Here is a 72089-nt window from a genome sequence, read left to right as displayed (position 1 = left end):
TCCTGGATGGCTTGGACCTTAACTGGATCCATCTCGATAGTAGAAGGGGTAAAGATGAACCCCAAAAATGAAACTTTCTGCACACCGAAGAGACACTTTGATCCCTTCACAAACAAAGAGTTAGCACGCAGGACCTGAAAAACCATTCTGACCTGCTTCACATGAGACTCCCAATCATCTGAGAAGATCAAAATGTCATCCAAGTAAACAATCAGGAATTTATCCAGATACTCACGGAAGATGTCATGCATAAAAGACTGAAACACAGATGGAGCATTGGCAAGTCCGAACGGCATCACTAGATACTCAAAATGACCCTCGGGCGTATTGAATGCAGTTTTCCATTCATCTCCTTGCCTGATTCTCACCAGATTATACGCACCACGAAGATCTATCTTAGTGAACCAACTAGCCCCCTTAATCCGAGCAAACAAGTCAGATAACAATGGCAAGGGATACTGAAATTTAACAGTGATCTTATTAAGAAGGCGGTAATCAATACACGGTCTCAGCGAACCATCCTTCTTGGCTACAAAGAAGAACCCTGCTCCCAGTGGTGATGACGATGGGCGAATATGTCCCTTCTCCAGGGATTCCTTCACATAACTGCGCATAGCGGTGTGTTCGGGCACGGATAAATTAAATAATCGACCTTTAGGGAATTTACTACCAGGAATCAAATTGATAGCACAATCACAATCCCTATGCGGAGGTAGAGCATCGGACTTGGGCTCTTCAAATACATCCTGATAATCAGACAAGAACTCTGGGACCTCAGAAGGGGTGGATGACGAAATCGACAAAAATGGAACATCACCATGTACCCCCTGACAACCCCAGCTGGATACCGACATGGAATTCCAATCCAATACTGGATTATGGGTTTGTAGCCATGGCAACCCCAACACGACCACATCATGCAGATTATGCAACACCAGAAAGCGAATAACTTCCTGATGTGCAGGAGCCATGCACATGGTCAGCTGGGCCCAGTATTGAGGTTTATTCTTGGCCAAAGGTGTAGCATCAATTCCTCTCAATGGAATAGGACACCGCAAAGGCTCCAAGAAAAACCCACAACGTTTAGCATAATCCAAATCCATCAGATTCAGGGCAGCGCCCGAATCCACAAACGCCATGACAGAAAACGACGACAAAGAGCATATCAAGGTAATGGACAAAAGGAATTTGGACTGTACAGTACCAATGACGGCAGACCTAGCGGATCGCTTAGTGCGCTTAGGACAATCAGAAATAGCATGAGTGGAATCACCACAGTAGAAACACAGACCATTCAGACGTCTGTATTCCTGCCGTTCAACTCTAGTCATAGTCCTATCGCACTGCATAGGCTCAGGTTTAACCTCAGGCAGTACCGCCAAATGGTGCACAGATTTACGCTCGCGCAAGCGTCGACCGATCTGAATGGCCAAAGACAAAGACTCATTCAAACCAGCAGGCATAGGAAATCCCACCATGACATCCTTGAGAGCCTCAGAGAGACCCTTTCTGAACAAAGCTGCCAGCGCAGATTCATTCCACTGAGTGAGTACTGACCATTTCCTAAATTTCTGACAATATACTTCTATATCATCCTGACCCTGGCACAAAGCCAGCAAATTTTTCTCAGCCTGATCCACTGAATTAGGCTCATCGTACAGCAATCCGAGCGCCAGGAAAAACGCATCGACACTACTCAATGCAGGGTCTCCTGGCGCAAGAGAAAATGCCCAGTCTTGAGGGTCGCCGCGCAAAAAAGAAATAATAATCAAAACCTGTTGAATAGGATTACCAGAAGAATGAGGTTTCAAGGCCAGAAATAGCTTACAATTATTTTTGAAACTTAGAAACTTAGTTCTATCTCCAAAAAACAAATCAGGAATAGGAATTCTTGGTTCTAACATAGATTTCTGATCAATAGTATCTTGAATTTTTTGTACATTTATAACGAGATTATCCATTGAAGAGCACAGACCCTGAATATCCATGTCCACACCTGTGTCCAGAATCACCCAAATGTCTAGGGGAAAAAAAAAAAGTGAACACAGAGCAGAAAAAAAAAAAAATGATGTCAGAACATTTTCTTTCCCTCTATTGAGAATCATTAGTTAGGCTCCTTGTACTGTTATGTTTGCTAATGACAGGTGTTATGAAGGCAATCCAGAAACACAGTGTGCTTAGCGATCAGAGCGCACACAGTGATCTGACAAATACCCAAAAATACAAGAACGAGCTCTGAGACGTGGAAACTCTGTAGACTGCACACCTGATCCTATCCTAAACACAACTAAAAGCGGCTGTGGATTGCGCCTAACAACTACCTAGGCAACTCGGCACAGCCTAAGAAACTAGCTAGCCTGAAGATAGAAAAATAGGCCTGACTTGCCCCAGAGAAATTCCCCAAAGGAAAAGGCAGCCCCCCACATATAATGACTGTGAGTAAGATGAAAAGACAAAACGTAGGGATGAAATAGATTCAGCAAAGTGGGGCCCGATATTCTAGGAAAGAGCGAGGACAGTAAAGCGAACTTTGCAGTCTACAAAAAACCCTAAAGCAAAACCACGCAAAGGGGGCAAAAAAAACCCCACCGTGCCGAACTAACGGCACGGCGGTACACCCTTTGCGTCTCAGAGCTTCCAGCAAAACAAAAGACAAGCTGGACAGAAAAAAAGCAACAAAAAAGCAAAAAGCACTTGGCTATACAGAGCAGCAGGTCACAGGAACAATCAGGAGAAGCTCAGATCCAACACTGAAACATTGACAAGGAGCAAGGATAGCAGCATCAGGCGGAGTTAAGTAATGAAGCAGTTAACGAGCTCACCAGAACACCTGAGAGAGGAAGCTCAGAAGCTGCAGTACCACTTGTGACCACAGAAGTGAATTCAGCCACAGAATTCACAACAGTACCCCCCCCCTTGAGGAGGGGTCACCGAACCCTCACCAGAGCCCCCAGGCCGACCAGGATGAGCCGCATGAAAGGCACGAACAAGATCGGAAGCATGAACATCAGAGGCAAAAACCCAGGAATTATCTTCCTGAGCATAACCCTTCCATTTAACCAGATACTGGAATTTCCGTCTAGAAACACGAGAATCCAAAATCTTCTCCACAATATACTCCAATTCCCCCTCCACCAAAACCGGGGCAGGAGGCTCAACAGATGGAACCATAGGTGCCACGTATCTCCGCAACAACGACCTATGGAATACATTATGTATGGAAAAGGAGTCTGGGAGGGTCAAACGAAAAGACACAGGATTGAGAACCTCAGAAATCCTATACGGACCAATAAAACGAGGTTTAAATTTAGGAGAGGAAACCTTCATAGGAATATGACGAGAAGATAACCAAACCAGATCCCCAACACGAAGTCGGGGACCCACACGGCGTCTGCAATTAGCGAAAAGTTGAGCTTTCTCCTGGGACAAGATCAAATTGTCCACTACCTGAGTCCAGATCTGCTGCAACCTATCCACCACAGAATCCACACCAGGACAGTCCGAAGACTCAACCTGTCCTGAAGAGAAACGAGGATGGAACCCAGAATTGCAAAAAAATGGAGAAACCAAGGTAGCCGAGCTGGCCCGATTATTAAGGGCGAACTCAGCCAACGGCAAAAAGGACACCCAATCATCCTGGTCTGCAGAAACAAAACATCTCAGATATGTTTCCAAGGTCTGATTGGTTCGTTCGGTCTGGCCATTAGTCTGAGGATGGAAAGCCGAGGAAAAGGATAGGTCAATACCCATCCTACCACAAAAGGCTCGCCAAAACCTTGAAACAAACTGGGAACCTCTGTCAGAAACAATATTCTCAGGAATGCCATGCAACCGAACCACATGCTGAAAGAACAAAGGTACCAAATCAGAGGAGGAAGGCAATTTAGCCAAGGGCACCAGATGGACCATTTTAGAAAAGCGATCACAGACCACCCAAATGACTGACATCTTTTGAGAAACGGGAAGGTCAGAAATGAAATCCATCGAAATATGTGTCCAAGGCCTCTTTGGGACCGGCAAGGGCAAAAGCAACCCACTGGCACGAGAACAGCAGGGCTTAGCCCTAGCACAAATCCCACAGGACTGCACAAAAGTACGTACATCCCGTGACAGAGATGGCCACCAGAAGGATCTAGCCACTAACTCTCTGGTACCAAAGATTCCAGGATGACCAGCCAACACCGAACAATGAAGTTCAGAGATAAGTTTATTAGTCCACCTATCAGGGACGAACAGTTTCTCTGCTGGACAACGATCAGGTTTATTCGCCTGAAATTTTTGCAGCACCCGCCGCAAATCAGGGGAGATGGCAGACACAATGACTCCTTCCTTGAGGATACCCGCTGGCTCAGATAAACCCGGAGAGTTGGGCACAAAACTCCTAGACAGAGCATCCGCCTTCACATTTTTAGAGCCCGGAAGGTACGAAATCACAAAGTCGAAGCGGGCAAAAAATAACGACCAACGGGCCTGTCTAGGATTCAAGCGCTTGGCAGACTCGAGATAAGTCAAGTTCTTATGATCAGTCAATACCACCACGCGATGCTTAGCTCCTTCAAGCCAATGACGCCACTCCTCGAATGCCCACTTCATGGCCAGCAACTCTCGATTGCCCACATCATAATTACGCTCAGCGGGCGAAAACTTCCTGGAAAAGAAAGCACATGGTTTCATCACTGAGCAATCAGAACCTCTCTGTGACAAAACCGCCCCTGCTCCAATCTCAGAAGCATCAACCTCGACCTGGAACGGAAGAGAAACATCTGGCTGACACAACACAGGGGCAGAACAAAAACGACGCTTCAACTCCTGAAAAGCTTCCACAGCAGCAGAAGACCAATTAACCAAATCAGCACCCTTCTTGGTCAAATCGGTCAATGGTTTGGCAATGCTAGAAAAATTACAGATGAAGCGACGATAAAAATTAGCAAAGCCCAGGAACTTTTGCAGACTTTTCAGAGATGTCGGCTGAATCCAATCCTGGATGGCTTGGACCTTAACTGGATCCATCTCGATAGTAGAAGGGGTAAAGATGAACCCCAAAAATGAAACTTTCTGCACACCGAAGAGACACTTTGATCCCTTCACAAACAAAGAGTTAGCACGCAGGACCTGAAAAACCATTCTGACCTGCTTCACATGAGACTCCCAATCATCTGAGAAGATCAAAATGTCATCCAAGTAAACAATCAGGAATTTATCCAGATACTCACGGAAGATGTCATGCATAAAAGACTGAAACACAGATGGAGCATTGGCAAGTCCGAACGGCATCACTAGATACTCAAAATGACCCTCGGGCGTATTGAATGCAGTTTTCCATTCATCTCCTTGCCTGATTCTCACCAGATTATACGCACCACGAAGATCTATCTTAGTGAACCAACTAGCCCCCTTAATCCGAGCAAACAAGTCAGATAACAATGGCAAGGGATACTGAAATTTAACAGTGATCTTATTAAGAAGGCGGTAATCAATACACGGTCTCAGCGAACCATCCTTCTTGGCTACAAAGAAGAACCCTGCTCCCAGTGGTGATGACGATGGGCGAATATGTCCCTTCTCCAGGGATTCCTTCACATAACTGCGCATAGCGGTGTGTTCGGGCACGGATAAATTAAATAATCGACCTTTAGGGAATTTACTACCAGGAATCAAATTGATAGCACAATCACAATCCCTATGCGGAGGTAGAGCATCGGACTTGGGCTCTTCAAATACATCCTGATAATCAGACAAGAACTCTGGGACCTCAGAAGGGGTGGATGACGAAATCGACAAAAATGGAACATCACCATGTACCCCCTGACAACCCCAGCTGGATACCGACATGGAATTCCAATCCAATACTGGATTATGGGTTTGTAGCCATGGCAACCCCAACACGACCACATCATGCAGATTATGCAACACCAGAAAGCGAATAACTTCCTGATGTGCAGGAGCCATGCACATGGTCAGCTGGGCCCAGTATTGAGGTTTATTCTTGGCCAAAGGTGTAGCATCAATTCCTCTCAATGGAATAGGACACCGCAAAGGCTCCAAGAAAAACCCACAACGTTTAGCATAATCCAAATCCATCAGATTCAGGGCAGCGCCCGAATCCACAAACGCCATGACAGAAAACGACGACAAAGAGCATATCAAGGTAATGGACAAAAGGAATTTGGACTGTACAGTACCAATGACGGCAGACCTAGCGGACCGCTTAGTGCGCTTAGGACAATCAGAAATAGCATGAGTGGAATCACCACAGTAGAAACACAGACCATTCAGACGTCTGTATTCCTGCCGTTCAACTCTAGTCATAGTCCTATCGCACTGCATAGGCTCAGGTTTAACCTCAGGCAGTACCGCCAAATGGTGCACAGATTTACGCTCGCGCAAGCGTCGACCGATCTGAATGGCCAAAGACAAAGACTCATTCAAACCAGCAGGCATAGGAAATCCCACCATGACATCCTTGAGAGCCTCAGAGAGACCCTTTCTGAACAAAGCTGCCAGCGCAGATTCATTCCACTGAGTGAGTACTGACCATTTCCTAAATTTCTGACAATATACTTCTATATCATCCTGACCCTGGCACAAAGCCAGCAAATTTTTCTCAGCCTGATCCACTGAATTAGGCTCATCGTACAGCAATCCGAGCGCCAGGAAAAACGCATCGACACTACTCAATGCAGGGTCTCCTGGCGCAAGAGAAAATGCCCAGTCTTGAGGGTCGCCGCGCAAAAAAGAAATAATAATCAAAACCTGTTGAATAGGATTACCAGAAGAATGAGGTTTCAAGGCCAGAAATAGCTTACAATTATTTTTGAAACTTAGAAACTTAGTTCTATCTCCAAAAAACAAATCAGGAATAGGAATTCTTGGTTCTAACATAGATTTCTGATCAATAGTATCTTGAATTTTTTGTACATTTATAACGAGATTATCCATTGAAGAGCACAGACCCTGAATATCCATGTCCACACCTGTGTCCAGAATCACCCAAATGTCTAGGGGAAAAAAAAAAAGTGAACACAGAGCAGAAAAAAAAAAAAATGATGTCAGAACTTTTTCTTTCCCTCTATTGAGAATCATTAGTTAGGCTCCTTGTACTGTTATGTTTGCTAATGACAGGTGTTATGAAGGCAATCCAGAAACACAGTGTGCTTAGCGATCAGAGCGCACACAGTGATCTGACAAATACCCAAAAATACAAGAACGAGCTCTGAGACGTGGAAACTCTGTAGACTGCACACCTGATCCTATCCTAAACACAACTAAAAGCGGCTGTGGATTGCGCCTAACAACTACCTAGGCAACTCGGCACAGCCTAAGAAACTAGCTAGCCTGAAGATAGAAAAATAGGCCTGACTTGCCCCAGAGAAATTCCCCAAAGGAAAAGGCAGCCCCCCACATGTAATGACTGTGAGTAAGATGAAAAGACAAAACGTAGGGATGAAATAGATTCAGCAAAGTGGGGCCCGATATTCTAGGACAGAGCGAGGACAGTAAAGCGAACTTTGCAGTCTACAAAAAACCCTAAAGCAAAACCACGCAAAGGGGGCAAAAAAAAACCCACCGTGCCGAACTAACGGCACGGCGGTACACCCTTTGCGTCTCAGAGCTTCCAGCAAAACAAAAGACAAGCTGGACAGAAAAAAAGCAACAAAAAAGCAAAAAGCACTTAGCTATACAGAGCAGCAGGTCACAGGAACAATCAGGAGAAGCTCAGATCCAACACTGAAACATTGACAAGGATCAAGGATAGCAGCATCAGGCGGAGTTAAGTAATGAAGCAGTTAACGAGCTCACCAGAACACCTGAGGGAGGAAGCTCAGAAGCTGCAGTACCACTTGTGACCACAGAAGTGAATTCAGCCACAGAATTCACAACAGTGTACTACACCACACGTACACTACACCACACACACCAACCTGACATACAGTAGTCAGGTTGATGTGTGGTGTGGTATAGTGTACGTCAAGTTGGTGTGTGTGTTGTAGCATACGTCAGGTTGTTGTGTGTGTGGTGTGTACTACACCACACATATCAACCTAGCATACACTACACTATATCACACCACACACCAACCTGACGTAGTGTATGCCAGGTTGATGTGTGGTGTATGTCAGGATGGTGTGTGTGTGTGTGTGTGTGGTGCATACTACACCGCGCACAAACCTGACATACACTACACCACACACACCAGACTGACGTAGTGTCAGGTTGGTGTGTGGTGTCATGTAGTCAGGATAGTGTATGTGGCGTAGTGTACTACTTCAGGTTGGTGCGGTGTAGTGTACATGTGGTGTAGTACACATCAGGTTGGTGTACGTGTGGTGTAGTATACACCGCACGTACACCACCCTGATGTGTACTACACCACACGTACACTACACCACACACACCAACCTGACATAAAGTATGTCAGGTTGGTGTGTGGTGTGGTATAGTGTACGTCTGGTTGGTGTGTGTGTTGTAGTGTACATCAGGTTGTTGTGTGTGTGGTGTATAATACACAACACAACCTGACATACACTATACTATACCACACCGCAAACCAACCTGACGTACACTACACCACACACCAACGAGAAGTACTGTATGTCAGGTTGGTATGTGGTGTATGTCAGGATTGTGTGTGTGTGGTGTATTCTACACCACACACCAACCTGACATACACTACACCCACACACCAACCTGATGTAGTGTATGTTAGGTTGGTGTGTGGTGTGGTGTAGGGTATGACAGCTTGATGTGTGTGGTGTAGTAAACCAAGCTGACATATACTACACTACACACACCAACCTGACATACACTACACCACACCACACACCAACCTGACATACACTGCATACTTTTCATACGCGACATGGTGTCCGATAACGATTGGAGCTAATTTTCCATTAAAAAAGTCAAATGTTGCTCCTTCCCTTCCAAGCCCTGCCATGCACTCAAACAGTGGTTTATGACCATATATAAGGTATCAGTGTACTGAGGAGAAAATGCCCAACAAATTTGAGGATCTATTTTCTGTTGCCCATGTGAAAATGAAAAAATTGAGGCTAAAATAACATTTTTGTTGGAATTATGAAAATGTCCATTTTTTACCTTCCACGTTACTGTGAAGCACCTGAAGGGTTAATAATCTTCTTGAATGTAGTTTTGAGTAGCTTGAGGGGTGTAGTTTTTGGAATGATGTCACTTTGGGGTGTTTTCTGTCATGTAGGCCCCTCAAAGGGACTTCAAATGTGATGTGGGCACTTAAAAAATGGTTTTGTAAATTTTGCTGGGAAAATGAGAAATTGCTGATAAACTTTGAACCCTTATAACTTCCTAACAAAAAAATGTTTTCATAAAATTGTGCTGATGTAAAGTAACATATGGGAAATGTTATTTATTAACTATTTTGTGTCACATAACTCTCTGGTTTCACAGAATATAAATTTGCGCAATTTTAAAAATTTTCACCAAATTTCCGATTTTTTTCACAATTAAACACAAAAATTGTCTACCTAAATTTACCACTAACATGAAGCCCAATATGTCACAAAAAAACAATCTCAGAATCGCTAGGAAAAGATTTATGCGAGGAAAATGTTATTTTTTTTTATTTTCAAGGCTCTACGTTAGAAACTTCTGTGAAACACTTGGGAGTTCAAGGTGTTCAATACACATCTAGATAAGTTAAAATAAAATAAGTTATAAAAATTATAAGTTTGAAAATTGCGAAATTTTCAAAATTTTTGCGAAATTTCCATTTGTTTTGACACATAAACGCATGTCATATTAAAGAAATGTAACCACTATCATGAAGTACAATATGTCTCGTGAAAACAGTCTCAGAAACAGTGGGATCCATTGAAATGTTCCAGAGTTATTACCTCATAAAGAGACACTGGTCAGAATTGCAAAAAAATGGCCAGGTCATTAAAGGGAACCTGTCACCTGAATTTGGCGGGATCGGTTTTCAGTCATATGGGCGGAGTTTTCAGGTGTTTGATTCACCCTTTCCTTACCCGCTGGCTGCATGCTGGCCGCAATATTGGATTGAAGTTCATTCTACGTCCTCCGTAGTACACGCCTGGGCAAGGCAATCATGAAAATAGTATTTTAGGCAAATTAACTATTAAGATGAAACAATATTTAACAAAGATTTTGATGGAAAGTAAATAGTGTTCTATGGCATATACAAACATCCTGAACTTTTTTCATCAGGGTTGCATGTATACAATATATTTTCCTATTTTACTTTTCATACAGTTTACAGTTGGTCTTTCTATGATGATAATTCATTTGTAACACCTGTAAATATTAAAACTCATTCATAATCAATGATATTGAGGAAGTGGAGCATTTTTATATTGTACATCTAAAGAAACATAAAAAATGGATAAATCTCTTAAAGACCATTAGTTAAAGGCTTTGCACATTTACGTACATGCCTGTGGCAAAGAAACTCCTGGTTTCAACGTTTGTCTGAAGTTGAGATAACTGTCAGAAAGCCAGCTTCCCTGTACGGTTATCTTTATTGTTCTACAGTCCTGGATCTGACTTCAGTCCTGCACCATCTGCCTGTGCTATCAGGTGCCATTGAGGAGTGGAGAAGGTGGCCGGTTGGGTGGTGGGTTCACCATCTAGCAAAGCCACCATAACCTCCCTCTTGTGCTGTCCTCCTGTGGGGTGATATGTTCATTGCCCATCTATTTATTCCTATACAGAGATTCACCTTCACTTGCTCCCAACAGAAGATACATAAGATCAATGCCTTGATGAGGATGGATGATCTAATTTGAGAATGCAGTTTCTATTTCCAATGATTTTTAAAACTGAAATGAATACAACATTTCCTTGAGCAGACAGAAATCAGTGCTTGATGGAGCCTTATATTTTCTTACCTGCCTCTCTTTCTTCCTTTCTTTTTTTGTGTCATTCAGTCTTTCTGCTCTCTATAGGTCATTAATGTTCCTTCCCTTTTTTGCAGAAGTGCATTACGTGCATCTCGTGAAGTCTTTCTATGTGACCCGCAAGCATTGGGATGCACACACTTTATAGCATTCAGTTGTTTTCATAGCAACTATAAGCTACAAATATTTGTTCCTCTTGTCTCATCTTTTTTAGTATGCCAATTGGGACAGCAAGGAATCTCAAGTAATATGTATCATTGGTCTATGGGTGTCCTTTTTATTTAACAAAACAGATGACAGCCTAGATAAGATAGGTAATTTTTAGTGATGAGCGAATATACTCGTTACTCGAGATTTCCCGAGCACGCTCGTGTGTCCTCGAAGTATTTTTTAGTGCTCGGAGATTTAGTTTTTCTTGCTGCAGCTGAATGATTTACATCTGTTAGCCAGCATAAGTACATGTGGGGGTTGCCTGGTTGCTACGGAATCCCCACATGTCCTTATGCTGGCTATCAGATGTAAATCATTCAGCTGCAGCAAGAAAAACTAAAACTCCGAGCACTAAAAAATACTCGGAGGACCCCCGAGCATGCTCGAGAAACGAGTATATTCGCTCATCGCTAGTAATTTTTCTAAATAACACTTATCAAAAATGCTGATAAGTGCCCCTAGTGCCACCCTAAAGGATCCGACTTTCTAGTAAAAAATCAGGTCAGAATTTCTGGGTTAAGAGATCCTTGCAAGCAGATTGGGATTCCATAAGCCTCTATGAATCCCTTTCAGTTTTTAACCCCTTCATCCCGAAGCCTGTTCTCATCTTCCTGACCAGGCCAATTTTTACATTTCTGACCAGTGTCACTTTATGAGGTCATAACTCTGGAACATTTCAATGGATCCCACTGTTTCTGAGACTGTTTTCACGAGACATATTGTACTTCATGATAGTGGTTACATTTCTTTAATATGACATGCGTTTATGTGTCAAAACAAATGGAAATTTCGCAAAAATTTTGAAAATTTCGCAATTTTCAAACTTATAATTTTTATAACTTATTTTATTTTAACTTATCTAGATGTGTATTGAACACCTTGAACTCCCAAGTGTTTCACAGAAGTTTCTAATGTAGAGCCTTGAAAATAAAAAAAAATAACATTTTCCTCGCATAAATCTTTTTTAGGTCCAACTTTTGTATTTTCTCAATGGTAACAGGAGAAAATGACCTCAAAAATTGTTTTGCAATTTCTCCTGAGTTGACGATACCCCATGTGTGGTCGAGAACTACTTTTGAGGCACAGTGCAAAGCTCAGAAGGGAAGTAGCGCCATATTACAGTGCAGATTTTGCTGCACTGGTTTGAGGGTGCCATATTACATAGCAGAGCCCCTGAGGTGCCAGAACAGCAGAACCCCCCATAAGTGACCCCATTTTACAAACTAAACCTCTCAATGATTCATCTAGGGATGCAGTGATTACATTAACACCACAGATGTGTCACAGAATTGGGCAGTGAAGACAAAATAATTTACATTTTTACCACCAAAATTGTGTGTTAGCTCCAAATTTTACATTTTCATACTGGGAAAATGGTAAAAATTTAACCAAAATGTGCCCCACGATTTCTGCTGAATGTAGAAACTCATGCTTCTGGAGACACGCACCTGTAAATTAGGCGGGATCTCATCATTACAAAAATGCCAAACATGTGGGCGCTAAATGTGGTTTAGGCACATTGGGGCTCAGAAGGGAGGGAGGGCATTTGGATTTGGGAGCGGAGAATTTGCTGAATTTCTTTGGGGGGCGAGGAGTCCTTTCGCTTTTCCAGAGATTTTGTGCTACCAGTAACGTGGAAGCCCCTATATTTCCGTTAACAGATGACAGACCTGAGTGGGGCTTGCTTTTTTGTGGATTGAGTTGAATTTTTTATTGGGAACATTAAACATAACATTTATGATCACATTTATCCAGCGCTCTACGCTGAGCACTTACATCGGGGTTTACAGCTAAATCTCTGAGTGGCATGACAGATGAAACTCCCGATGGATCCATTCATTTATTCATTCATTCATTCATTTTTTTTTTTAACTATGCAAAGGGGTTTGGGAACTTACGCAGAGTACTGTAAAAGAAGCCTTAAAGGTGGTGGCTATACTTTATATTGGGAAAATATGTTCATAGTTTCCCTTTAAATGATGCAGCAGGTACTCGCACTCCGGCTCCCATCACCCTCACCCCCACCCCATGTCGCTATTGCAGAACACTGATGGTTTACTATGAAGGCTGGGGGCTGCGGATGGCTGCTGTCACTGCTATCTTGGACCTCCTCTAATGGAGAAATGTAATATATAGTATATACTGTATATGTGCAGTACTATATATAGTTAATTGTAATACTATGGTATTGCAGTATATAAGCAATGAGATGATTGAAAGCTTAAGTCCCTTAAGGAGACTAGAAACAAATTAAGCAAAAAAAGTTATTCAAGATATAAAAAAATGAACATTTGAATCACCCCAACTCCACCCCTAAATAAAGAAATTAAACATATTTGGTATTGCTGCATTTGCAATAGTCTGATTTATGAAAATATAAAATTTATCCAATTGGTAAATGCAGTATCAAGAAAAAAAATCTAAATAGCTGGGTTTTTTTGTCACTACTAGAGATGAGCGAATATGTTTGACTCCCTCTTTATTCGGCAAGCTATGGCGCTTACCGAATAAGCTGCAGAGGGAACCCGGATACCTGCAGCGCTCCTGCTGATCAAATGTCCGGCGCAGCACTGCATGTGTCGCGGCTGTGTGACCAACAAACAGGTTCTCCATGCATGTGTTGTGATTGTGAAATAGCCGTGACACATGCAGCTGCGGTGCCGGACAGCTGATCAGCAGGAGCGCACCAGGTATCCGGGTTCCCTATTTGGTGAGCGCTATAGCTTGCAGAATAAGGAGGGATCCAAACATATTCGCTCATCTCTAGTCACCACATCTCCCTAAAAAATGCAACAAAAAGCAATCAAAATGGTGTATTTACCCCAAAATGGTATTAAGGAAAACATTAGCTTACCACACAAAAGCACGACACATTTCCATTGGCAGAAAAGAAAAATGCTCTGGGTGACACAAAGCAACATTTTTTTTTTATTTTACAAACATCTATAATTTGTTCCACGACCACCACTTAAATTAATTTAAAAAAACAGATGCAAGTTTGGTATCACCGTAATCATACTCACCTAGAGAATCAAGATTCCAGAACATTTTCAAATGAACTCTCTAAAAACAAAAACCCCAAAACAATGGCAAAAATTGCTTATTTCTCACCATTTAACCGCACTTGAAATTTTGCTCCCATTATTCAGTACGTGATGAGGTAAAATCAATCGTGTCATTCAAAGTTATAACTCGTCCAACAGAAAACAAGTCCTGATACAGCTACTGTATGTTGACAGAAAAATAAAAAAAGTTATGGCTTTTGGAAGAAAAAGAGGGGAAAAAAAAAACCACAAAAGTGAAAAATTTCACAGGCGTGAAGAGGTTACATTTATTAAGCATCAAATTATTACGTTGAAAATTGAGAAATGTGAAATAAAATATGACAGACAAAAATGTAACGTTTGATTTTTCATGTATTAATAAGAAGGGCATATTTCTATTTTTGTGCTGACTTCTACTGGATTTGGGGATTTGCTTTGTAAATCTGATTATTTCTATCTACATGAAAAGATTAAGGTGTAAATAGAACGATTTTAAGCCTAAAGTAATGTTCCCTTTTTTTCTGGCCACAACAAAGCTGCCTTTGGCTTTATCTGTCAGTTACACATAACAGGGCCTTTGTTTTATTTATTTTGTTTTTGACTTTCTGATGGGTTTATTTTATGTTCCTTCAGAATTATTTGAAAACCTTTTTATTGATACATTAAATTCATGGAAAGGAAAATAGCTTTATAACAGCTCAAAGGGTTTTGGGATTTTATTACAGCAAACTGTGTTTGCTATTTTCTTGACCACAAATTACAACACTTTTTCTATTTATTTCTTTAACAGAAGATTTCCATGTGAATGTACTGACAACCTAAGCAAATATAAGTGTATGCAATAGTATAATAGTATATATACCGTATTTTTCGGACTATAAGACGCACCGGACCATAAGACGCACCCCAAATTTGGGGTGAAAATTGCAGAAAAAAAGATTTTTTTATAAGATGGGGGTCCGTCTTATTGTCCGAATTTACAGTATCTTACCTGAGGGCTGGCAGTGGCAGAGCAGGGTCACAGGAGGCAAGGTGTCGGCAGAGGTGGGGTGATGCTGAGATGAGGAGGTGCTGGGATGAGAAGGTGCTGGGATCAGGAGGTGCTGGGATGAGGAGGTGCTGGGATGAGGAGGTGCTGGGATGAGAAGGTGCTGGGATCAGGAGGTGCTGAGATCAGGAGGTGCTGGGATGAGGAGGTCCTGGGATGAGGAGGTGCTGGGATGAAGAGGTGCTGGGATCAGGAGGTGCTGGGATGAGAAGGTGCTGGGATCAGGAGGTGCTGGGATCAGGAGGTGCTGGGATCAGGAGGTGCTGGGATCAGGAGGTGCAGTGAGAGGTATGGCGTGAGAGGGGTCCCAGGCTTACCGTGCAGGCAATGCAGGCTTACTGTGGCGGCAGAGGTGCGGTGGCAGAGGTGCAGTGGCAGAGGTGCAGCGGCAGAGGAGGCGCAGTAAGCGGGGTCCCTTTCCCCGGTATGGTGATGCAGCAGCCCGGTAAGCAGCAGAGCCGGGTGAATCCTGTTGTTATCGGTGGGCGCGGCCATCTTCCTGAGGCCGCGCGTGTGCAGATGAAGCGCTCTGCTTCCCGGGGCTTCAGGAAAATGGCCGTGGGAGGCCGCGCGTGCGCAGATGGAGATCGCGGCGGCCATTTTCCTGAAGCCCCGGGAAGCAGAGCGCTCCATCTGCGCACGCGCGGCCTCAGGAAAATGGCCGCCACCACCGATAACAACAGGATTCACCCGGCTCTGCTGCATACTGGGCTGCTGCATCACCTCACCGGAGAAAGGGACCCCGCTTACTGCGCCTCCTCTGCCGCCACACCTCTGCCGCCGCACCTCTGCCGCTGCACCTCTGCCACCGCACCTCTGCCGCCATGGTAAGCCTGCATTGCGACTATTAGACGCACCCCCCATTTTCCCCCCTTTTTTTGGGGGGAAAAAGTGCGTCTTGTAGTCCGAAAAATACGGTAATATATAATAGTATCTTAAAAGGATGTTTCTTCACAAACTTATACAACAAAATAGGGTTATGCCCTATTAAGGGTTTAGTCCAATAATATTAAAAGAATTTTCTGATATCATTACCTGCCTTTGGCAAAAATTTAATGTGAAAAAATAACCTACTCTCACCTGTTATATCCTCCGCCGCTCCAAAACCATGACTCTTTTTTCCCTACCAGTCTTTGTTTGTGTGACAGCAGCAAAAATGTGCCAGATTACACAAGTGACCCTGCAACCAATTACACCATGACTTTCTCTGCAAAGCATACTTTCTCTAGTCACCTTCCACGACGGCATATGGAGGTTGTCTCTTTGCCCTAATGGGGAACAGGAAACACAGAGAGGTTTAAAAGGACCTCCCACCTCCCACCTGCCAGTGTCTTTCCTGTTCCCCATGGGACAGGGAGAGGTCTCCAGGTGCTGTTGTGGCCGGCGACTGCGGTACCTTTGTGCAGGCTCTGCCTGTTATAGCCGGGCAGCTGATGGTCGCGCTCCGCCTCCTCCCCTGCTGCTCCCGTCGTCCTGCTATGCAGGTGCCTCAGGGACCCCCTCCCGGCCTTCCCGCGCCCCCACGAGGGCAAAGCAGGCCTGGGATCCCTCGCCGGGCTCCTCCATGAGCTGCTCGGCGTTCTCCCCCTCCATTGCCGGCTCGGCGTTCCGGATGTGACGTCGGCGGTCTCACGCGTCACTTCCGGTCCTTCGTTCTCCTGGAGGCCGCTTCTTCCGGGTTCGCCGGCCGGCGTGTCGGACTGATGGCGTCCCCTCACATGGATCCCGGAGGGGGAGGGGGAACTGTTGATTGCTGGAGGCAGGTGCGGACAGCGTTCTTAAACCCAGCTGAACCACCACTGAGGTAAGACTATTTTTCCCAGTATGGATGGTTCCTTGTGCCCTGCATCTGCGGAGCCCAGCGCTACCCCTGCTACAGTAAGTGTTTTGCAGGGATAGGATCCGGGAGGTAGTACCTATAGGGGGTTTAATGTCCTCACTCCCCTCTCCCTTGTCATTTCAGGGAGAGAAGTCTGCCCCTAAAGCCGCTATTAAAAAGAAGTGCCCAGTCTGTTCTACTAAATTCCCTCTTAACTGGGACAAAAGACTCTGCCAGCCATGTACTGACAAGATTGTAAAAGCTGAGCAACCATCTCTGCTGGATGAAATTCGCTCCTTAGTAAAACAGGAGGTGCAATCTTCGTTAGCAGCTTTTACTACTCCTCCACCTCCGCCACCACATTCCCCAGCTAAAAAGAGAAAAATTCAGGTGGTCGAATCGGACTCTGATTCAGACCTCTCCCATACTTCATCTGTGGGCTGGGAAGATCCTGTATCACCTAAAGCTGAGGTCAGGAAATACCTCTTTTCCTCAGATTATATTGAGGATTTAGTATCTGCTGTCCGTAATACTATGGGCCTAGAAGAGGAATATGAACCACAGTCCGTACAGGATCAGATGTTTGGTGGACTCAGATCGGAGAAGAGAGTGGGGTTCCCGGTGCACGCTAACATCGTTAGTATGATTAATCAGGAATGGGAACAGCCTGAGAAACGCCTCACTACCCCTGCAGAAATGAAGCATAGATTTCCTCTAGAGGGTGAAGTAATCAAATTGGACATTCCAAAGGTTGATGTGCAGGTGGCTAGAGTCGCCAAAAGAACAGCACTCCCTTTTGAGGATTCTTCACAATTAAAGGATCCTATGGACAGAAAGATTGAAAGTCTCCTAAAGAAATCTTGGGAAACTTCTACGTCTATCCTTAAGGCCAATGTCGCTTCCACTTGTGTTGCCAGGGCCCTCTCCTGCTGGTTGGAGAAATTAGAGTCTCATATATCTCAGGGTACCCCGAGAGGTGAGTTATTAGATTCACTTCCCATCCTGCATAGAGCCTCTGGGTTTCTGGCTGACGCTTCTCTAGAATCTGTTAGAGTGGCTGCCAGATCTCTCGTACTCTCCAACTCTGCTAGAAGAGCCCTCTGGCTTAAAATATGGAGCGGTGATATCACCTCAAAGGCCAAGTTGTGTGCTATACCCTTTAAGGGAGATTATGTTTTCGGTCCGGCCTTAGACGATATTCTTGACAAGGCTACTGACAAGAAAAAGGCACTCCCGGAGCAAAAACAACCGAGAAAATGGTTTTTTCGTGCCCCACAGTCTCAGCCCCCTCAAAGAGGGAAAGGCAAAACCGGCAGGTGGAGTTACGCAAAAGGTAGAGGGAAAAATATTTTTGTCCCCCAGCAGCAGCAGCAACAGTCCCAACAGGACAAGCAATGACTCCGACCTGGTAGGGGGGAGACTCTCGAAATATGTGGGTCAGTGGGAAAATATCACCAGTTCCCACTGGGTCCTCAATGTCATCAAGGAGGGCCTATTAATAGAGTTAATTTCTTCCCCCCCTCAGGGTCTAAAAATTACTACCCTGCCGACTTCAAGAGATCACAGTTTATTGACTCTAGGTCTCAGGGATCTTATGAAATCAAATGTGATCTCCCCAGTTCCACTTTTGGAACAGGGAAAAGGACATTATTCCCGGCTGTTCTTAGTACCCAAACCCTCAGGGGATGTAAGAATTATTATAAACCTAAAGGGTCTAAACCAACATGTGAAATATCGCAAGTTCAAGATGGAGTCTGTAAGATCTGCAATTCCTCTGATAGGACATCACTCCTTTATGGCAACCATCGACCTAAAGGATGCATATTTTCACATCCCTATCCACCCGAGACACAGAAAATACCTCAGGTTTGCGATACAGGGGAGTCATCGTGTGGAGCACTATCAGTTTGGAGTCCTTCCCTTCGGCATTTCCTCAGCACCAAGAGTATTCTCCAAAATCATGGCAGAAGCAGTGTCATTTATCCGGAGTCAAGGTGTCTGCATAGTGCCCTACCTGGACGATCTCCTGATAGTAGCCCCCACCGAGATGACCCTGATGTCCCATGTGTCAACCACTTTGGAGATATTGAAGTCTCTGGGTTGGATTCCAAATATGAAGAAATCACAGCTTCAACCCTCAAAAACCAGAAAGTTCTTGGGTGTGGTTCTGGACTCAGCAAAACAGATGTCCTTTCTCCCAGACGATCACAGGCTACCATTAGTAGCAAAAGTCAGAAGATTCAAGGAGACGAGATTTCCTACTCTTCGGGAGGGAATGTCTCTCTTAGGCTCCATGACAGCCTGCATACAATCAGTGGCTTGGGCTCAAGCTCACTCGAGAATTCTTCAAACCCACATTCTAGACAGATGGGATGGTCGTCCTGGCACTCTAATAAAAAGGATTCACACACCCGGTCGAGTGAAAGCATCCTTAACATGGTGGATGAATTCCACAAACCTCCTGACAGGTGTAAGTTGGATTCAGCTTCCGCTAGTCACAATCAAGACAGATGCCAGCAGGAGGGGCTGGGGAGCCATAATAAATCATGTTCCTTACCAAGGTCTTTGGAACCAGTCAATCAGCAACAAATCGTCAAATTTCAGAGAACTCAAAGCTGTGGAAGAGGCCCTGTTGGCAGCAAGCCGTCAGATTTCTGGTCAACATGTCCAGATCTACTCAGACAATATGACCACGGTGGCTCATATCAAGCACCAGGGCAGTACAGAAATCCTCAGTCTGAAAAAGATCTCCGCTCGAATTTTTTATTGGGCCGAAAAACACTTGCTGTCCCTGATGGCAATTCACCTAAAAGGGACTGCAAATATTCAAGCAGATTACCTGAGTCGCCAGGACATTCATCCTGGCGAATGGAGCCTGGATCTTCAGACGTTCAATATGCTAGTTCAAAAGTGGGGTCTTCCAGAGGTCGACCTCTTTGCCTCTTACCAGAACGCAAAAGTCAAAACCTTCTTTTCCTTGAACCCAAGAGGCAATCCCAGAGGTCTGGATGCCCTAGTCCAAGATTGGCACTTCCAGCTTGCCTACGCATTTCCGCCAATCCCAATCCTGGCAAAGGTTCTAAGGAAGATACGATCAGAAGGGACTCCGACTATCTTGATAGCTCCTTTTTGGCCCAAGAGAAGTTGGTTCAACTTGGTCATCCAACTACAAGTGGATGGACCGGTAATATTACCTCAAAAGAACAATCTCCTCTCTCAGGGTCCTATTCTCCACGCAGACCCTCAGAAATGGAACTTAGCAGCGTGGTTACTGAAGCCCACGTGTTGAAAGCAAAAGGTCTATCGGACCCCGTCATAGCTACTCTCCAAAAGTCGAGAAAGCCAGTAACCAACGCCATATACAACAAAATATGGAAAAAGTTTTCGTCTTTTTGTTTACCTAACCTTCCAGACCCTCTCAAGCCTAATATACCTAACATCTTAGATTTTTTACAAAAAGGCTTAGAAATGGGTCTTAGGCCCAGTACTCTCAAAGTCCAGGTCTCGGCACTTAGCTCCTTTTTTGATCAAGATCTAGCAGGTCATCGCTGGATCAAAAGATTCTTAACATCAGCAACTAGGATGAATCCTAGAAAACAGATAATAGTTCCCCCATGGGATCTTAATGTGGTGCTTCAAGGTCTTACAGGCCCGCCTTTTGAACCTTTGTCCTCCTGCTCTCTTCAAAATCTTGCCTATAAAACTGTGTTTTTGGTAGCCATAACTTCGGCTAGAAGAGTGGGTGAACTACAGGCCTTATCTATAAGAGAGCCGTATCTTCTACTGAGAGATGACTCAATAGTACTTCGTCTAGATCCTTCTTTTCTTCCGAAGGTAGTCTCTGATTTTCATCGTTCCCAAGAGATTGTTCTACCAACCTTTTGCCATAATCCTGCAAATTCGGAAGAAAGAAGATTCAACACTCTGGACGTCCGACGTATTGTGCTGCAATACTTAGATCAGACCCGTGCTTTCAGAATCGATCATAACCTCTTTGTCCATCCCTCTGGGCAAAATAAGGGTAAAAAAGTAGCTAAAAGTACCATTGCTACATGGATCAAAAAGGCTATAACGGAAGCCTACCTTGCTCAAAACAAAATACCTCCAGTAGGGATCAAGGCCCATTCAACAAGATCTACGTCAGTCTCCTGGGCAGAAAGAGCAGGTGCATCCCCAGAGCAGATCTGCAGGGCAGCAACGTGGTCTTCACTTCATACTTTCTCTAAACATTACAGATTAGATGTATTGTCCAATAAGGACTTAGTCTTCGGCCGTAAAGTTCTGCAGGCCGTTGTCCCTCCCTAGTGCCAAATTAGTTGGTATTCCTCCATATGCCGTCGTGGAAGGTGACTAGAGAAAATAGAATTATTCTTACCGTTAATTCGGTTTCTAGGAACCTTCCACGACGGCACTAATTTCCCACCCGATACATATTCCTGGACTAGTTCTGGGATTCAGAAGGTAAACCGGTGCTATGGTTTCAGTTGTAAGTCACTGGCAGGTGGAAGGTGGGAGGTCCTTTTAAACCTCTCTGTGTTTCCTGTTCCCCATTAGGGCAAAGAGACAACCTCCATATGCCGTCGTGGAAGGTTCCTAGAAACCGAATTAACGGTAAGAATAATTCTATTTTTTCCATTTGAATATTCTATTTTTATAAAATTATAGTATAGATGGTTAGCACTCGACTAAGCAGAGGAAAAGGTGCCAGTGAAAGGGAACCCAATGTTCCGTAAAGTCCAAATCAAATATGGAATCACTGCACTCAGTAGAAAGGTATGCTTTCAAGTGAATGAATTTTATTTAAGGTGATGGGTGAAGCGACAGTTGACGTTTCGGCCGAACTCCGGCCTTTATCATATAGTCGCCTTTGAGGTCACCGAGAGAATATTGGCACCGTTTTTGGAATTTTTCAAATTGATGCAATATATCCAGCTTAGTGGATGATCAAGAAGGGGTTTGCAGCAAGCCAGGGGAGCGATTTCCTAACCGTGACAACTGGGAAGTATTGGTGGCGCAGTGGTCATGCGGGAGCACAGGCATGCTGGTGCAGTGTGGGACACACTGATCGGCAGAAACAAAACATCTCAGATATGTTTCCAAGGTCTGATTGGTTCGTTCAGTCTGGCCATTTGTCTGAGGATGGAAAGCCGAGGAAAAAGACAAATGAATGCCCATCCTAGCACAAAAGGCTCGCCAAAACCTCGAAACAAACTGGGAACCTCTGTCAGAAACGATGTTCTCCGGAATGCCATGTAAACGAACCACATGCTGGAAGAACAATGGCACCAAATCAGAGGAGGAAGGCAATTTAGACAAGGGTACCAAATGGACCATCTTCGAGAAGCGATCAGCACCCTTCTTGGTTAAATCAGTCAACGGTTTAGCAATACTAGAAAAATTATTGATGAAGCGACGATAAAAATTAGCAAAGCCCAGGAACTTTTGCAGACTCTTCAGAGAAGTCGGTTGAGTCCAGTCATAAATGGCCTGAACTTTAACAGGGTCCATCTCGATAGTAGAAGGGGAAAAAATGAAACCCAAAAATGAAACCTTCTGAACACCAAAGAGACACTTTGACCCCTTCACAAACAAAGAATTTGCACGCAGGACCTGGAACACCATTCTGACCTGCTTCACGTGAGACTCCCAATCATCCGAGAAGACCAAAATATCATCCAAGTATACAATCAGGAATTTATCCAGGTACTCTCGGAAGATGTCATGCATGAAGGACTGAAACACTGATGGAGCATTAGAAAGCCCGAATGGCATAACCAGGTACTCAAAATGGCCCTCGGGCGTATTAAATGCTGTTTTCCATTCATCGCCCTGTTTAATGCGCACAAGATTATACGCACCACGAAGATCTATCTTGGTGAACCAACTAGCCCCCTTAATCCGAGCAAACAAATCAGACAGCAGCGGCAAGGGGTACTGAAATTTGACCGTGATTTTATTTAGAAGGCGGTAATCAATACAAGGTCTCAGCGAACCATCCTTCTTGGCCACAAAAAAGAACCCTGCTCCCAATGGCGACGACGACGGGCGAATATGACCCTTCTCCAAGGATTCCTTTACGTAACTCCGCATAGCGGCGTGCTCAGGCACAGACAAATTAAACAGTCGACCTTTAGGAAACTTACTACCAGGAATCAAATCGATAGCACAATCACAATCCCTATGCGGAGGTAGAGCACTGGACTTGGGCTCATCAAATACATCCCGGTAATCCGACAAGAACTCTGGGACCTCAGAAGGGGTAGATGATGAGATAGACAGAAATGGAACATCACCATGTACCCCCTGACAACCCCAGCTGGACACAGACATTGATTTCCAATCCAATACTGGGTTATGGACTTGTAGCCATGGCAACCCCAACACGACCACATCATGCAGATTATGCAACACCAAAAAGCGAATATCCTCCTGATGCGCAGGAGCCATGCACATGGTCAGCTGGGTCCAGTACTGACACTTATTCTTGGCCAAAGGTGTAGCATCAATTCCTCTCAATGGAATAGGATACTGCAAGGGCTCCAAGAAAAACCCACAGCGCCTAGCATACTCCAAGTCCATCAAATTCAGGGCAGCGCCTGAATCCACAAATGCCATGACAGAATAGGATGACAAAGAGCAGATCAAAGTAACGGACAAAAGAAATTTCGACTGTACCGTACCAATGGTGGCAGACCCAGCGAACCGCTTAGTGCGCTTAGGACAATCAGAGATAGCATGAGTGGAATCACCACAGTAAAAACACAGCCCATTCCGTCGTCTGTGTTCTTGCCGTTCAGCTCTGGTCAAAGTCCTATTGCATTGCATAGGCTCAGGTTTATGCTCAGATAATACCGCCAAATGGTGCACAGTTTTACGCTCACGTAAGCGTCGATCGATCTGAATGGCCAAAGACATAGACTCATTCAGACCAGCAGGCATAGGAAATCCCACCATGACATCCTTAAGGGCTTCAGAGAGACCCTTTCTGAAAATTGCTGCCAGAGCACATTCATTCCATTGAGTGAGCACAGACCACTTCCTAAATTTCTGACAATATATCTCTACCTCATCCTGACCCTGACACAGAGCCAGCAAGATTTTCTCTGCCTGATCCACTGAATTAGGTTCATCATAAAGCAACCCGAGTGCCAGAAAAAACGCATCAATATCACATAATGCAGGATCTCCTGGCGCAAGGGAAAATGCCCAGTCTTGAGGGTCGCCACGTAATAAAGAAATTATGATCTTTACTTGTTGAACTGGGTCACCAGAGGAGCGGGGTTTCAAAGCCAGAAATAGTTTACAATTATTTTTGAAATTCAGAAATTTAGCTCTATCTCCAGAAAATAACTCAGGAATAGGAATTTTAGGTTCTAACATAGGATTCTGAACCACTAAATCTTGAATGTTCTGAACACTTATAGCGAGATTATCCATCAAAGAGGACAGACCTTGAATGTCCATGTCTACACCTGTGTTCTGAACCACCCTGATGTAAAGGGGAAAAGAAAGACAAAACACAGTGCAAAGAAAAAAAAATGGTCTCAGAACTTCTCTTTTCCCTCTATTGAGAAGCATTAGTACTTTGGGCCTCCAGTACTGTTATGAACAGGTGATTCAGAACCACAATGGACCTAGTGGTTAAGAGCACACAAAGTGACCTGATAGTTACTAACATAGGACGAGCTCTGAGACGTGGGAACTCTGCTGACCGCAATCCCTAATCCTATCACACCACACTAGAGGTAGCCGTGGATTGCGCCTAACGCTCCCTATGCAACTCGGCACAGCCTGAGAAACTAACTAGCCCTGAAGATAGAAAAATAAGCCTACCTTGCCTCAGAGAAATTCCCCAAAGGAAAAGGCAGCCCCCCACATATAATGACTGTGAGTTAAGATGAAAATACAAACACAGAGATGAAATAGATTTAGCAAAGTGAGGCCCGACTTACTGAATAGACCGAGGATAGGAAAGATAGCTTTGCGGTCAACACAAAAACCTACAAACAACCACGCAGAGGGGCAAAAAGACCCTCCGCACCGACTAACGGTACGGAGGTGCTCCCTCTGCATCTCAGAGCTTCCAGCAAGCAAGAAAAACCAATATAGCAAGCTGGACAGAAAATAAAGCAAACAAAAGTAACACAAGCAGAACTTAGCTTATGCAGGGCAGACAGGCCACAAGAACGATCCAGGAGAGAGCCAGACCAATACTGGAACATTGACTGGAGGCCAGGAACAAAGAACTTGGTGGAGTTAAATAGAGCAGCACCTAACGACTTAACCTCGTCACCTGAAGAAGGACACTCAGAAGCCGCAGCCCCACTCACATCCACCAGCGGAAGCTCATAGACAGAACCAGCCGAAGTACCATTCATGACCACAGGAGGGAGCTTGACCACAGAATTCACAACACTGCAGTCAGGGTGGTTTCACACTTGCGTTTTTGTCTGCAGCGTTTTTTGCACAAAAAAACGCATGCGTTTTTTTTCCTATATTTAACATTGAAAACGCATGCGTTTTTTGTTGTACGTGTTTGGTTGCATTTTGAAACGCATGCGTTTTTTTGCTGCATGCGTTCTTTTTCAGAAATGCAACTTGCAGTATTTTTGAGAGCCGTTTTTTTGACACATAAAAACGCATGCGTTTTCATGCATTTTTTTGTGTCAAAAAATACATTGGAGTCAATAGAAATGCATGTGTTTTTAAGCACATGCGTTTGTTTGCTTTAAAAAAGCATGCGTTATTAAAAAAAAAAAGAAAACACACTGATATGCCACCCCCCACCATAAAGGTGATAAAGGGATCCTAACCCTAACCCTAAAGGGATCCTAACCCTAACCCTAATGGGATCCTAACCCTAACCCTAAAGGGATCCTAACCCTATCCCTAACCCTAACCCTACCCCTAACCCTAACCCTACCCCTAACCCTAAAGGGATCCTAACCCTACCCCTAACCCTAACCTTAAAGGGATCCTAACCCTAACCCTACCTCTAACCCTAACCCTAATCCCTTTAGGGTTAGGGTTAGGGTTAGGATCCCTTTAGGCTTAGGGTTAGGGTTAGGGTTAGGATCCCTTTAGGGTTAGGGTTAGGGTTATAATCCCTACCCCTAACCCTAACCCTAACTATTTCTGTTTATAGTGGTTTTTTTTACTTTATTTTGATGATTGGCAGCTGTCACACATTTCTCAGCATGCGTTTAAAAAACGCAAACGCATGAAAAAACGCATGTAAATGCGTCAAAACGCTGCGTTTTTTCACCACATGCAAAAACGCATGCGTCAATAAAACGCAGCGTTTGCACGCGTTTACATGCGTTTTTTCACCATGCGTTTTTTTTTAAACGCATGCGTTTTGAAACGCAAGTGTGAAACCAGCCTCACGTCTGCACATGAAAGAGGGTCTACTTTTGTATGTAGCTTGAGTAGAAGTAGGAGACAGATGTTCTGGTAGACCATGCTGCTGTGAAAAAGGAGTAGTTCCAATCAGCGACCCAGGATTTCTGCTACAGACAAACAGACGGAAGTTAGAAACAGACAGAAGTACCCCTTAGGCAATCTAATATATAAAGCTGAATGTGTGTGTGTATGTGTGTGTCTGTGTGTGTATGTGTGTATGTCCGGGATTGGCATCTGCACCGTCGCAGCTACAGCCACAAAATTTTGCACAGTCACACGTCTGGACCCCGAGAGCGTCATAGGCTATGTTGTGAAGCGAAATTTTAACCCCGCGCGTTCCAATTCACCAAACAATTTTGCCCCTATCTACATAATAGGAAAAAATGAAAGGAAAAGTGTAGGAGGCAAATTGACAGCTGCCAGATGTGAACAAGGGGAACTTAAAGAATGAGAGCGATGGCGCAAAAGAGTATATACCGTACAGTTGCTAAGGTGGGGCCCCGACATGGGATACTCACCACACACTGGAATATGAACACACACACAAAATGCGCCACACACTACCACGTGCTTGAACACATATTACCCTCAGCACACATTTCACCACAAATACACCAACCTCGCCACATAAAAGTCGAAACACAAAAGTCGCCGCTCAAAACTCGCCACGCGCAGAACTCGCCACATGCAAAAACTAGGCTCTTGCAAAACTTGCCACAATTGCAAAACTCACCTCATGGAAAACTCGCCACACGCAAAACTTGCACACGCAGAAAAATAGCCACATGCAAAAGTTGCCTCACACAAAACTTGCACATACTCAAAAGGCACAACACATAAAACTCGCCGTGCGCAAAACTCGCCATGCGCAAAACTTGCTGCACACAACTTTCTACACTAACCTGTCACATGCAACTCGACACACAAAAAGTTGCTACACGCATGTTGCGACATAAAACTCATCTCACAAAAGTCGCTACATGCATGTCGCCACACGCAACTCAACACACACAACTTGACAAACGAAACTCGCCCTAAAACACACACAAGTCTGGTATTATCCTTCAAAAATAAAAATCTGATTAATAAGCAGACAAACTACAAGAGCAACAAATGTACCATATAGGAAATACGGCAGCTGTCAGTCACATGACCTGTCTATTATGTGTATGTGTGAGCTAATATATACTGCCAGGGGGAGGGCTTCCTGTTGGCTGGGGATTTATCAGGCTGCCAATTTAGCTTATAAATACTGAGGTAAAAATACTGAGCAAATAACGTGTGAACGAGGTCTAATACAGTAGGAGATGACACACAGGTATATACTATATACAGGGGAGATGACACACAAGTATATACTATATAGAGGAGGAGATGACATACAGGTACATACTATATACAGCAGATGACATACAGGTATATACTATATACAGGAGGAGATGACACACAGGTACAGTGGGGCAAAAAAGTATTTAGTCAGTCAGCAATAGTGCAAGTTCCACCACTTAAAAAGATGAGAGGCGTCTGTAATTTACATCAAGGGTAGACCTCAACTATGGGAGACAAACTGAGAAAAAAAAATCCAGAAAATCACATTGTCTGTTTTTTTAACATTTTATTTCCATATTATGGTGGAAAATAAGTATTTGGTCAGAAACAAAATTTCATCTCAATACTTTGTAATATATCCTTTGTTGGCAATGACAGAGGTCAAACGTTTTCTGTAAGTCTTCACAAGGTTGCCACACACTGTTGTTGGTATGTTGGCCCATTTCTCCATGCAGATCTCCTCTAGAGCAGTGATGTTTTTGGCTTTTCGCTTGGCAACATGGACTTTCAACTCCCTCCAAAGGTTTTCTATAGGGTTGAGATCTGGAGACTGGCTAGGCCACTCCAGGACCTTGAAATGCTTCTTACGAAGCCACTCCTTCGTTGCCCTGGCGGTGTGCTTTGGATCATTGTCATGTTGAAAGACCCAGCCATGTTTCATCTTCAATGCCTTTGCTGATGGAAGGAGGTTTGCACTCAAAATCTCACGATACATGGCCCCATTCATTCTTTCATGTACCCGGATCAGTCGTCCTGGCCCCTTTGCAGAGAAACAGCCCCAAAGCATGATGTTTCCACCACCATGCTTTACAGTAGGTATGGTGTTTGATGGATGCAACTCAGTATTCTTTTTCCTCCAAACACGACAAGTTGTGTTTCTACCAAACAGTTCCAGTTTGGTTTCATCAGACCATAGGACATTCTCCCAAAACTCCTCTGGATCATCCAAATGCTCTCTAGCAAACTTCAGACGGGCCCGGACATGTACTGGCTTAAGCAGTAGGACACGTCTGGCACTGCAGGATCTGAGACCATGGTGGCGTAGTGTGTTACTTATGGTAGGCCTTGTTACATTGGTCCCAGCTCTTTGCAGTTCATTCACTAGGTCCCCCCGCGTGGTTCTGGGATTTTTGCTCACCGTTCTTGTGATCATTCTGACCCCACGGGGTGGGATTTTGCGTGGAGCCCCAGATCGAGTGAGATTATCAGTGGTCTTGTATGTCTTCCATTTTCTAATTATTGCTCCCACTGTTGATTTCTTCACTCCAAGCTGGTTGGCTATTGCAGATTCAGTCTTCCCAGCCTGGTGCAGGGCTACAATTTTGTTTCTGGTGTCCTTTGACAGCTCTTTGGTCTTCACCATAGTGTAGTTTGGAGTCAGACTGTTTGAGGGTGTGCACAGGTGTCTTTTTATACTGATAACAAGTTTAAACAGGTGCCATTACTACAGGTAATGAGTGGAGGAAAGAGGAGACTCTTAAAGAAGAAGTTACAGGTCTGTGAGAGCCAGAAATCTTGATTGTTTGTTTCTGACCAAATACTTATTTTCCACCATAATATGCAAATAAATTGTTAAAAAAACAGACAATGTGATTTTCTGGATTTTTTTTTCTCAGTTTGTCTCCCATAGTTGAGGTCTACCTATGATGTAAATTACAGACGCCTCTCATCTTTTTAAGTGGTGGAACTTGCACTATTGCTGACTGACTAAATACTTTTTTGCCCCACTGTATATACTATATACAGGAGCAGATGACCTACAGGTACAGTGGGGCAAAAAAGTATTTAGTCAGTCAGCAATAGTGCAAGTTCCACCACTTAAAAAGATGAGAGGCGTCTGTAATTTACATCATAGGTAGACCTCAACTATGGGAGACAAACTGAGAAAAAAAAATCCAGAAAATCACATTGTCTGCTTTTTTAACAATTTATTTGCATATTATGGTGGAAAATAAGTATTTGGTCAGAAACAAAATTTCATCTCAAAACTTTGTAATATATCCTTTGTTGGCAATGACAGAGGTCAAACGTTTTCTGTAAGTCTTCACAAGGTTGCCACACACTGTTGTTGGTATGTTGGCCCATTCCTCCATGCAGATCTCCTCTGGAGCAGTGATGTTTTTGGCTTTTCGCTTGGCAACACGGACTTTCAACTCTCTCCAAAGGTTTTCTATAGGGTTGAGATCTGGAGACTGGCAAGGCCACTCCAGGACCTTGAAATGCTTCTTACGAAGCCACTCCTTCGTTGCCCTGGCGGTGTGCTTTGGATCATTGTCATGTTGAAAGACCCAGCCACGTTTCATCTTCAATGCCCTTGCTGATGGAAGGAGGTTTGCACTCAAAATCTCACGATACATGGCCCCATTCATTCTTTCATGTACCCGGATCAGTCGTCCTGGCCCCTTTGCAGAGAAACAGCCCCAAAGCATGATATTTCCACCACCATGCTTTACAGTAGGTATGGTGTTTGATGGATGCAACTCAGTATTCTTTTTCCTCCAAACACGACAAGTTGTGTTTCTACCAAACAGTTCCAGTTTGGTTTCATCAGACCATAGGACATTCTCCCAAAACTCCTCTGGATCATCCAAATGCTCTCTAGCAAACTTCAGACGGGCCCAGACATGTACTGGCTTAAGCAGTGGGACACGTCTGGCACTGCAGGATCTGAGTCCATGGTGGCATAGTGTGTTACTTATGGTAGGCCTTGTTACATTGGTCCCAGCTCTCTGCAGTTCATTCACTAGGTCCCCCCGGGTGGTTCTCGGATTTTTGCTCACCGTTCTTGTGATCATTCTGACCCCACGGGGTGGGATTTTGCGTGGAGCCCCAGATCGAGGGAGATTATCAGTGGTCTTGTATGTCTTCCATTTTCTAATTATTGCTCCCACTGTTGATTTCTTCACTCCAAGCTGGTTGGCTATTGCAGATTCAGTCTTCCCAGCCTGGTGCAGGGCTACAATTTTGTTTCTGGTGTCCTTTGACAGCTCTTTGGTCTTCACCATAGTGGAGTTTGGAGTCAGACTGTTTGAGGGTGTGCACAGGTGTCTTTTTATACTGATAACAAGTTTAAACAGGTGCCATTACTACAGGTAATGAGTGGAGGAAAGAGGAGACTCTTAAAGAAGAAGTTACAGGCCTGTGAGAGCCAGAAATCTTGATTGTTTGTTTCTGACCAAATACTTATTTTCCACCATAATATGCAAATAAATTGTTAAAAAAACAGACAATGTGATTTTCTGGATTTTTTTTTCTCAGTTTGTCTCCCATAGTTGAGGTCTACCCATGATGTAAATTACAGACGCCTCTCATCTTTTTAAGTGGTGGAACTTGCACTATTGCTGACTGACTAAATACTTTTTTGCCCCACTGTATATACTATATACAGGAGGAGATGACATACAGGTATATGCTATATATAGAAGATGACACACAGATATATACTATATACAGGGGAGATGACACACAGGTATATACTATATACAGGAGGAGATGACATACAGGTATATACTATATATAGAAGGAGATGACATACAGGTATATACTATATACAGGGGAGATGACACACAGCAGGTATATACTATATACAGGGGAGATTACATACAGGTATATACTATATACAGCAGATGACATACAGGTGTATACTATATATAAGGGAGATGACAAACATGTATATACTGAGGTGAAAATGAGAGGTGTGAGGTGAAAATGAAAAGGTGTGAGTGCAAAATGAGAGGATTAAGGGAAAATAGTGGAGTGATCGGAAAATGACAGATGTGAGGTCGAAATGACAAGTGTTAGGGGGGAATGAGAGGAGTGAGGGAGAAAATGAGAGGTGTGAGGGAGAAAATGAAAGATGTGATTGGGAAAATGAGAGGTGTGATGGGAAAATAAGAGAAGTGAGGTGCTATAACTAACCACAGATATTTACTTTGCCCAGGCAACGCCGGGCTCTTCAGCTAGTTATATATATAGATAATGCTCTAGCAGTCAGCTTTCTAAATGGAAGCTGAAAAATACACTTAACACACACATAACATTAATTTATATATGTACAGTGGGTACAGGAAGCATTCCGACCCCTTTAAATTTTTCACTCTTGAAAAAAAATGCCTGTTTGCGGGACCAGACCAGGGATATCCAGGGATGTCCTGATTTAATTATAGATGGCCACCTCCCTATTTATTCCATATACTTGTAATATATATTCCATAATGCCACAAACATCTCAAAAGGTAATACCTCTTTATGATTTACTGCGGCCCCTTTGCGCTTTATTCCTCCACGCTTTTATATTGCTTATATTGTTATATTTCTTCCACTCAAATAAAAAGCATAATTAATTCTCAGTCAATAAAAATCTCTGAGACTTCATTTTTTTTTAATAATTGGCAGTAAATGCTGCTAATATGTTTAAATCAGTGTTATATTACATTATTTTAATATTACATTAAATAATGTATGTCATTGATTTGTTTTCCTATTTCTTTGTGACAGTAAAAAACGGAGGTTGGCAATCTTAAACATTGCTTTCTTGGGATACTACAATTCTGAAAATGTAAATGAATAGAGAGGTGATTTTAATCTACTGTACATATGACAAAAACAGTCATCTAATAATATATTTATAGTTGACCTAATGGCTTTCGTCTTATTACAATTGGTCATTAATAGTCCTTCAGTTAAGGCACTGGCGGACACAGTCAGAAAAGGGCCCCTGTGCAAGAACAATATATGGGCCCTTTGCAGCCCGAGAACTGCAAAATTGCACTTGCTTTGGAGCGAGAAATTGGCCTCCTTACCTCTTGGGCCCCTGTGCAGCCGCACAGGTTGCACCAATGGTATGTCCGCCCCTGAGTTAAGGTCCCACTAAACACATTAGACTAACATCAGCCAAACCGTCAAATTCTAATGGGTCCTACCCATGGTAAAATGTGTATTTCCTAGTTAGTTCTCCCATGCAACCATTTGCTGGTTGGCATATCTTGAACTCCATATCTGTTTTTAATTGTGGATAAATGATAACTTTTATTCAGCATTATGACTCGTTCTTTCTACAATCTTTTGAGTACTTATCATAGAGTTTTGCTGATTAGTCTGTCTTTTTAAGGCCTCCATATAAATTAGATTACTGTTGGCCGTACCCACAAATATTAGCAAGTACTCGATCGACAGTCTAATGGGAGCCTCCTGACTCTCTCCCAACAGATGATGCAGGGGTGATAAGGATCCAACATGTCCGATTTTGGACTACCAATCCTTTTGTTCATCAAGATTTTAGCCGTCATTTATGTTGATGGTGGCTCTCTCATAGAGAGCACAGCAGAACTCGGCACTGTGAGCACTCCTGTGTATGAGAGAGTTGGGTGAAATATCAACCACTAATTGTCTGACAGCTACATTGGGGGAAATAAGTATTTGATAAACTGCTGATTTTGCAAGTTTTCCACCTACAAAGAATGGAGAGGTCTGTAATTTGTATCGTAGGTACACTTCAACTCTGAAAGACAAAATCTAAAAATAAAAAAAAATCGAAAATTACATTGTATGATTTTTCAGAAATTAAATTGCATTTTATTGCATGAAATAAGTATTTGATCACCTACCAACCAGCAAGAATTCTGGCTCTCACAAACCTGATAGTTTTTCATTAAAAAGCCCTCGTACTCTGAACTCATTATCTGTATTTATTGCACCAGTTTAAACTTGCTACCTGTATAAAAGACACCTGTTCACACACACAATCAATCACACTCCACCATAGCTAAGACCAAAGACCTGTCTAAGGACACTAGGGACAAAATTGTAGACCAGCACAAGGCTGGAATGGGCTACAGGACAAAATGCAAGCAGCTTGGTGAGAAGAGAACAACTTTTGGTGTTATAAGAAAAAGAAGGAAACACAACATGACTGTCAATCTTCCTCGGTCTTATGCTCCATGCAATATCTTGCATCGTGTGGCAATGATGATTCTGAGAAAGGTCACGAATAAGCGCAGAAGTACACGGCAGGACCTGGCCAATGACCTGAAGACTGCTGGGACCACAGTCTCAAACAGTGCCATTAGTAACACACTATGCCATCATGGATTAAAAATCCTGCAGGGCACGCAAGGTCCCCCTGCTCACACCAGCTCATGTCCAGGTCTGTTTGAAGTTTGCCGGTGACCATCTGGATGATCCACAGGAGGAATGGGAGAATGTTATGTGGTCAGATGAGCCCAAAATAGAACTTTTTGGTACCAACTCCACTCGCATTGTTTGGAGGAAGAAGAAAGATGAGTACATCCCCAAGAACTCCATCCCAATCATGAAGCATAGTGGGGGAATCATCATACTTTTATGTTGCTTTTCCGCAAAGGGGACAGGACGACAGGCACCGTATTGAAGGGAGGATGCATGGGGTCATGTATCACGAGATTTTGGCAAACAACTTCATTCCTTCAGTAAGAGCATTGAAGATTGGTCATGGCTAGGTCTTCCAGCATCACAATGACCCAAAACAGACAGCCATTGTCTTTTTCTAGAGCTATCATTTTTCTATTTTTTTGCTGACAAATTCATCGAAAAACTTGTCTTTTTTAGTTTTCAGTTGTGCTGTTTGGAGTACACAACAATTTTGATCACTTTGTATTCCGATTTTTGGTAGTCAGAATTTTTTTTCTTAACACCATTTACTGTGTGGTGCTAAAAGTGATAACACAGCTTTATTCTTTGGGTCAGTACAATTAAAATTATGTCATGTTTATATAGGATTTATTCAAGTTTTGCTTTCTAAAAACAATTTTATTGAAAATCACTTTTTCAGTTCTGAGAGTTATTGGTGTATATTTTTTCAATGACGGAGCTGTTCTGCCACCATATCTTTGAGTATGCGGAAAGTGCATCCCATATTCTGCAGGCCACATGTAACACGTTCAATCACGTAGACTACATAGGTTTTGGTACGACGGATGAAGAACTGAACCTGAAAAACCTATTGAGTGTGTAAGGATCTAAACTGCTTGCCGTGTTGCCTTATGGATAATAATGTACTATTGTTGGTTGAACATTTATAACAAGCTACTGAGACAATTTTTTTTTTTTTTTTTAGAATTTCACGTCAATGGCACCTTTATAAATAAATGTACTTTAAAAAATGGTGATGTGTACATTACTTTTGTCCCCAGCTGTATCTTTCGTACCATCCTATTTTTTTTTAAATCTTTTTTTTGTACTAGTCATTTTCTGAGGGATGTGCATAGCTGAATGAGGATTTGAAATACTAGAGGATGCTGTATAAATTAGGACATTTTAACCCCTTCATGACCATGGGATTTTTCATTTTTCCGTGTTCGTTTTTCACTCCCCTCCTTCCCAGAGCCATAACTTTTTTATTTTTCCGTCAATTTGGACATGTGAGGGCTTATTTTTTGCGGGACGAGTTGTACTTTTGAACGACATCATTGGTTTTAGCATGTCATGTACTAGAAAACGGGAAAAAAATTCCAAGTGCGGTGAAATTGCAAAAAAAGTGCAATCCCACACTTGTTTTTTGTTTGGCTTTTTTGCTAGGTTCACTAAATGCTAAAAATGACCTGCCATTATGATTCTCCAGGTCAGTCCGAGTTCGTAGACACCTAACATGACTAGGTTATTTTTTAAGTGAGTGGTGAAAAAAAATTCCAAACTTTGCTTAAAAAAAAAAAAAAAATTGCGCCATTTTCCGATACTCGTAGCGTCTCCATTTTTCGTGATCTGGGGTCGGTTGAGGGCTTATTTTTTGCGTGCCGAGATGTCGTTTTTAATGATAGCATTTCGGTGCAGATACGTTCTTTTGATCGCCCGTTATTGCATTTTAATGCAATGTTGCGGCGACCAAAAAAACGTAATTCTGGTGTTTCGAATTTTTTTCCCGCTACGCTGTTTAGCGATCAGGTTAATGCTTTTTTTTAATTGATAGATCGGGCGATTCTGAGCGCGGCGATACCAAATATGTGTAGATTTGATTTTTTTTATTGATTTATTTTGATTGAGGCGAAAGGGGGGTGATTTAAACTTTTATATTTTTTTCATTTTTTTTAACATTTTTTTCAACTTTTTTTTTTACTTTTGCCATGCTTCAATAGCCTCCATGGGAGGCTAGAAGCAGGCACAACGCGATCGGCTCTGCTACATAGCAGCGATCTGCTGATCGCTGCTATGTAGCAGAAATGGAGGTGTGCTGTGAGCGCCGACCACAGGGTGGCGCTCACAGCCACTGGTCATCAGTAACCATAGAGGTCTCTAGGACCTCTATGGTTACAATCCAGACGCATCGCCGACCCCTGATCATGTGACGGGGGTCGGCGATGACGTCATTTCCGGCCGCCCGGCCGGAAGCGGTAGTTAAATGCCGCTGTCTGCGTTTGACAGCGGCATTTAACTAGTTAATAGATGCGGGCAGATCGCGATTCTGCCCGCGCCTATTACGGGCACATGTCAGCTGTTCAAAACAGCTGACATGTCCCGGCTTTGGTGCGGGCTCACCGCGGAGCCCTGCATCAAAGCAGGGGATCTGACCTCGGACGTACTATCCCGTCCGAGGTCAGAAAGGGGTTAAAGTATATTTCTTGTTATTTGCATTAAAAGTAAAATTTTATGGTAAATCCCATTTTCTTCTAAAGCAACATTTTAGTAAAAAAAAAAATGTAATTTTCATTTTTTTGTTACAGTTTGTATTAATTCCTGTGAAGGGTTAGAAATGTTCCCGGATGCAGTTTTGAAAATGTTGAGGGGGTACAGTTTTAAAATGGTGTCTTGAAAGCAGATTTCTGTCATATAAGCCCCCCAAAGTCACTTCAAATGTGAAGTGGTCACTAAAAGTATAGCTTTTGTTAATTGAAAGAAATGAATTCTGCTACATTTTTAACACTTCTAACATCCTTATTATTTTCCAAAACATTATTTATTAATTATTGCGTGTTGTAATTGACCATCTGTTTCAAAAGCATAAAATTAAAATTTTTGAAAGATTCTAATCTTTTTAAATTATTGACTTTTTTTATATTTCCATAAATAAATGCAAGTCTTAGCAACCTAAATTGACATAAAGTATGTCTCATGACAAAAACAATCTCGGAATGACTTGTACTTGTGAAAGCTTTTCAGAGTTATTACCACATAAATTGGCACGTCAGATTTGAAAAATTTGGCCGGTTCAGGAAGTTGAAAACACACTTCGGCAGTAAGGGTTAAACAATAGGTCATTTTCTGATGTCACATTTCTTTTAAAGACTTTTTCCTAAAATGATAAGATTAAATTAGACACATTTTTCATCCATTTACTTAAATAATTGAAAATTATATACGGTGAATGTTGCAAAAATTTTTATCAAAAAATATATTGAATTGTTCATGTGTTAAAAACATGATAATTAAATTCAAAGATAAAAGAGGTAATACAATGATGTGTCTTGTTAGGCCTATGGTCAGTGTTTGGGTTTTCATATGCAAAGCTTTTACATAATATTGTGTTGTCAGGATCTTTTACCTGATTGTTAATACTTTGTAAAACTGTTGAAAGAATTATACTGCCATCTTGTGGAGTCGATACATGCCGTCCTCAAATTACCATTGGATTTTGAAATCATGGTTATGCACTTATAATTTTTGCTAAACTAATAAACATAACTAAAGAAGATGGCAAAATGAAGGCAAAACAGTTTGCAGATATATCTATAGTCTTGTAGTATTACCTTATGGGATTATACTTCAGATAATACTCAAAGGAGACGAATCTAAACTTGATTGCCTTGTATTTCATATTAATGATTATTTATGATAATTTAACCCTCTGACAACCAGATGTTTTAATTATTTTCTGCACGTGGCCTTAGCCTATCAATGGGCCTATTCATTTTATTACTATAGCTGCTAAACAATATTTTCTATAGTTTTTTTGTGATTCATAAACCTTTCATTAGTACTTTTTTGTCCAAATTTTTTTTGTCTTTTTAACTTTATTAAAAGCAATGTATACAAAAAAAATTTTTATAGTTATTTATTCTTTACATTTGCTAATATGCACTCAAATAAAGTATTAGAATGTGTCCCCTATTTGTTATGGGGCTGAATTTTTCATTATTTGTAATTGATCTCCAATTTTTTTCATTATTATTACGCATATTTTTAAGATAATATGCTTCCCATGAAGTCATAAAAGACCATTGTGTGATGCTTGCAAGCATCACTTCTCACGGACAAGCCATGAAGCAGGGGAAACCAAAAGGTCGGGTGTCAAGTGCCAAGAGAGTTAGTCATAAATAGAGGGGCAAGAAAAAGGAGTAAATGAGCTACAGTCCAAAGTCAGAATTCTGGGGTGGTAGCAGATCAAGACAAATGGGCTAGGCAAATGGATGGTCAAAGGCATGGTCCAAAGTCGGGCAGCAAAAGATCAGAATAGCAAAGCACTAGAGAACAAGGCACAGACACCAGGAGACAACTTGACGAAACCCAGCTAGCAAGACCTAAATAGGCGGCTGGGTTGTCATTCATAATACTGATAGTCCAGCATGCCTCTACTACTCATTTGGTAGCTGGGCTGACATTCCCCTGCATTTTGGGGCACAGTTGAGCAATGCCTCACTGCGTCTCTACAGCCATATGAATATGGCAGGATCATGACACATTGTGTATTAATACCATTGTCATGTTTTATTTTTGAATTGCAGTTGTCCACTTAAACTGGGGCATCTACACAACAGGAGCTTAATTTATAGGGAAAAAAGCCCATTGGGGTGCCTCCAGTAGAGACTCTGGTTGAGCTAATCAGGCTCCTTGCAACTTCTCACCCAACCACTTGCACCAGTGACCCCATTCCTTCACATCTCCTCCAGTCCCTTTCCCCGGCTGTCACCTCTCACCTAACAAAAATATTCAACCTTTCTCTCATTTCCGGTATTTTTCCCTCCTCATTTAAGCATGCCATCATACATCCATTACTTAAAAAACCATACCTCGATCAAAACTGTGCCGCTAACTATAGACCTGTCTCTAATCTTCCCTTCATCTCTAAACTCCTCGAACGCCTGGTCCACTCCTGTCTTACCCGCTATCTCTCAGATAACTCTCTTCTAGACCCTCTTCAATCTGGTTTCCACTCTTTACACTCTACTGAAACTGCCCTCACTAAAGTCTCTAATGACCTACTAAAAGCTAAATCTAATGGTCACTACTCCATGCTAATTCTCTTGGATCTCTCTGCAGCATTCGATACTGTGGATCATCAGCTCCTCCTCAATATGCTCCGCTCCATCGGCCTCAAGGACACCGTTCTCTCCTGGTTCTCATCCTATCTCTCTGACTGATCCTTCACTGTATGTTTTGCTGGTTCCTCCTCCTCTCACCTTCCCCTTACTGTTGGGGTTTCTCAAGGATCAGTCCTAGGCCCCCTCCTCTTCTCTTTGTATACTGCCCCTATTGGACAAACAATCAGTACATTTGGTTTCCAGTACCATCTCTATGCTGATGACACCCAATTAAACACCTCTTCTCCTGTTATCACGCCGACCTTTTTAGAAAACACCAGTGATTGTCTTACCACTGTCTCTAACATCATGTCCTCCCTCTATCTGAAACTGAACCTGTCAAAAACTGAACTCCTCGTGTTTTCTCCCTCTACTAACCTACCTTTGCCTGACATTGCCATCTCCGGTTCCACCATTACTCCAAAGCAACATGCCCGCTGCCTTGGGGCCATCCTTGATTCTGAGCTTTCATTCACCCCCACATCCGATCACTGGCTCGCTCTTCTTATCTGCACCTCAAAAACATTTCTAGAATTCGCCCTTTTCTTACTTTCGACTCTGCAAAAACTCTTACTGTTTCACTTATTCATTCTCGTCTGGACTATTGTAACTCTCTACTAATCGGCCTCCCTCTTACCAAACTCTCCCCGCTCCAATCTGTCCTGAATGCTGCAGCCAGGATCATATTCCTCACCAACCGTTACACCAATGCCTCTACCTTGTGCCAGTCATTACACTGGCTACCCATCCACTCCAGAATCCAGTACAAAACTACTACCCTCATCCACAAAGCACTCCATGGCTCAGCACCACCCTACATCTCCTCTCTGGTCTCAGTCTACCACCCTACCCGTGCCCTCCGCTCCGCTGATGACCTCAGGTTAGCATCCTCAATAATCAGAACCTCCCATTCCCGTCTCCAAGACTTTACACGTGCTGCGCCGATTCGTTGGAATGCACTACCTAGGTTAATACGATTAATCCCCAATCCACACACTTTTAAGCGTGCCCTAAAAACTCATTTGTTCAGATTGGCCTACCGCCTCAACACATTAACCTAATGATCCCGGTGTGGCCTATCATAAAAAAAAAAAGTTCCTCGTATCATGTTCTCATACATTTTATGCAGTTAATAGCCCTCTGTGTCTGTACTGCTACATACTTAGGCAGTTAACTGGTTCATGCAGCTTTACATGAACACCTGAGCCTTACACTATGGCTGGTCCAAATAACTAAAGCAATTGTTACCATCCACCTCTCGTGTCTCCCTTTTTCCTCATAGTTTGTAAGCTTGAAAGCAGGGCCCTCATTCCTCTTGGTATCTATTTTGAACTGTAATTTCTGTTATGCTGTAATGTCTATTGTCTGTACAAGTCCCCTCTATAATTTGTAAAGCGCTGCGGAATATGTTGGCACTATATAAATAAAATTATTATTATTATTATTATTATTATTATCTACTGGGACTCTTCAGCTCTGCCATGCCATGAGTGGGCACCCTGGTTCACCGGCATCAATAGAGGCTGGTTCTTGTATTCACTCAGTGTGTGCTATAGAAAAGAGAAGGTAGAAGTGGATATAAATCACTTCTGTCTTCTCTCTGGAAACCCTGCTGCCTGTGAGAGATAAGTACCAGACTTGCTTCAGTTAGACTGCAGGAGCTTAAACCTACACTGTTCAATTACAATAACACATGATAGTGATGATATAAGTTAATTTTCTCCTTGAAGCCGCTGCTCCAATAAGGCAGTTTAGATTGATGTTAAAACATTATGTGCAGATTAACCAAATATTTGCAGGTAAATAGCATTTCTGGATATGACAAGTTTCCTTTAAGGCCATCCCAATAGGGCAGTTTTTCAGAATGAAATGGATTTGCTCATCTGATTCTAGATATTAGACTCAAGTGAGTGATCTGGAAGTCAGACTTCAGGGCAGAGGTTATAGTAATTTAGCTCTTAAATATAGATATTTCAAAGCCAAAATGATCACACATATCTCATTGCTGAGGTCATTAGCTAGGAAAAGTAAGATAGGGGATGAAAGAGTAAATGTAGTTTAAATTTTTGTATCTTAAATCAGTAGTATGAATGAAAAGAAAAAAAACTTTATAATATTATTCAGTCTCAAAATTCTCAATTCACGGGTAAAATCTGTGAATTTAGATTGTTACATTATTGAGATAGGCAGATGCTACTGATAAGACTGTAAAGGGGAGAGAGGAGGAGGGAATAGAGGAATGTCCTGCCTTTAGCCTCCTCCCTCCTCTTCCTCTCTGCCCTATACATAGAATCTTATCAATAGAAACTGCCATCTCCTATCTCAGTAATATATTAATCTGTTTTCACTGAATACACATTTTAACCTTGAACTGAGAACTGTCTCAGTCTGTGAAAAGAAAGGCAGATTTCTCTGATAAGATATATACAGTAAGGGTACCGTCACACAGTGAAATTTTGATCGCTACGACGGCACGATTCGTGACGTTCGAGCGATATATCTGTGACGTTCGAGCGATATCGCAATGTCTGACACGCTCCTGCGATCAGGGACCCCGCTGAGAATCGTACGTCGTAGCAGATCGTTTGAAACTTTCTTTCGTCGTCTAGTGTCCCGCTGTGGCGGCATGATTGCATGGTGTAACATATATCGTATACGATGTGCGCATAGTAACCAACGGCTTCTACATCGCACATTCGTCATGAAATTATCGCTCCAGCATCGTAGATTGCAAAGTGTGACAGCAGTCTACGACGCTGGAGCGATATTGTTACGACGCTGGAGCGTCACGGATCGTACCGTCGTAGCGATGAAAATTGCACTGTGTGACGGTACCCTAACACAGTTGCTTAGATTGTGTACCACAGATTCCTAATTTTGTGGCCCAATCAGGAATCCAATTTGACGCCACTGGTCTCAGAGAATAAGGATCTCCTGCTGGTGCCTTCAAAGTCCTTTTCTCTGAGGATTTTGTAAACCTCATGGTGGCCGAGACATATTTGTAAGCCCAGCAATTTTTTGCGCAAAACACCACTATTTCGCTTTCTAACTGAACCCCTGTAAACGCAGAAGGAATGAAGATGTTTTGGGGTCTTGTTCCTCACACTGGGTTAGTGAAGAAGCCAGAACTTCAGCAATATTGGAGTGTTGATGTTTTATGCAACACTCCACTGTCCTCCATGGCAATGACCAGTAAATATCTTGAGGCTATCCACAAATTTTTGCATTACAATTTTTGCATGGTGTCCTCCCCAAGATTACCCCAACTTTGACCGACTCTTCAAAGTTCAACCGGTCATTGAGCACTTTAGCTGCAAGTTTGGTGAGATGTACTGTACATTCCACAAAGGGTCATCTGTGTGGATGAGTCCCTAATACATTTCAAGGGGAGGCTCAAATTCCGACAATACCTGCTCAGTAAGATGGCCAGTAATGGAATTAAACTCTACGAGCTGTGCAAGAGTACCTCAGGGTACAGCCACAGGTTTAGAGTTTATGAAGGGAAGGTCACCCGGATTCAACCCCCTGAACACCCCCTGTCCTGGGAGGGAGTGGAAAAATTGTTTGGGATTTTGGGAACCCACTGCTGGATCAAGGTTATCACCTCTATGAAGATAACTTTTATAACAGCATCAAATTCTTCAAGTCCCTTTCTGAGTGCGCTACCACAGCCTGCAGTACTATCTACAAAAATCATTAAAAGGCCTCCCTAAGACGCCAATTGGGTAGCTGATCAGGAAGGGTGAAAGCAGAGCTCAATGTAGCGACAACATGCTGGTGGTCAAGTACAAGAACAAAAGGAATGTCCTTTTTTTGACCTCCATACTTGGTGATAGCAGCATTACCACAACTGTATGAGGTACCTACACACAGGTTCACAAACCAAACTGTGTACTGGGGTGCAACAAGAACATGGGGGGAGTTCATCTCTCTGATCAAGACCTCCAGCCACACAGTGCCATGAGAAAAGCCAAGATGTGGTAAAAGAAGCTTGCTGTGCACATTGTAAAGATGGCAATGTACAACACTTTCGTGCTATCACTAGCGATGTGAGAATGTGTTCAGTATTTTGGTTAGACTCAAAACATAGCAACTGAAGAGTGGGTATGGATGTTTCTATGCAATACATTTTGAATTTACCCTAGGGACAGCTGGAGCAGGGTGAGTGGCTGAAAACAGCTGCTAGTCAGAGCTTAGGGCTTTACAGTCCGTTGCTAAATATACAGCTGCTGCCAGTGACCACATTTTTTGGGGGGATGAAAAAATTGACTTTCTGTACTGCTGCCTTTCTCGTGACCCATGCGCTATATTCAAGCTTCCTTGCCCACCAAAAAGGAGTGGTGAGAGAGAAAAAAACAGGTACAGGCAGAGGTACACTGTCAAAGGTCTGGGCCAATTTCATGACACCTTCCCTGCACCAAGGCCCTTATGACCGGATATTTTTTACAAGAAAAGTTTTTAAAGATGGTTAAGCAATACCAGGTGAACAAAACCAGCATACTCCCTAATTGCGAAATTCAACGATTGGGTCTCAAAGCAGGACACCTGGTATGAGCTGTCATTCTTTGCCGTGGAGAAGTTGTGCTGCCGTGCGATTCCATCTTGTCTCAGTGGGTTTTTAGTGCCGCAATAGGGGGTCATAACAGACAGGTGCTTTTGCTTGTCAACACAAAATGCTGACAGGTTCACTCTGATAAAAATTAACAAAGCCTGGATTAGCCATGACTTTTCCACACCAGCAGCACATAAAGTGTTTTTAATCTTCAATATTTGAATGAGGCCCTCCAGTTGTTGCCCTTCTTATAATTTTTTTTTTGCTTTGCACTGTGTACTGAGCCTTTATGAGTTTAGAAGTACTACAACTCCACTTTCTTAATTTTTTTATGAGGCACTCTAGTTGGTGCCTTCAAGGGTGTATGGCTGAACATCCTTATAATTTTTTTCTGACTTTACATTGTGTGCTGAGCCTTTATGAGTGTAGTACTACAACTACTACACCCTCCGTCACATACAACTGATCTGACAGGCGCTTCTCTTTTACTTTAATTTCTCCTTCCTCACCAGATTGTGAGGAAACCCCCTCCCTCCAGGTAGTCTCCTGTCTCTTGAAGGTCTGTGAAACCTGATATCACAGTTGGATTTCAGAGCTTCAGGGGAGAGGATATAGCTGCACAGATCTCTCAGGCTCATTGTATGTGAATACGTCATATTCAGTAAGGTTGGTATTTTATGTTTTTATTCATCACAATAGTTTATTTAGCTTGTTTTATGAATGTACAGCACAAAATGTGAGGATATTTAATAGAAATAAGGGAGATTTTAGAAAAGAAAGTGTGCTGCTCAGGCATATACAGTAGTTCCCTAACATATTCCTTCTCTTGCTTCAGATTATCTGCTGAAATGGAGAGGAAAATGTACAATTTATCCAAACAACTTGATGTTGAGGAAGTAACAAACATGCTGTTAGATGATAGAGACCTCACACTGAATGAGGATTTAGGAGAGGAAAGTGAGATTGATTCTCATGATGAGGTGGAAGAATGTGTCCTGGATTCTGAAACAGAGCAAGATGGTGACAGTGGTGAGGATGAAGAAGTTGGATCATATTATATTGGAAAAGAACTAGTACTTGGAGAGCTATGCAGGAGAAGCGTGAAAACAATCGGTATCCCCTCTCGCCTTCAAGTTCAGCTCAAAAGGTTCCGTCCAGAAGATGATGGTGAAAAGTCACCATCTGCACCACCTCACAAAAGAAGGAGATGCACCACCTGCCAAACGGAAAGCGGAACCAGAAGGCTTTCAAATTATGAATGTCTCAAATGTCATAAAGCAATTTGCCTGACACATGCAAAAATGGTGTGTAATTCTTGCTATTTGCTCTGCAAGTGTGACTTTTCTGGGGAAACCTCAGCATCTACTTCTGATTGAATATGTTTTTAATAGTACTTAAGGTACCTTAAAATTAAGTTTGTGTTCAAAAATTTTCTTTGTACATTTTTTTGAGAGAGTCGAACTGGGGACTATTTGGCGGGAGTTTTGAAAAGTTTGTATTTCATAGTTATTAGTTTTATGTTAAGTAAATGGTTTTTTTTGCAACTGATTATGTGTAGTCTCTTTTATTACATCCCTATGAAGGTCACTGATCACTTTTAGAGCACTGAAATTGCAAACATTAGATATTATAGGTATTTTTCCAGCAGGCGCCTGACAGGCACATTGTATGTGAACTCGTTAGTCCGAATATTGTATGTGACGGAGGGTTATTATTTGAATGAGGCACTCCAGTTGGTGCCTTCAAGGGTGTATGGATGACCTGATTGTAATTTTTGGCAGGGTTTAAAAGGGCCTGTGCGTTTCTGGGCCCTTTTAAACAAATTATCAAGGGTTTCTTCCCATGTCATAAGTGCAAGATGTGCAAGTCTTTGCGTCCAACTAAACAGAAATTTATAACATCGCACAAGGGTACACAAGTAGAAATTACTGATTTTATTACTTGCACTACCAGAGGAGCTATTTATTCAATTGAGTGCCCCTGTAAGAAATTGTACGTAGGACGAACCAAACGCCCCCTTTGTAGGAGAATCCAAGAACACCTACGTAACATTAAGAGAAAATACGATGAACATCCGCCTTCTAAGCACTTTGCAATTCACCATAGAGGCTCCATAAATGGAATAAAGGTAGCTGGGATTAAACTGGTCAGCAAAGATTGGCGTGATGAGGACTATATTAAACAAATGTCAAGAGTGGAGACTCGGCTTATTTTTTAACTAGACACCCTTAAGCCTAAGGGGTTAAATAATGGAATTGAACTTTTTGCGTTTGATTGACACTAGGGGAGGGAGCCAAGACTATATAATACCAGCAGAGCACAGCAGGAGCCTTCCCTGAAGAAGGATTCCGTGGTAATCCGAAACGCGTTGGTTGAATTTTGGCTCCCCCAGTGCTCCATACCTCCGACAGGGGCACCACGTGACATACCGGACACGTGACCCGAACAGCACGCAGGTCCTGCCAACTGCAGCATCTCTGAGCGCCGCGCTCCTCGCACACGCTCTTCTTTTCGAGGCGGCTGTCACCAGCCGGGACAGCACGCTATGAACTACCGCCAGCACTTTTAACCTCTACAAAGGACAGTGAAGGTATTTTCATCTGCAGCACTTACCTGCATCGCTTTTAACTGGCACTTTCCACATTCACCTGATGTGCATCCTGTGGCAGGTACGATTTCTACGCAGGTTCTTCGGTATGTGCATTCATTAGGACGGGATTATTTTATTTTATTGCTAGATGTGTACATGATTGTAGATATCCACTTTTAGGATTCCCGCTACCTTAATATATTTTTTATATTTACATGTCTCCATTTTCAGACCTTGAATAGTGCACTCATTATTATATGCAAGCAACGTTATCATCCATTTATTTGTACCATCCTCCTCCTTATCAGGTAAATTACAATTATCATTTTTGGCCTCCTTTTGCATGCATTTCTTAGCGCAAGTTTGATTGATTTTTTTCATCAGTTATATATTGTTCTTCCTGCTTCCTCCTATGTGGTAAGGAGGTACTTGCTGCTTTTTTATGCTGTGTCACTAGCGCCGCTACATTACTTTATATACTATGAGTGAGCTTGTTTGCATTTTTGGCAAGATTTACACTGTGTGCAGAGCTTTCATGAGTGTAAGAGTACTACAACTACACTTTGTTCGCAATATTTGAATGAGGTACTACAATTGGTGCCCTATATGGTGTCCCGGCTTCTAATTTGTGTCTGTCTTTGCACTATGTGCAGAGCTTTTATGGGTGTAGGAGTACCACAACTACACTTTGTTCCCAATATTTGAATAAGGTACTACAGTTGGTGCCTGGAAGGGTGTATAGATGACTCTGCTTGTATTTTTTTTTGCAGGCTTTGCACTGTGTGCAGAGCTGTTATGAGTGTATGAGTAGCATAACTACACACTTTGTTCACAGTATTTGAATAAGGTTCTCCTGTTGGTGCCTTCAAGTGTATACTGTACTGTCGAACTTGGTTTGTTTGAAATTTCATTGGTTTGAAATAAAAAAAACAACATTGGCATTGAAAAATTGTAGAAATTTGGCTGCTCAAAAATGGACTATTGTCACCTATACTGTAATGTGAAAAGCAGGGTGTGATTATTTAGTTAAAAATTAACTTTTAATAAACTCATTTAAAATAGGATGCCCAAAATTTTTTTTTAGACAAACATACATATAGGACAAACAGTATATCACCTTTCAGGAAGAGAAAAGCCAAAATACAAAAATACCAATAAACCGAACTGCTACAGACCTCCCAATCATGAGATTCCTGTAAACGGACCTGCCGCAGGCCTCAAGATGTACGGTCCTAGACCTCTTAGCAGTACGGGAAAATATCAACTTTCACCTCAAAAGTCATTTAGCCAAATAGACAAATAGATTAAACCACATATGTCCTATAGGTAAACAAATATTGCTGGCTTAGGTAAAAAATGACCACTTGGATGATGTGTGAAAGAAAAACAGAGAACTGCACAAACTCACCGTTATCATAATTGGTAATATAATAACCGTTTTTTTTCATCTGGTGTTATAATTGGGGAGATGGCACATACCTGTCCATACTAATCCCCCATTGATAAATATCACCAGTATCTATACTAGACCCCAAAAAAAGTAGATACGAAAAAGGTATAGGTATTTTTTTGGCATCCTATTTTAAATGAGTTTATTAAAAGTTAATTTTAAACTAAATAATCACCCCCTGCTTTTCACATTATATTTGATTGGTGGTCACAGCTTTCTCACCTACACTGTAGTACCTGGTTTATTTAAAATTTTGTTGATTTCAAATAAAACAAAAAATTGTCCTGATACAGGTGTCAAAAATTGGTACTCGATCCTCAGCCACAACCATTTATCTCTTTGTGGTGTCCCTGTCTTCTACCAGCACGTGTCCAGCAACATCAAACATGCTCTTACTGGCATTGTCCACTTAACAACTAATACGTGGACAAACAATTGTGGCCAGGGACGCTATATTTCCCTGATGGCATACTGGGTGAACATTGTGGAGGTTTGGGCCTAGTCATTGCACATGTGCTCTCAACGCCAAGGATTGCTGACCCTACTTCTGTAAGTGTTTACTCCACCTCATTCGGCAGTTCCTGCACTCCCTCCTGATCCTCCATCTCCGATGAGCTATCTCAGAGTATGTTGTCGACATGAGTCGGAAGCTCTACAGCACTGCCTCATCAAAATGGCAACATGCTCTGCTGAAGATAATTTGCCTAGGATACAAACCGCACACTGTCGCAGAGTAACTTAAAGGAATAACAGACCAGACAGGTTTTATGTTTTTTGCCGCTGAACCTCCAACCAGGCATGGTCATGATAATGGGCGTAACCTGATGGCAGCTGTGAATCTTGGCAATCTCACCCATGCACCATTCTTGGCACATATGCTCAACTTGGTAGGGCAGCATTTTCAAAAAACCTATCCAGATTTTTCAAAGCTTACGGTCAAGGTACAGTGCATCAGTGCCCATTTACGCAAGTCAGCAAGAGCTGCCACCGCCATGGGAGTGCTGCAGCAGTGCTTGCAAGTCCCAGCGCACAAACTGGTGTGTGATATGACCACGAGTTAGAACTCTGCATATGCTGGCAAGGCTTTGTAACCAGCAGAGGCCAGTTGTGGAATACCAGCTTCAACACACCGGTCAGTATTTTGGCTAGCCTCAAAGCATAGCAACTGAAGAGTGGGCATGGATGTTGGACATTTGTGCCATTCTCCAAGACAACAACTACTCCAGAAAGATGGTGAGTAGCAAGGCTGAGGAGGAGGAACAAGACCTCGCTGATAGCGTAACAGAGGGTAGTTCTCTCCTTTTCTGTTTCCCCACCGTGGATTGGCTGAGGATGTGAATGAGGAGGAAGAGAGGATAGTGGAGGAGATAGTCGTCATCATGGTGGAGACAGGTAAGTGTTGGCTGTAGGGAGTTTGGCATATATGGTTGACTTTATGTACCACTGCTGTCATGCCGCTGTCGCTGCTGCACCCCACACCCTGTCATACTTACCTGTCCTCAGCATCCCGGCACGTGTCCTCTCCTGCTGCGTCTTCCTCTCAGCACTCGCTGCCGCCCTCTGCTGTCCGTCGGGCGTGCGTGCATGCCAGGTTCAGCACTGTGCATGTGCACTACTAACTTACCTGCTGGAGCGTTCTTCCTTCCTCTCTATCACCCTGGAGGACTGCCACCCGGAAGTGCTGCGTTGTGCCGCTATATTAACCTGTTTCTGTTAACTCTTCCTTGCCTGGTGATCATTTGTGTCTTCAAGTGCTCTTGGCCGCATGCTTGTCTTTGTGCTCTCCTTTCCCTGATCCTGCTTCTCTCCTTGACTTCTTCCAGTGCCAGTTCCTGTATTTCTGCAGCCCCGTGTCTCAGTCATCCTGTGTCTCTGCAGTCTCAGTATTCCTGCAGCTCCATGTCACAGCCATCTTGTGACTCTTCAGTCACTGTATCTCTGCAGTCCTGTGTCTCACTCATCCCGTGTCTCCGCAGTCTCAGTATCCCTGCAGTCTCAGTATTCCTGCAGCTCCGTGTTGCAGCCACCTTGTATCTCTGCAGTCCCTGTGTCCCTGCAGTCCCTGTATCTCTGCAGCCCTGTGTCTCAGTCCTTTCGTGTCTCTGCAGTCTCAGTATCTCAGCAGTTCCGTGTCTCAGCCATCCTGTGTCTCTGTCATTCCTCCAGTCTGGTGTCTCTTTCGTTTCCCCTGGTTCCTTGCCTCCATTTTGTCTCTTTTCTGTCTTGGTTCTCCAGCTTCCAAGGCAATAGTCCTTCACGGGCCTGCCCCTAACTCCCCCTGTATAGGGGGCGGTCCACCTGGTCAGCTCGTCCGTGAGGGGATCGTCGTCACGGTCCAGAGGGTCCACTGTTTTATTTCTCTTGTGGTATTGTCACAACTGCCTTTTCATTACATTTCTCTCGCGTTACATTCATCTTGTCCAAGAAAGAGTACTGGTTGTTAACCCTGATAGACCCACACTACGAGGAGAACTTTGCATCTCTTTTTCCTGAGGCAGAGAGGTCTTTTAAAATGGGGCTATATCAGAAGGCCACGGCCAAGCTGTCAGTAACTGCTTCCCAGACACCCTGAGGGATGGAACCGAGATGCATGCTCTGAAACCCTCCAAAGTTGCTGAAGTACAACAGTTCTGCAAAGAAGAATGGAACAAAATTCCTCCCCAGCATTATAAAAGACTCACTGCCAGTTATCGCAAAACGCTTGATTGCAGTTGTTGCTGCTAAAGGTGGTCCAACCAGTTATTAGGTTTAGGGGCAATCAATCACTTTTTCACACAGTGAAATTTGAATTTATTTTTCCCTTGTTAGTAAAGAACTTCATTTAAAAACTGCATTTTGTGTTTACTTGTGTTATCTTGTGTTTAATATTTACATTTGCTTGGTGACCTTAAACATTTAAGTGTGACAAATGTGAAAAAGAATAGGTAAACAGGAAGGAGCAAACACTTTTTGGCCATGTTCACACAGTGCGTTTTTTACTGCGGAACCGCAGCGTTTTTGCCGCTGCGGTTCCGCAGCTGTTTTCCATGCAGGGTACAGTACAATGTACCCTATGGAAAACAGGAACCGCTGTGCACATGATCCTGAATTTAAAAAAAAAAGCCGCGCTGAATAGCTGCGGGAAAAAAGAAGGAGCATGTCACTTCTTTTTTCGGAGCCGCAGCGGTTCTGCACCCATAGACCTCCATTGTGAGGTCAAACCCGCAGTAAAACCCGCAGATCAAAAATATATCTGCGGGTTTTATTGCGGTTTGTGGTGCCGAACCGCTGCAGCAGGAAGTGCGGGGAAGCGGGCGGAAGTGCGTGGGCGGAGTGTGGCTGCCCCGATCCCACCCCCCCATGCTCCGATGCCCCACCTCGTGCTCCGATGCCCCCCCCCGTGCTCCGATGCCCCCCCCGTGCCCTAATCTCCCCCCCTTATACTTACCCGGCCTCCCGGTGTCCGTCCGTCCGTCTTCTCCCTGGACGCCGCCATCTTGCAAAATGGCGGGCGCATGCGCAGTGCGCCCGCCGAATCTGCCGGCCGGCAGATTCGTTCCAAAGTGCATTTTGATCACTGAGATATAACCTATCTCAGTGATCAAAATAAAAAATAGTAAATGACACCCCCCCCCTTTGTCACCCCCATAGGTAGGGACAATAAAAAAATTAAGAATTTTTTTTTTCCACTAAGGTTAGAATAGGGTTAGGGGTAGGGTTAGGGTTAGGGGTAGGGTTAGGGGTAGGGGTAGGGGTAGGGTTAGGGGTAGGGTTAGGGTTAGGGGTAGGGTTAGGGGTAGGGTTAGGGGTAGGGTTAGGGGTAGGGTTAGGGTTAGGGGTAGGGTTAGGGGTAGGGGTAGGGTTAGGGGTAGGGTTAGGGTTAGGGGTAGGGTTAGGGGTAGGGTTAGGGGTAGGGTTAGGGTTAGGGTTAGGGTATTTTCAGCCATTTTAACCCTAAAAAACTTCCTTGAAAACACACAGACTCTGCATAGAAAACTGCATAAAAAAAAGGATCAAAAAACGCATCAAAAAACGCACCAAAAAAAGGACCAAAAAAAGGACCTGCGTTTTCTGCCAAGAGCTGCGGTTTCAGTCCTGAAAAAAAAGGATGGAAATCAGGAACGTGTGAACATACCCTTTCACCCAACCGTATGTCTCTCTATAACACATCCTCTTCCTCCTTCCCCTTTCATAGGTTTCTATGGACGGCAGAGGGATTTTACCAGCAAAGTAAGTAATAAGTACAGGAGGCAGGAGTGGTGGGGAAAAGTCTTATCTTTGGTAAAACAGGCATACCGTATATACTCGAGTATAAGCCGACCCGAGTATAAGCTGAGACCCCTAATTTTGTCACAAAAACAAAATAAGCCTAGGGTGGGAAATGCAGCAGCTACCGGTAAATATCAAAAGTAAAAATAGATACCAATAAAAGTAAAATTAATTGAGACATTAGTAGGTTAAGTGTTTTTGAATATCCATATTGAATCAGGAGCCCCATATAATGCTCCATACAGTTTATGATGGCCCCATAAGATGCTCCATATTAAAATATGCCCCATATAATCCTGCATAAAAGTTAATAATGGCCCCATAAGATGCTCCATAGACACATTTGCCCAATATAATGCTGCACAAATGTTGATTATGGCCCCATAGATGCTCCATAAAGATATTTGCCCCATATAGTGCTGCAAAAACGTTATGGCCCCATAAGATGCTCCATACAGACACTTGCCCCATATAGTGCTGCAAAAACGTTATTGCCCCATAAGATGCTCCATACAGACACTTGCCCCATTTGCTGTTGCTGCGATAAAAAAAAAATCACATACTCACCTCTCGTCGCTCAGGCCCCCGGCACTTGCAATATTCACCTTTCCTCGATCCGGTGCCGCTCCGCCTTCAGCGTCTTCAGCACTGATGTTTAGGCAGAGGGCGCGCACTAATCACGTCACCGTGCCCTCTGACCTGAGCATCACTGCACAAGACGGTGAAGACGGAGCAGTGCCCGGAACAAGGAGCAGGTGAATATCGCGCAGCGCTACCCCTCCCCATTATACTCACCTGCTCCTGGCGCGATCCCTGCTTCCCGGCGCCACAGCTTCTCACTGTACTGAGTGGTCACCGTTACCTCTCATTACAGTAATGAATATGCGGCTCCACCCCTACGGGAGGTGGAGCCGCATATTTATTACTGTAATGAGCCGTACCATGTGATCGTTCAGTACAGGAAGAAGCTGCCGGCGCCGGGAAAACCAGGGACCTGCAGGGACTGGGCCAGGAGCAGGTGAGTATAATTAGACAGCCCCCGCTCCCCCTCCCCTGCCGACCCTTGGGTATGACTCGAGTATAAGCCGAGAGGGGGACTTTCAGCCCCCCAAAAATGGCCTGAAAATCTTGGCTTATACTCGAGTATATACGGTATTTCTGAAAGGATCTGAAAAGACATATTACAAGTAAAGTTATCTTTTAATTTATTAAATATAATTATAAATCGTTGCTATTTACACATGCTAAGCATTAATAAATTAGTAAACAGTTTTACCTAAAAAACTAAATTTGCAGCAAATAAAGTTGCCTCAAATAGGATATGCCTCTGTCAGAAATGTATTTGTAGAATGTTGTGAGTTGCTCTTGGAGTCTATTGAACACATTCTGAGCTTTATATTGCAAACATAGATGAAGCTGACAAGGACTTTAAAAAGACTACCTAAGGAAAAACAGATGGTAATTGGTGGTAACCAGCAGCTTATTTAACCACACACAGCACTTCCAGACTTTGTAGGTTGCCTTATTGCATAAACGGTCCAAAAATTATCCTTTTCGGGTGGCAGATGCATGCCTTGCAATTTTTTATACACAAGCAGTGCAAATGGAAGAAGCCATAGCATTTTCACCCCATTGGGTGAAATACAGTTATATGAAAAAGTTTGGGCACCCCTATTAATCTTAAGCTTAATGTTTTATAAAAATAGTTTTTTTTGCAACAGCTATTTCAGTTTCATATATCTAATAACTGTTGGACACAGTAATGTTTCTGCCTTGAAATGAGGTTTATTGTACTAACAGAAAACGTGCAATCTGCATTCAAACAAAATTTGACAGGTGCATAAGTATGGGCACCCCACCAGAAAAGTGACATTAATATTTAGCAGATCCAGGGCTGCCACTAGAAATTTTGGGGCCCCATACTGGCAAAATTTTTGGGGCCCCCTTGAGACTCTGCCCAGGCTCCACCCCAGCCCCGCCTCCAGGCTCCACCCTTCAAACTGTCCACAGTCCCACCGCTCTCTCTTGGAAAATCTCCACTTCTCACCTATCACACATTGACAGTTCCCATCACCAGATCACACATATAGCCAGCAGCGTTTGTTTTGGCCAAAAGATTTTTTAAGCCGCCACCATAACATGGTAGACACTTTTGGCCAGGCCCTACTCTGCTGTAACCTATTAAATATTTGTTAAAATATGCAATACAATTTAGGTATATTTTTATTTATTTTTCAATTTTTAAAATGACCTATAATACTACATACAAGGAACAAATACCACAGCACTATGACCAGATGACATATTACCACCACAGTGATCAAATAATATAAAATACAAGGAACAATACTGCTACATCATGACCAGACCACATATTACCACCACATAGTGAATGAATACTACAATACTGATCAGTAATAAAAAAAAACCCACAATACTATCTCCATCAGTGCTATTATACACAGGAGATCTGTAATTAGTAAGCAGTGTCTACAGGTAATACAGTGATCACCGGTGACATTATACACAGGAGCTCTGCATATAATGTATAGGTAATACAGTGATCACTGGTGACATTGTACACAGGACCTCTGTATATAGTATACAGTGTATAGTGTCAGTGTATAGGTAACACTGACTCACCAGTGACGTCTCTAGGTGAAGTCCTTCATCTTTCATCCAGCACAGACCGCCATCACTTCATCCAGGAAGGACTCGTCTCTGCAGGAAATAACACAGTTATCTCGAGTTCCGCTTGTAGAACACATTACTTAATTTTCCCAGCCTGTACATTACACCACATGAAGAAAGCGACATAGTATCACTCTACACAGTAACAGGACCGCCCCCATTTAAAACAGTATACTCAAAAAATAAAATAAATACATCACTGCAATAATAATATCCGCTAATTAGCCCCTATGGTAATATTCGCCATCCTAGCCCCCGTGTGTCTCATTTCAGGCTCCAGCCATATGTTCTCCCATCCTGCCCTCATGAGTATCCATTCTGCCCCATATGATCTCCCCATCCTGCCCCATCTGTCTCCATCGTATCCATCCTGCCCCATCTGTCTCCAATCCTGCCCCATCTGTCTCCATTCTGCCCCATCTGTTTCCAATCCTGCCCCATCTGTGTCCAGCACTCTGCCCCATCTGTTTCCAATCCTGCCCAATTTGTGTCCAGCACTCTGCCCCATCTGTTTCCAATCCTGCCCCATCTGTGTCCAGCACTCTGCCCCATCTGTTTCCAATCCTGCCCCATCTGTGTCCAGCACTCTGCCCCATCTGTGTCCAATCCTGCCCCATCTGTGTCCAGCACTCTGCCCCATCTGTTTCCAATCCTGCCCCATCTGTGTCCAGCACTCTGCCCCATCTGTGTCCAGCACTCTGCCCTATCTGTTTCCAATCCTGCCCCATCTGTGTCCAGCACTCTACCCCATCTGTTTCCAATCCTGCCTCATCTGTGTCCAGCACTCTGCCCCATCTGTGTCCAGCACTCTGCCCCATCTGTGTCCAATCCTGCCCCATCTGTGTCCAGCACTCTGCCCCATCTGTTTCCAATCCTGCCCCAATCTGTGTCCAGCATTCTGCCCCATCTGTGTCCAATCCTGCCCCATCTGTGTCCAGCACTCTGCCCCATCTGTTTCCAATCCTGCCCCATCTGTGTCCAGCACTCTGCCCCATCTGTTTCCAATCCTGCCTCATCTGTGTCCAGCACTCTGCCCCATCTGTGTCCAGCACTCTGCCCCATCTGTGTCCAGCACTCTGCCCCATCTGTGTCCAGCACTCTGCCCCATCTGTGTCCAGCACTCTGCCCCATCTGTTTCCAGCACTCTGCCCCATCTGTTTCCAATCTGGCCCCATCTGTGTCCAGCACTCTGCCCCATCTGTTTCCAATCCTGCCCCAATCTGTGTCCAACAGTCTGCCCCATCTGTGTCTAGCACTCTGCCCCATCTGTGTCCAGTACTCTGCCCCATCTGTGTCCAGCACTCTGCCCCATCTGTGTCCAGCACTCTGCCCCATCTGTGTCCAGCACTCTGCCCCATCTGTTTCCAATCCTGCCTCATCTGTGTCCAGCACTCTGCCCCATCTGTGTCCAGCACTCTGCCCCATCTCTGTCCAGCACTCTGCCCCATCTCTGTCCAGCACTCTGCCCCATCTCTGTCCAGCACTCTGCCCCATCTCTGTCCACAACTCTGTCCCATCCCTGTCCAGCACTCTGCCCCCTCTCTGTCCAGCACTCTGCCCCATCTGTTTCCAGCACTGTGCCCCATCTGTTTCCAGCACTCTGCCCCATCTGTTTCCAGCACTCTGCCCCATCTGTTTCCAGCACTCTGCCCCATCTCTGTCCAGCACTCTGCCCCATCTCTGTCCAGCACTCTGCATCTCTGTCCAGCACTCTGCCCCATCTCTGTCCAGCACTCTGCCCCATCTCTGTCCAGCACTCTGCCCCATCTGTGTCCAGCTTTTTGCCTCTGTGTCCAGCGTTCTTCCCTGGGCCCCCCGGATCGCCGCTTTCAAGAAAAAAAAAAAAAAGTTCTTCTTACCTGCCGCACTCCTGCGGCGGGCAAAGTTCTCTGTCTCCACGCAGCTGCAGCGTGAACTCGCCGGCGACTGACAATGATGTCAGACGCCGGCGACATGCACGCACGCTGCGGTTGACGTCAGCTGCAAGCCTCAGATTGGCTGGCGGCTGTTAACTATTGACGTGCGGGCCCGCGGGCCCGCACGTCAATAGCTTTAAACAGCTGCAGCTTCGGCGCTAAGGGCCCGGTTAGCCTGCGGCTGCCGGTAAGAGCCCGGTGAGCAGATGAGATGGGGCCCGATGCGGGCCCCCTCTGCCCACCGGGTCCCATACGCCAGTCACGGCCGTCATGCCCTGATGGCGGCCCTGCTCTGCCCCATCTGTTTCCAATCCTGCCCAATCTGTGTCCAGCACTCTGCCCCATCTGTGTCCAATCCTGCCCCATCTGTGTCCAGCACTCTGCCCCATCTGTTTCCAATGCTGCCCCATCTGTGTCCAGCACTCTGCCCCATCAGTGTCCAATCCTGCCCCATCTGTGTCCAGCACTCTGCCCCATCTGTTTCCAATCCTGCCCCAATCTGTGTCCAACACTCTGCCCCATCTGTTTCCAATCCTACCCCAATCTGTGTCCAACACTCTGCCCTATCTGTGTCCAGCACTCTGCCCCATCTGTGTCCAGCACTCTGCCCCATCTGTGTCCAGCACTCTGCCCCATCTGTGTCCAGCACTCTGCCCCATCTGTTTCCAATCCTGCCCCATCTGTGTCCAGCACTCTGCCCCATCTGTTTCCAATCCTGCCCCATCTGTGTCCAGCACTCTGCCCCATCTGTTTCCAATCCTGCCCCAATCTGTGTCCAACACTCTGCCCCATCTGTGTCCAGTACTCTGCCCCATCTTTGTCCAGCACTCTGCCCCATCTGTGTCCAGCACTCTGCCCCATCTGTTTCCAATCCTGCCTCATCTGTGTCCAGCACTCTGCCCCATCTGTTTCCAATACTGCCCCATCTCTGCACTCTGCCCCATCTCTGTCCAGCACTCTGCCCCATCTCTGTCCAGCACTCTGCCCCATCTCTGTCCAGCACTCTGCCCCATCTCTGTCCAGCACTCTGCCCCATCTGTTTCCAGCACTCTGCCCCATCTGTTTCCAGCACTCTGCCCCATCTCTGTCCAGCACTCTGCCCCATCTCTGTCCAGCACTCTGCCCCATGTTTCCAGCACTCTGCCCCATCTGTTTCCAGCACTCTGCCCCATTTGTTTCCAGCACTCTGCCCCATCTCTGTCTAGCACTCTGCCCCATCTCTGTCCAGCACTCTGCCCCATCTCTGTCCAGCACTCTGCCCCATCTGTGTCCAGCACTCTGCCCCATCTGTGTCAAGAACTCTGCCCCATCTGTGTCCAGCACTCTGCCCCATCTGTTTCCAATCCTGCCTCATCTGTGTCCAGCACTCTGCCCCATCACTGTACAGCTCTCTGCCCCATCTCTGTCCAGCACTCTGCCCCATCTCTGTCAAGCACTCGGCCCCATCTCTGACCAGCACTCTGCCCCATCTCTGTCCAGCACTCTGCCCCATCTCTGTCCAGCACTCTGCCCCATCTGTGTCCAGCACTCTGCCCCATCTGTTTCCAGCACTGTGCCCCATCTGTTTCCAGCACTCTGCCCCATCTGTTTCCAGCACTCTGCCCCATCTGTTTCCAGCACTTTGCCCCATCTCTGTTCAGCACTCTGCCCCATCTCTGTCCAGCACTCTGCCCCATCTCTGTCCAGCACTCTGCCCCATCTCTGTCCAGCACTCTGCCCCATCTCTGTCCAGCACTCTGCATCTCTGTCCAGCACTCTGCCCCATCTCTGTCCAGCACTCTGCCCCATCTGTTTCCAATCCTGCCCCATCTCTGTCCAGCACTCTGCCCCATCTCTGTCCAGCACTCTGCCCCATCTGTGTCCAGCTTTTTGCCTCTGTGTCCAGCGTTCTTCCCTGGGCCCCCCGGATCGCCGCTGTCAAGAAAAAAAAAAAAAAAAAGTTCTTCTTACCTGCCGCGCTCCTGCGGCGGGCGAAGTTCTCTGTCTCCACGCAGCTGCAGCGTGCACTCGCCGGCGACTGACAATGATGTCAGACGCCGGCGACATGCACGCACGTTGCGGTTGACGTCAGCTGCAAGCCTCAGATTGGCTGGCGGCTGTTAACTATTGACGTGCGGGCCCGCGGGCCCGCACGTCAATAGCTTTAAACAGCTGCAGCATCGGAGCTAAGGGCCCGGTTAGCCTGCGGTTGCCGGTAAGGGCCCGGTGAGCAGATGAGACGGGGCCCGATGCGGGCCCCCTCTGCCCACCGGCCCCATACGCCAGTCACGGCCGTCATGCCCTGATGGCGGCCCTGCTCTGCCCCATCTGTTTCCAATCCTGCCCCAATCTGTGTCCAGCACTCTGCCCCATCTGTGTCCAATCCTGCCCCATCTGTGTCCAGCACTCTGCCCCATCTGTTTCCAATGCTGCCCCATCTGTGTCCAGCACTCTGCCCCATCAGTGTCCAATCCTGCCCCATCTGTGTCCAGCACTCTGCCCCATCTGTTTCCAATCCTGCGCCAATCTGTGTCCAACACTCTGCCCCATCTGTTTCCAATCCTGCCCCAATCTGTGTCCAACACTCTGCCCTATCTGTGTCCAGCACTGTGCCCCATCTGTGTCCAGCACTGTGCCCCATCTGTGTCCAGCACTCTGCCCCATCTGTGTCCAGCACTCTGCCCCATCTGTTTCCAATCCTGCCCAATCTGTGTCCAGCACTCTGCCCCATCTGTTTCCAATCCTGCCCCATCTGTGTCCAGCACTCTGCCCCATCTGTTTCCAATCCTGCCCCAATCTGTGTCCAACACTCTGCCCCATCTGTGTCCAGTACTCTGCCCCATCTTTGTCCAGCACTCTGCCCCATCTGTGTCCAGCACTCTGCCCCATCTGTTTCCAATCCTGCCTCATCTGTGTCCAGCACTCTGCTCCATCTCTGTCCAGCACTCTGCCCCATCTGTTTCCAATCCTGCCCCATCTCTGTCCAGCACTCTGCCCCATCTCTGTCCAGCACTCTGCCCCATCTCTGTCCAGCACTCTGCCCCATCTCTGTCCAGCACTCTGCCCCATCTCTGTCCAGCACTCTGCCCTATCTCTGTCCAGCACTCTGCCCCATCTGTTTCCAGCACTCTGCCCCATCTGTTTCCAGCACTCTGCCCCATCTCTGTCCAGCACTCTGCCCCATCTCTGTCCAGCACTCTGCCCCATCTCTGTCCAGCACTCTGCCCCATGTTTCCAGCACTCTCCCCATCTGTTTCCAGCACTCTGCCCCATCTGTTTCCAGCACTCTGCCCCATCTGTGTCCAGCACTCTGCCCCATCTGTTTCCAATCCTGCCCCAATCTATGTCCAACACTCTGCCCCATCTGTGTCCAGCACTCTGCCCCATCTGTGTCCAGCACTCTGCCCCATCTGTGTCCAGCACTCTGCCCCATCTGTGTCCAGCACTCTGCCCCATCTGTTTCCAATCCTGCCCCATCTGTGTCCAGCACTCTGTCCCATCTGTTTCCAATCCTGCCCCATCTGTGTCCAGCACTCTGTCCCATCTGTTTCCAATCCTGCCCCATCTGTGTCCAACACTCTGCCCCATCTGTGTCTAGCACTCTGCCCCATCTGTGTCCAGCACTCTGCCCCATCTGTGTCCAGCACTCTGCCCCATCTGTGTCCAGCGCACTGCCCCATCTGTGTCCAGCACTCTGCCCCATCTGTTTCCAATCCTGCCTCATCTGTGTCCAGCACTCTGCCCCATCTCTGTCCAGCACTCTGCCCCATGTTTTTAATCCTGCCCCATCTCTGTCCAGCACTCTGCCCCATCTCTGTCCAGCACTCTGCCCCATCTCTGTCCAGCACTCTGCCCCATCTCTGTCCAGCACTCTGCCCCATCTCTGTCCAGAACTCTGCCCCATCTCTGTCCAGCACTCTGCCCCCTCTCTGTCCAGCACTCTGCCCCATCTGTTTCCAGCACTGTGCCCCATCTGTGTCCAGCTTTTTGCCTCTGTGTCCAGCGTTCTTCCCTGGGCCCACCGGATCGCCGCTCTCAAGAAAAAAAAAAAAGTTCTTCTTACCTGCCGCACTCCTGCGGCGGGCGAAGTTCTTTGTCTCCACGCAGCTGCAGCGTGAACTCGCCGGCGACTGACAATGATGTCAGACGCCGGCGACATGCACGCACGCTGCGGTTGACGTCAGCTGCAAGCCTCAGATTGGCTGGCGGCTGTTAACTATTGACGTGCGGGCCCGCGGGCCCGCACGTCAATAGCTTTAAACAGCTGCAGCGTCGGCGCTAAGGGCCCGGTTAGCCTGCGGCTGCCGGTAAGAGCCCGGTGAGCAGATGAGACGGGGCCCGATGCGGGCCCCCTCTGCCCACCGGGCCCCATACGCCAGTCACGGCCGTCATGCCCTGATGGCGGCCCTGCTCTGCCCCATCTGTTTCCAATCCTGCCCCAATCTGTGTCCAGCACTCTGCCCCATCTGTGTCCAATCCTGCCCCATCTGTGTCCAGCACTCTGCCCCATCTGTTTCCAATGCTGCCCCATCTGTGTCCAGCACTCTGCCCCATCAGTGTCCAATCCTGCCCAACTGTGTCCAGCACTCTGCCCAATCTGTTTCCAATCCTGCCCCAATCTGTGTCCAACACTCTGCCCCATCTGTTTCCAATCCTGCCCCAATCTGTGTCCAACACTCTGCCCTATCTGTGTCCAGCACTCTGCCCCATCTGTGTTCAGCACTCTGCCCCATCTGTGTCCAGCACTCTGCCCCATCTGTGTCCAGCACTCTGCCCCATCTGTGTCCAGCACTCTGCCCCATCTGTGTCCAGCTCTCTGCCCCATCTGTTTCCAATCCTGCCCCATCTGTGTCCAGCACTCTGCCCCATCTGTTTCCAATCCTGCCCCATCTGTGTCCAGCACTCTGCCCCATCTGTTTCCAATCCTGCCCCAATCTGTGTCCAACACTCTGCCCCATCTGTGTCCAGTACTCTGCCCCATCTTTGTCCAGCACTCTGCCCCATCTGTGTCCAGCACACTGCCCCATCTGTTTCCAATCCTGCCTCATCTGTGTCCAGCACTCTGCTCCATCTCTGTCCAGCACTCTGCCCCATCTGTTTCCAATCCTGCCCCATCTCTGTCCAGCACTCTGCCCTATCTCTGTCCAGCACTCTGCCCCATCTCTGTCCAGCACTCTGCCCCATCTCTGTCCAGCACTCTGCCCCATCTCTGTCCAGCACTCTGCCCCATCTGTTTCCAGCACTCTGCCCCATCTGTTTCCAGCACTCTGCCCCATCTCTGTCCAGCACTCTGCCCCATCTCTGTCCAGCACTCTGCCCCATGTTTCCAGCACTCTGCCCCATCTGTTTCCAGCTCTCTGCCCCATCTGTTTCCAGCACTCTGCCCCATCTCGGTCCAGCACTCTGCCCCATCTCTGTCCAGCACTCTGCCCCATCTCTGTCCAGCACTCTGCCCCATCTGTGTCCAGCACTCTGCCCCATCTGTGTCCAGAACTCTGCCCCATCTGTGTCCAGCACTCTGCCCCATCTGTTTCCAATCCTGCCTCATCTGTGTCCAGCACTCTGCCCCATCTCTGTCCAGCACTCTGCCCCATCTGTTTCCAATCCTGCCCCATCTCTGTCCAGCACTCTGCCCCATCTCTGTCAAGCACTCTGCCCCATCTCTGTCCAGCACTCTGCCCCATCTCTGTCCAGCACTCTGCCCCATCTGTTGTGAATTCTGTGGCAGAGCTCCCTCCTGTGGTCACAAGTGGTACTTCGGCTGATTCTCTCGGGCCTCACTTTGCTGAATCTATTTCATCCCTACGTTTGTCTTTTCATCTTAACTCACAGTCATTATATGTGGGGGGCTGCCTTTTCCTTTGGGGTATTTCTCTGAGGCAAGGTAGGCTTATTTTCTATCTTCAGGCTAGTTAGTTTCTCAGGCTGTGCCTAGTTGCATAGGCAGAGTTAGGCGCAATCCACGGCTGCCTCTAGTGTTGTTTGGAGAGGATTAGGGATTGCGGTCTGCAGAGTTCCCACGTCTCAGAGCTCGTTCTATTATTTTGGGTTATTGTCAGATCACTGTTAGTGCTCTGACCGCTATGTCCATTGTGATACTGAATTGCCTATCACAACAGTACAGGAAGCCCAAAGTGCTAATGATTCTCAATAGAGGGAAAAAAGAAGTTCTGAGACCATTTTTTTTTCTTTGCACTGTGTTTTGCCTTTTTTTCCCCTAGACATTTGGGTGGTTCAGGACACAGGTGTAGCAATGGACATTAAAGGTCTGTCTTCCTGTGTGGATCAGCTCACGGCAAGAGTTCAAAATATTCAAGATTTTGTGGTTCAGAATTCTTTGTTAGAACCGAGAATTCCTATTCCAGATTTGTTTTTTGGAGATAGAACTAAATTTCTGAGTTTCAAAAATAATTGTAAACTATTTCTGGCTTTGAAACCTCGCTCCTCTGGTGACCCAGTTCAACAGGTTAGGATCGTCATTTCTTTTTTGCGTGGCGACCCTCAGGACTGGGCATTTTCTCTTGCGTCAGGAGATCCTGCATTAAGTAATATCGATGCGTTTTTCCTGGCGCTTGGATTGCTGTACGATGAGCCTAATTCAGTGGATCAGGCAGAAAAAAATTTGCTGGCTCTTTGTCAGGCTCAGGATGAGATAGAGGTATATTGCCAGAAATTTAGAAAGTGGTCCGTGCTCACTCAATGGAATGAATCTGCGCTGGCAGCTATATTCAGAAAGGGTCTCTCTGAAGCCCTTAAGGATGTCATGGTGGGATTTCCTATGCCTGCTGGTTTGAATGAGTCTATGTATTTGGCCATTCAGATCGGTCGACGCTTGCGTGAGCGTAAATCTGTGCACCATTTGGCGGTATTACCTGAGATTAAACCTGAGCCTATGCAGTGCGATAGGACTATGACCAGAGTTGAACGGCAAGAACACAGACGTCTGAATGGGCTGTGTTTCTACTGTGGTGATTCCACTCATGCTATCTCTGATTGTCCTAAGCGCACTAAGCAGTTCGCTAGGTCTGCCACCATTGGTACAGTACAGTCAAAATTTCTTCTGTCCGTTACCTTGATCTGCTCTTTGTCATCGTATTGTGTCATGGCGTTTGTGGATTCAGGCGCTGCCCTGAATTTGATGGACTTGGAATATGCTAAGCGTTGTGGGTTTTTCTTGGAGCCCTTGCAGTGTCCTATTCCATTGAGAGGAATTGATGCTACGCCTTTGGCCAAGAATAAGCCTCAATACTGGACCCAGCTGACCATGTGCATGGCTCCTGCACATCAGGAGGTTATTCGCTTTCTGGTGTTGCATAATCTGCATGATGTGGTCGTGTTGGGGTTGCCATGGCTACAAGCCCATAATCCAGTATTGGATTGCAAATCCATGTCGGTGTCCAGCTGGGGTTGTCAGGGGGTACATGGTGATGTTCCATTTCTGTCAATTTCGTCATCCACCCCTTCTGAGGTTCCAGAGTTCTTGTCTGATTACCGGGATGTATTTGATGAGCCCAAGTCTGATGCCCTACCTCCGCATAGGGATTGTGATTGTGCTATCAATTTGATTCCTGGTAGTAAATTCCCAAAAGGTCGACTGTTTAATTTATCCATGCCTGAGCACACCGCTATGTGCAGTTATGTGAAGGAATCCCTGGAGAAGGGGCATATTCGCCCGTCATCGTCGCCATTAGGAGCAGGGTTCTTTTTTGTAGCCAAGAAGGATGGTTCGCTGAGACCTTGTATAGATTACCGCCTTCTTAATAAGATCACTGTTAAATTTCAGTACCCCTTGCCATTGTTATCTGATTTGTTTGCTCGGATTAAGGGGGCTAGTTGGTTCACCAAGATAGATCTTCGAGGTGCGTATAATCTGGTGCGAATCAGGCGAGGCGATGAATGGAAAACTGCATTTGATACGCCCAAGGGTCATTTTGAGTATCTAGTGATGCCATTCGGACTTGCCAATGCTCCATCAGTGTTTCAGTCCTTTATGCATGACATCTTCCGAGAGTACCTGGATAAATTCCTGATTGTGTACTTGGATGACATTTTGATCTTCTCGGATGATTGGGAGTCTCATGTGAAGCAGGTCAGTACGGTTTTTCAGGTCCTGCGTGCTAATTCTTTGTTTGTGAAGGGATCAAAGTGTCTCTTTGGTGTGCAGAAGGTTTCATTTTTGGGGTTCATCTTTTCCCCTTCTACTATCGAGATGGATCCTGTTAAGGTCCAAGCCATCCATGATTGGACTCAGCCGACATCTCTGAAAAGTCTGCAAAAGTTCCTGGGCTTTGCTAATTTTTATCGTCGCTTCATCTGCAATTTTTCTAGTATTGCCAAACCATTGACCGATTTGACCAAGAAGGGTGCTGATTTGGTCAATTGGTCTTCTGCTGCTGTGGAAGCTTTTCAAGAGTTGAAGCGTCGTTTTTCTTCTGCCCCTGTGTTGTGTCAACCAGATGTTTCTCTTCCGTTCCAGGTCGAGGTTGATGCTTCTGAGATTGGAGCAGGGGCTGTTTTGTCGCAGAGAGGTTCTGATTGCTCAGTGATGAAACCATGCGCTTTTTTTTCCAGGAAGTTTTCGCCTGCTGAGCGAAATTATGATGTGGGCAACCGAGAGTTGCTGGCCATGAAGTGGGCATTCGAGGAGTGGCGTCATTGGCTTGAAGGAGCTAAGCATCGCGTGGTGGTATTGACTGATCATAAAAACTTGACTTATCTCGAGTCTGCTAAGCGTTTGAATCCTAGACAGGCTCGTTGGTCGCTGTTTTTTGCCCGTTTTGACTTTGTGATTTCGTACCTTCCGGGCTCTAAAAATGTGAAGGCAGATGCTCTGTCTAGGAGTTTTGTGCCCGACTCTCCGGGTTTATCTGAGCCGGCGGGTATCCTCAAGGAAGGAGTAATTGTGTCTGCCATCTCCCCTGATTTGCGGCGGGTGCTGCAAAAATTTCAGGCTAATAAACCTGATCGTTGTCCAGCGGAGAAACTGTTTGTCCCTGATAGGTGGACGAATAAAGTTATCTCTGAGGTTCATTGTTCGGTGTTGGCTGGTCATCCTGGAATCTTTGGTACCAGAGAGTTAGTGGCTAGATCCTTTTGGTGGCCATCTCTGTCGCGGGATGTGCGTACTTTTGTGCAGTCCTGTGGGATTTGTGCTCGGGCTAAGCCCTGCTGTTCTCGTGCCAGTGGGTTGCTTTTGCCCTTGCCGGTCCCGAAGAGGCCTTGGACACATATCTCTATGGATTTTATTTCAGATCTTCCCGTTTCTCAAAAGATGTCAGTCATTTGGGTGGTCTGTGATCGCTTTTCTAAGATGGTCCATCTGGTACCCTTGTCTAAATTGCCTTCCTCCTCTGATTTGGTGCCATTGTTCTTCCAGCATGTGGTTCGTTTGCATGGCGTTCCGGAGAATATCGTTTCTGACAGAGGTTCCCAGTTTGTTTCGAGGTTTTGGCGAGGTTTTTGTGGTAGGATGGGCATTGACTTGTCTTTTTCCTCGGCTTTCCATCCTCAGACTATATAAGTATATAAGGGGACAATACAAATATCTCGCTGAGGATCTGTTTATACCAAGGAAGGTGACGGGCACAAGGGGGCATTCTTTGCGTCTGGAGGAGAGAAGGTTTTTCCACCAACATAGAAGAGGATTCTTTACTGTTAGGGCAGTGAGAATCTGGAATTGCTTGCCTGAGGAGGTGGTGATGGCGAACTCAGTCGAGGGGTTCAAGAGAGGCCTGGATGTCTTCCTGGAGCAGAACAATATTGTATCATACAATTATTAGGTTCTGTAGAAGGACGTAGATCTGGGTATTTATTATGATGGAATATAGGCTGAACTGGATGGACAAATGTCTTTTTTCGGCCTTACTAACTATGTTACTATGTTACTATGTTACTAGACTAATGGCCAGACCGAACGAACCAATCAGACCTTGGAAACCTATCTGAGATGCTTTGTTTCTGCCGATCAGGATGACTGGGTGTCCTTTTTGCCTTTGGCTGAGTTCGCCCTTAATAATCGGGCCAGCTCGGGTACCTTGGTTTCGCCATTTTTCTGCAATTCTGGGTTCCATCCTCGTTTCTCTTCAGGACAGGTTGAGTCTTCGGACTGTCCTGGTGTGGATACTGTGGTGGACAGGTTGCAGCAGAGTTGGACTCATGTAGTGGACAATTTGACCTTGTCCCAGGAGAAGGCTCAACGTTTCGCTAATCGCAGACGCCGTGTGGGTCCCCGACTTCGTGTTGGGGATCTGGTTTGGTTATCTTCTCGTCATATTCCTATGAAGGTTTCCTCTCCTAAGTTTAAACCTCGTTTCATTGGTCCGTATAGGATTTCTTTGGTTCTTAATCCTGTGTCTTTTCGTCTGACCCTTCCAGATTCTTTTTCCATACATAACGTATTCCATAGGTCATTGTTGCGGAGATTCGTGGCACCTATGGTTCCATCTGTTGATCCTCCTGCCCCGGTTTTGGTGGAGGGGGAATTGGAGTATATTGTGGAGAAGATTTTGGATTCTCGTGTTTCAAGACGGAAACTCCAGTATCTGGTTAAATGGAAGGGTTATGCTCAGGGAGATAATTCCTGGGTTTTTGCCTCTGATGTCCATGCTCCCGATCTTGTTCGTGCCTTTCATGTGGCTCATCCTGGTCGGCCTGGGGGCTCTGGTGAGGGTTCGGTGACCCCTCCTCAAGGGGGGGGTACTGTTGTGAATTCTGTGGCAGAGCTCCCTCCTGTGGTCACAAGTGGTACTTCGGCTGATTCTCTCTGGGAGCTTCCGTTTGTGGAGGAAAGTGGTACTGCGGCTTCTGAGTTTCCTCCCTCAGGTGATCTGGTGAGGTCGTTAGGTGCTTCTCTACTTAACTCCACCTAATGCTTTGATCCATGCTTCCTGTCAATGTTCCAGTGTTGGACTTGTTTTTCCCTGGATCATTCCTGTGGCCTGCTGCTCTGCATAGCTAAGTTCTTCTTTGCTATTTGTTTGCTATTTTTTCTGTCCAGCTTGTCTAATTGTTTTGCTGGAAGCTCTGGGACGCAAAGGGTGTACCTCCGTGCCGTTAGTTCGGTATGGAGGGTCTTTTTGCCCCCTTTGCGTGGTTTTCTTTAGGGTTTTGTGTAGACCGCAAAGTTATCTTTCCCATCCTCGCTCTGTTAAGAAAGTCGGGCCTCACTTTGCTGAATCTATTTCATCCCTACGTTTGTCTTTTCATCTTAACTCACAGTCATTATATGTGGGGGGCTGCCTTTTCCTTTGGGGTATTTCTCTGAGGCAAGGTAGGCTTATTTTCTATCTTCAGGCTAGTTAGTTTCTCAGGCTGTGCCTAGTTGCATAGGCAGAGTTAGGCGCAATCCACGGCTGCCTATAGTGTTGTTTGGAGAGGATTAGGGATTGCGGTCTGCAGAGTTCCCACGTCTCAGAGCTCGTTCTATTATTTTGGGTTATTATTACCATAGTCCTTATTGAAACACAAGGCTGTGAGTCACTTCGAGAATTAAATAAGTCACATATTCAATTGTGAAATATCACAAAAGAAACAGAAGTGAAGAAAGGAGGAAGATATTTATGATAAAATATAATAAATTTATTAAAGTGATATATTAAAATAACACAAAACATGAATATGAAAAAGAAAGAAAAAATGGGGGGGAGGGGGTTAAACCACCAGACTAGGAGAAACAGATCTATACTATACCATAATGGGTTACAAACAATAAATAATTAATATAAACCCAAATGAAAAGATGGTAATACTGAAGTAATAAGAGCGATATAGGCACCACGAAGCCAGGTAAAGGCAAACAAAAGACCTAAAATGTTCCCCAGCAGAGTAGATGATCAGGCATGCACTGAGTACATGTCTTAAACATGTCTTAAACATGTACTCAGTGCATGCCTGATAAAAAAAAAAAAAAAAGAAGTTCTTCTTACCTGCCGCGCTCCTGCGGCGGGCGAAGTTCTCTGTCTCCACGCAGCTGCAGCGTGCACTCGCCGGCGACTGACAATGATGTCAGACGCCGGCGACATGCACGCACGCTGCGGCTGACGTCAGCTGCAAGCCTCAGATTGACTGGCGGCTGTTAACTATTGACATGCGGGCCCGCGGGCCCGCACGTCAATAGCTTTAAACAGCTGCAGCGTCGGCGCTAAGGGCCTGGTTAGCCTGCGGCTGCCGGTAAGAGCCCGGTAAGCAGATGAGACGGGGCCCGATGCGGGCCCCCTCTGCCCACCGGGCCCCATACGCCAGTCACGGCCGTCATGCCCTGATGGCGGCCCTGCTCTGCCCCATCTGTTTCCAATCCTGCCCCAATCTGTGTCCAGCACTCTGCCCCATCTGTGTCCAATCCTGCCCCATCTGTGTCCAGCACTCTGCCCCATCTGTTTCCAATGCTGCCCCATCTGTGTCCAGCACTCTGCCCCATCAGTGTCCAATCCTGCCCCATCTGTGTCCAGCACTCTGCCCCATCTGTTTCCAATCCTGCCCCAATCTGTGTCCAACACTCTGCCCCATCTGTTTCCAATCCTGCCCCAATCTGTGTCCAACACTCTGCCCTATCTGTATCCAGCACTCTGCCCCATCTGTGTCCAGCACTCTGCCCCATCTGTGTCCAGCACTCTGCCCCATCTGTGTCCAGCACTCTGCCCCATCTGTGTCCAGCACTCTGCCCCATCTGTGTCCAGCACTCTGCCCCATCTGTTTCCAATCCTGCCCCATCTGTGTCCAGCAGTCTGCCCCATCTGTTTCCAATCCTGCCCCATCTGTGTCCAGCACTCTGCCCCATCTGTTTCCAATCCTGCCCCAATCTGTGTCCAACACTCTGCCCCATCTTTGTCCAGCACTCTGCCCCATCTGTGTCCAGCACTCTGCCCCATCTGTTTCCAATCCTGCCTCATCTGTGTCCAGCACTCTGCTCCATCTTTGTCCAGCACTCTGCCCCATCTGTTTCCAATCCTGCCCCATCTCTGTCCAGCTCTCTGCCCCATCTCTGTCCAGCACTCTGCCCCATCTCTGTCCAGCACTCTGCCCCATCTCTGTCCAGCACTCTGCCCCATCTCTGTCCAGCACTCTGCCCCATCTGTTTCCAGCAATCTGCCCCATCTCTGTCCAGCACTCTGCCCCATCTCTGTCCAGCACTCTGCCCCATGTTTCCAGCACTCTGCCCCATCTGTTTCCAGCACTCTGCCCCATCTGTTTCCAGCACTCTGCCCCATCTCTGTCCAGCACTCTGCCCCATCTCTGTACAGCACTCTGCCCCATCTCTGTCCAGCACTCTGCCCCATCTGTTTCCAGCACTCTGCCCCATCTCTGTCCAGCACTCTGCCCCATCTCTGTCCAGCACTCTGCCCCATCTCTGTCCAGCATTCTGCCCCATCTCTGTCCAGCACTCTGCCCCATCTCTGTCCAGCACTCTGCCCCATCTCTGTCCAGCACTCTGCCCCATCTCTGTCCAGCACTCTGCCCCATCTGTGTCCAGCACTCTGCCCCATCTGTGTCCAGCACTCTGCCCCATCTGTGTCCAACACTCTGCCCCATCTGTGTCCAACACTCTGCCCCATCTGTGTCCAGCACTCTGCCCCATCTGTGTCCAGCACTCTGCTCCATCTGTGTCCAGCACTCTGCCCCATCGGTTTCCAATCCTGCCTCATCTGTGTCCAGCACTCTGCCCCATCTCTGTCCAGCACTCTGCCCCATCTGTTTCCAATCCTGCCCCATCTCTGTCCAGCACTCTGCCCCATCTCTGTCCAGCACTCTGCCCCATCTCTGTCCAGCACTCTGCCCCATCTGTGTCCAGCTTTTTGCCTCTGTGTCCAGCGTTCTTCCCTGGGCCCCCCGGATCGCTGCTCTCAAGAAAAAAAAAAAAAAAAGAAGTTCTTCTTACCTGCCGCGCTCCTGCGGCGGGCGAAGTTCTCTGTCTCCACGCAGCTGCAGCGTGCACTCGCCGGCGACTGACAATGATGTCAGACGCCGGCGACATGCACGCACGCTGCGGCTGACGTCAGCTGCAAGCCTCAGATTGGCTGGCGGCTGTTAACTATTGACGTGCGGGCCCGTGGGCCCGCACGTCAATAGCTTTAAACAGCTGCAGCGTCGGCGCTAAGGGCCCGGTTAGCCTGCGGCTGCCAGTAAGGGCCCGGTGAGCAGATGAGACGGGGCCCGATGCGGGCCCCCTCTGCCCACCGGGCCCCATACGCCAGTCACGGCCGTCATGCCCTGATGGCGGCCCTGCTCTGCCCCATCTGTTTCCAATCCTGCCCCAATCTGTGTCCAGCACTCTGCCCCATCTGTGTCCAATCCTGCCCCATCTGTGTCCAGCACTCTGCCCCATCTGTTTCCAATCCTGCCCCATCTCTGTCCAGCTCTCTGCCCCATCTCTGTCCAGCACTCTGCCCCATCTCTGTCCAGCACTCTGCCCCATCTCTGTCCAGCACTCTGCCCCATCTCTGTCCAGCACTCTGCCCCATCTGTTTCCAGCAATCTGCCCCATCTCTGTCCAGCACTCTGCCCCATCTCTGTCCAGCACTCTGCCCCATGTTTCCAGCACTCTGCCCCATCTGTTTCCAGCACTCTGCCCCATCTGTTTCCAGCACTCTGCCCCATCTCTGTCCAGCACTCTGCCCCATCTCTGTCCAGCACTCTGCCCCATCTGTTTCCAGCACTCTGCCCCATCTCTGTCCAGCACTCTGCCCCATCTCTGTCCAGCACTCTGCCCCATCTCTGTCCAGCATTCTGCCCCATCTCTGTCCAGCACTCTGCCCCATCTCTGTCCAGCACTCTGCCCCATCTCTGTCCAGCACTCTGCCCCATCTCTGTCCAGCACTCTGCCCCATCTGTGTCCAGCACTCTGCCCCATCTGTGTCCAGCACTCTGCCCCATCTGTGTCCAACACTCTGCCCCATCTGTGTCCAACACTCTGCCCCATCTGTGTCCAGCACTCTGCCCCATCTGTGTCCAGCACTCTGCTCCATCTGTGTCCAGCACTCTGCCCCATCGGTTTCCAATCCTGCCTCATCTGTGTCCAGCACTCTGCCCCATCTCTGTCCAGCACTCTGCCCCATCTGTTTCCAATCCTGCCCCATCTCTGTCCAGCACTCTGCCCCATCTCTGTCCAGCACTCTGCCCCATCTCTGTCCAGCACTCTGCCCCATCTGTGTCCAGCTTTTTTCCTCTGTGTCCAGCGTTCTTCCCTGGGCCCCCCGGATCGCTGCTCTCAAGAAAAAAAAAAAAAAAAGAAGTTCTTCTTACCTGCCGCGCTCCTGCGGCGGGCGAAGTTCTCTGTCTCCACGCAGCTGCAGCGTGCACTCTCCGGCGACTGACAATGATGTCAGACGCCGGCGACATGCACGCACGCTGCGGCTGACGTCAGCTGCAAGCCTCAGATTGGCTGGCGGCTGTTAACTATTGACGTGCGGGCCCGTGGGCCCGCACGTCAATAGCTTTAAACAGCTGCAGCGTCGGCGCTAAGGGCCCGGTTAGCCTGCGGCTGCCAGTAAGGGCCCGGTGAGCAGATGAGACGGGGCCCGATGCGGGCCCCCTCTGCCCACCGGGCCCCATATGCCAGTCACGGCCGTCATGACTTGATGGCGGCCCTGCTCTGCCCCATCTGTTTCCAATCCTGCCCCAATCTGTGTCCAGCACTCTGCCCCATCTGTGTCCA

The sequence above is a fragment of the Ranitomeya imitator genome, chromosome 1 (assembly GCF_032444005.1).
Source record: "Ranitomeya imitator isolate aRanImi1 chromosome 1, aRanImi1.pri, whole genome shotgun sequence".
In the NCBI taxonomy this organism is placed as follows: domain Eukaryota; kingdom Metazoa; phylum Chordata; class Amphibia; order Anura; family Dendrobatidae; genus Ranitomeya; species Ranitomeya imitator.
This window is presented reverse-complemented; position numbering follows the sequence as displayed.